The sequence below is a fragment of the Struthio camelus genome, chromosome Z, assembly GCF_040807025.1.
Source record: "Struthio camelus isolate bStrCam1 chromosome Z, bStrCam1.hap1, whole genome shotgun sequence".
NCBI classification, from domain to species: domain Eukaryota; kingdom Metazoa; phylum Chordata; class Aves; order Struthioniformes; family Struthionidae; genus Struthio; species Struthio camelus.
In genome coordinates, this window is record NC_090982.1 from 10,949,681 (window position 1) to 11,018,768 (window position 69,088).

The window sequence follows — 69,088 nt, forward strand, 5'->3', positions numbered from 1 at the left end:
TTCCTGAGATGAACAAAGAATCTGCTCTCTGGAGACCGTTTGTTAACCAAAGGATTGGGCTTTGGTTTTCCTTCCCAGAAACATTGGGCATTTCTTAGCCTGCTTGCCGCACTCGAGAAAAGCAACAGTCGCATTCGGTCCGACTGCCCGCGTGGAGTCTAAGCTTTCTCCCAAGTTCCGCAAGCCGTGTGGAAAGCGGAATGGCCTGAGGTGAAACGCAAAGAGCGTCCGACTAGCGCTGCTGCCCTTTGGCCAAGGCGTGAGAAAGCGCTAAAGCCATAACGAGGGGGCAGGAGTAGCCCTCTTCTTGTGGCCCTGGTCTCCCGTCGTTCTCTCTTCTCTCCAGCAACACTTAGGAGTAGCACCGAGCGGCCAGGTTCAACGGCTGTGCCTGCTTTGCATGGGAATTGCTTCCATGAAGATTGACATTACACTGTGGACTGAGCGAGAACATTTGTGGACAACCTGCCTGTAGTGCAACAGAGGCCAGCCGTTGTGGAGACGGGCGCTGCAAAACCTTTTTCTCCTAGTACCATTGGTGTCTGAGGAAAGAAGGCCCGCAGTGGAGGCCAGGGCCGTGTCCTCCGCATGGCGGGGGAAGAATGGCTGGAGTGACTGAGCACAGCGCTTGCAAAGGAAGCCCAACTCCTCTCAGCACAAAGGGAAGCAGAGGGCGGCCGTCGTTGCTTGAGAGAAACGGCTGGGTCAGCTGAGGCACGCGACCGGTGGTGTAGCTGTTCATCGCGGAGTGGATCGGAAGACCACCTACCTTCCTGAGTTAGCCGGGTGCGGCCGGGGGCTGGGGCTGTGTGACTAGAGGGCTGAGGCCAGTACGGAGACTAAAAGAAACCTGAACAAGCGCAAAGAAGAAACTTTGAAGAGAGCAATCCTTCTGCTTCTGGCAGGCAGGACCAACGTGTTCTCCTCTAGTAAGTCTTGCCATGCGGCCATGGGAGAGGCTGCCCCCTCGCAGCCCATGAGGAAATCACTGACCGCCTTCCCAACGCGCTTCCCTGGGGCAGGAAAGTAGTGCTTGAAAACGCTTCCGAGACTGTCCAAATGGAAGAGGCCTTTTGGCCGCTTTCTAGTCCTATGACCGACATTGCCGATTAAATCCCTCAACACTGAATTAAACCGTAAAGTGCGCTCCGTAGTCTCTCTATGCACACAAAGAGCCACAGCAGCCCTCTTGGAGTACACTGAATCACCCCGAAATGATCAAGCCTCGCTGCTCCAGCAAAGGTCTTCCGCTCCACAACTGAAGCACAAAGACTCACACAGTTCTGGGCTGTGAGCAGCACAGGACGAGCACAGGAGACGGGGTTTCCCATGGTGCCTTCCTTCCCCCAGTCCCCAGGCCCGCCAGCCCCTCCTCTAGCACAGTGTCTGCGGGAGGGGAACTGAGTGAGGGCACAGCAGCCCTTTTCTGTGGGCCATTACTAGCTAGAGCGCCCCGCCAAAGGAAAGAGCGAGCCACGTTATTCGTGGGCTCCGTTGCCGCATCCAGGCTGCTCTTTTCTGGGAGGACACCTGCAGCAGCCAGGTTCTCTGAAGGTGCGGAGGCAAACAAAGGCCAATAGATAAAGACACCGTGCTGGTGCAGCAGGGAAGTGCAGCTTTGGTGCAAGGTGAGGCAGCTGGAAGGCCAAAAGCCATTGCGGCGTAAAGTGCTGAGCGTAAGCAACGAATGGTATGCCTACGCCTCTGAGTGGCAGAGAGGCCCCTCAGCTAGCAGAAGTGGGCTCTGCCTGGCCACACAAGCATCACCTGGCAGACGATGCCAGTTGTCAGGGAGCACAGCAGGAGATGCTGGATGGGTGGAGTTTGTGGCCTTTTCCTTTTGTGTGAGAGAGGACACTCTGTGAGCCTTAGCCCTCCTGATTTCAGGAACAACCAGAGCATTTCCTGTAGCCCTGGGGCCCTGGGCCCATCCACACAGCAACTGTTGCAGTGCAGAGCAAAGCCTGTGGCAAAGTGGTGGAGCCGCAAGGGAGCTGGCGCCGATTCTGGGGGATGTGGAATTTCTGCGTCTGAGCTTTCTGGCTTTTCTGCCCGAGAGCAAGTTAGGGGCTAAGTCGGGAAGCGCAGGGGAGTGCCAAACAAGTTCTGTGCGGCTTGGGGCAACCTGGGCAAGGCAAGCTGTGCTTGCAGAGTCACCAAAGCACAGAACTGCTGCGGCTGGCAGGCCCCTGTGGAGACCACGGAGTCCAAGCCGGAGCTGGAAGCAGGCTCAGCTGCAGCAGGTTGCTCAGGGCCGTGTGCAGCTGGGTTTTGAACATCTCCAAGCAGGGAGCCTCCGCAAGCACACGGGGCAAGCTCTTCAGCTGGTCAGCCACGCTCACAGCAACGTCTGTGGCAAAGTGGTGGAGCCGCGAGGGAGCTGATCCCCGATTTTGGGGGATGTGGAATTTCTACGTCCGAGCTTTCTTTTTCTGCCCGAGAGAAAGTTTGGCCCTAACTCCACCACGCAGGAGAGCCTGGCTCCCTCTTCTTTCCTGTCCCCCCGTCAGGTATTTAGACCCAGGGGGACAATCCCTTCCTGCAGCATCTCTTCTCCCGGCTGAGCAGTCAAAGCTCTCTCGGCCTCTGCTGCTAGCACAGATGCTCGAGGCCCTCGAACGAGGGGGCCCTTCACTGCACTTCCTCCAGGAAGGCCCCATCTCTCTGGGGCTGGGGAGTGCAGCACTGGGGGCAGCGGTGCAGGTAGGGCCTCCCCAGGGCTGAGCAGAGGGCAAGGGTCACCTGCCTCGACGCGCTGACTGCCCCGCTGCTCCGGCAGCCCCGCAGGCTCTTGGCCTTGTGAGCTGCAAGGGCACCTTGCTGGCTCACGCTCAACATCTGCAGCAGGACCCAACGAGGCCCGCCTTCTTGCGCAGCATGCTGGGCAAGAGCATCAGGTCAGCAGGCACGAGCAAGGCACATGGGGCAAGTCAGGCGACAAGCTCCCCTTGGTTCTGAGCTCGCTTCTCAGAGACCTCTCAAGGCCCAGCAACCTGAACGCCTCGCACGAGGACTCCCCAAGCCCCGTAGCCATCTGGGCCAGCACAACGGCATCAGCTCCCTGCTGTTGCCTACTGCCAGTAAGCCTGTGGTGCGCCTGTTCAAGCCTCCGGGTTTTGCATGTGGAGGGGTGATGACCGCCAATGTGTATGAGCCAAGCAAGAGCAAGAAGCATGCTGCTAAGGAGCAGCTTCGGGAAGGTGCAGTGTTGGGCAGTTCAACACTGGCCCGACGTGTCGGTGTTCAGCCATGAAGCACAAGAGTGCCCTGAGTGCTCTGCTCTCTCATTGTCTCCGACATGCAGCCGTGGAGCTGCAGAGGTGCAATGGGTTGCAGGGCTGCCGTGCGGAGCAGTAGCTCTGCCAGGTGGGGAGCTGAGGGATGCTAGCAGGGCTGCTGCAGCCCGCGCTGACCGAGGCTGCACTGCCGTGGGGGCGGCCATGCGGCGGGGACAGCGCCTGCGGGCGCCCCGGTGACAGCCGCCTGCCTTTGTGACCTGGGCACGCAGGGCCTGCCCTGGGCCCGTGGCCAAAAGCACCCACCAGCCCCGAGGCGGGACAGGAGAAAAACAGGCCCTGCAGAAGGATGTCCTCGCCAGAGCAGGACAAGGTGAATCCTTGTTGAGCCGGCCGGCCGGCCTCCAGCTTGGCTGCCAAGCAACAGGCAGGAGCCTGTGGCAAGGGGCCCCCCAGGGACAGGCCCGCTTGTCCTTCCTCGCCCGCAGTTGCTCCTTCGCACCCTTCTGCTAAGAGCACCGAAGCAAAGAGCCGCAGCCTGGCCCAGGCAGCACTTCTTCCAGGTTGCCAAAAGAGTCTTTGCTGCGTTGCATTGCCAGCAGTTTTCTTCTCCCGTCTTCTGCCAGCCCGATTCTCGCCCCATGACAGGAGTTCTGGGGAGAACTCCAAGGACTGGGCTCAGCCCAGGCTGGCACCTACCGCCACTCTTGCTCCTCAGTGGTCAGCCGCAGCCTGATCCTTGTCCCCTGGACGTGCCCTTTCAAAAGCTCACCATTTCTTGAGGACAAATCCCTCTGAGGAGGAGAATGAATTCTTTCGGAGCTTGGAGTAGCTTGGAGCCTTTCGGGAGGCAGTAGCTGAACATGACAGCTACTGGAGAAGGAGCCAAGCCGTGTGGCCACTTGTGACCCTTTGGCAGTCTCTGGAGGACGCTTGGTGGTTTGGATGCCAGCAGTGCACTTCTCCATGCGCAAGTCTCTCCTCCCTCCCTCGTCTAGCTCTCTGAAGACAGCAAGTGCAAGGTGAGCTCTAGGGGCCTCTTCTACTGCCGCTTCAGTCAGCCCACCTCGAAGGGCTTCCTTTCCGTGGCTCTTCCAGGCTGCCGTGGCTGACCCCTTCAGCACAGAGACGCTCCTAGCTCCTAGAAGCTAGAGATGCTTGCTGGGCTCCTCATGCCACCTCCTGGCTAGGGGCTGCAAGAGCATGAGTTACACTCCAGTCTGTCCTACGGACAAGGTCGCAAACGGGAGCGGCAGGCGCTTGCTCTCGCCTCCTTCTGCCGTGCCTCTCACTGCTTCTTCCCAAACGGCGGCGTCTTCCTTTGGCTCGCATCAGTCGGGCTTCTGCACTTTCTCTTGGTCAGCCTCTTTCTCCTCCTCGGCGGGCTCCCGCAGGCTTTGCCACCTTCTCCGCTCCCTCTAGCCTCGCCCCGGCGCCTTCTCCTCAGCAGCAGAACATCCATCAGCCCTGCTCTGCTCTCTTCAATTGCACCTTCTCCCCCCACCCCACGTGCCTTGCCTCTGCAGCGGATTCTCGAGCGCGGGCATTTCATCCTGCTTGCCTCAGCATTTCTTTGGAAAAGCAGCGGTCTTCTCTTGCTTTTCCCAGCCTCTGCCTGCTGCTTCCTTTGCTGCTTCCTTCATGTGCTGGGACTTCCAACCCCTCAGGCCCACAGCCTGTATTTCCTCTTCAGCCTTGCACCTTTCTGTAGAGACCCACCTCCTAAGGTCTCCCGAGGCCTCTACAGACTTGTTCTCCTTAACATGCCTCAGCGAGAGCATTGCCTTTCTCTCCCCTCAGCAAATGTCTCACCCTCTCCTTCCTCAGCATCCTCCAGCTCCTGCGCTTGACACGTCCTCTCTCCTCGGAGAGCACATCAAATTCATGTGGCATTCCCATGCCAAGCCAGGTAGATTGAGGGCAGAAAGGCCCTAACAGGTCTTCAGAGGAAAAGCAATGTGTCTCCTGGGTATTTCCAAGCCGTCTTTTCCTGTTAACCAAATTGCCTGTGCTTATTGCCCAGTCCTGCCAAGTTTCAGACAGGATCTTCTTTCCTGAAAGCAGAAAAAAGGAAAACAAAGCGGAAGAAGTCATGAGAGGCACTGTGCAGCCTCCTTCCTGGCAGAGAACACCAAGTTCTTTTTGCCCCACCGGGCTCTCTTTAACTTTCAAGGACTTGGGCCTGCTCTTCTGAAGCAGCTTGACCTAAGAGTGCTTTTGCTTCAAGCTGCTACGCCTGGGAAGAAGACCACAGGGAAGAGGAAGAAGACTGTATGAAGGTGCTGGTCCTGGCATTCCTGACAGTGGGAAACCATCTACTGCAACGGATACTTGACACCTGGAACAGAAAACAGCGACGGACTTTTCTAGGAAAACGCCACACACCTCTGGTCGGCGAGCGGGCAAGGCCGGACAAATCGCCTTCCCCACAGTGCGCAGCCCTTCACAGACAGTACGCTGAATGCTCTTTGGGCAGCGGTTAGATTCTTTGCTTCTGAGCCAACGGTTTGCCCACGTAGGCTATGAGCCAGGTCACCTCAGCCTTGACCTGGCGAGCAGGTGAAGTAGCATACTGCCACCAGCCTGCAAGCCCCGCTGGCCAAGATCCCCTTTCTGATGCGGAAAGTGCATTAACGGCATCACTTCCCTACCAATGGTAAGCCAGCTGAGATGATCAAGCCTCTTTCCGCCTCCATCACACCGACAGGCTTCGCCCTGAGCCCTGGAAGAGCCAGCTTGCTTTGGATTGCTGATTCGCAGCCTCAGGTGGTGCAAGTGCCAGCACAGAGCTCATGCGAGAAGAGAAGTGGCGTGCGCGCACCTCCAGCAGGATGGGAGCAGAGTCGCCCAAGCTAGTTCGCTCTGGCAGCCGGCAGCCGGCAGCGTGCAGTTCCCTCGGCCAACGGAAAGCCAAGAGATGGCAGACCCGCTAGAGGGAAGGTGGGAGAGGGGGGGAGCCAGGACTGTGGAGCTGAATGGTGAAAAGTGCGCGCCGCTGCTCTGTTGGGGCCCACCACTGGATCCTGAAAGAACTTCTGTTGGCTGGCGTCTGGAGTCACGGAAACATAAGAGCTGTACCAGAGAGCTGTGTTCACTGTCAGTCATGTCACCGTGCTTGCTGAGCTCCCCTCACCCCACCTCCAGTACTTCAAGGGTAGGGACCAGGAAGGGCAGCTGATGTCCATCTCCAGAGCTGAATTCACTTCCCGGGACTTCCCTGCCAGCTTAGCACATGCGACGATCCGCTCTCCCGCGACTTCCAGAAGCTCGCCATAGCCAGCGAGCCGTATTGTGTACCCGTATTGCTCGGGTGGGCGTGGGCCTCAGTCGTCGATGGGCAGCGCCACCCCCGCAGTGACAAGGGTCCTGTTGTCTGCAGAGACATTGCCCTGTGGCAAGCCAGCTGTGTTCCCCTGCGGAATGTCATAGGCACCTCCCCAGATGCTCATTGGAGCGGAGCCTCGACTCTCTGGAGGCTCTCAGCTTGGCCATTTCTTGACCCAAGGGTCTCTCTCTTTCTCGGCCGCACAAGAGAGAGGGCTGTTGAACAAGAGGCCAAGGCACTGCGTAGACGCCTTGCGGACAAGAGGGTCTTGAAGATAAACCTCGTGGGGACTGAAAGCTACTGCCATGGGCAGGCCCTGGCCTGCAGCAGGAAACCAAAAGCTGGTGGCTTCCTCGCAGGTCAGAGAAGACAGCTGTGTGCGGCTGGCTGAATGAGAAGGAACAGCACGCTGAGCAGCGCCGGCTCAGCTGGGCAGGCCTGCTTAGTTTGCTCGGCCCAGGCCTGGGGACGGAACGGTTCCTGTTCAAGTGCTACCAACGGACCTTGCCTACCTTCCACGGGAACTTTGGAGGCAGAAAGCACAGGAAGATTCTTCGCCCTCAGCAGCTTGCTGCCTAGCGCGGGCCAAACCCCACAGTAGGCCCCACAAGCAGCTGCCAGCAACACATTGGCTGTGCTGGCTGAACTGTCGCTTGCCACATCCTTGACGCTCTCCTCCTGTCGAACCTGTTTGCCGCCCTGTGCAACTCCCAGCTTTGCAGCTCGGATGTGACGAGCTGCAGCAAGTGGCATGGCCCTTGCGAAGCAATTGTGCAAACACCAGCTGGGGCTTTTTTTCAGGAGACAAGGCCGTTCGTTTGTTTGCTGACAACTGTATTTGCTAAGCTGCTGCTGCAGCCACCCTTGGCTCTCATGTTTCTTCCCAACCTCACCAGTAGGCGAGTGAGCGCTCCTGTTGACCGCCACGTTTTGCTTCCTTCTTACGGACAGCGAGAGGCAGACTGGAATCCATGCCTGCCGTTCCTCTCCCCTTCACCTTCCCAGCTCTTTCTGGCCCTACTATGCTTACCACAGCATTGGCTGTGGGAATCTGTGTGGGCCGGAAGAAGGTGTGGAAACAGCCGTCGGCTTTCGTTAAGCAGCAGCGGATCACCAGAAACGGGTGAGAAGGCCCGTGTGGAATCCGGCCTGGGAAGTCCCAGGATTCCCCTGGGAAGTCCCAGGGAAGTCTCCTGATTTTTGTGCCGTGGACTCAGGATTCGTGATGTTGTGAGACTGCCTGCAGGAGAGCTCCTGGGGCCGGAGGGGAGCATGGCCTGCTCGCGAGGTGCTCCAAGTACGAACAGGAAGGAGTTGTGTGCGACTTTAAAAGTGGGTCTCTACTTGTGGACACCAGCAAGCCAAGGCAAGGAGTGGCCGTCCGGCGGCGGCGAAGGGAGGCGACTCTTCACAGCAAGATAGAAGACGTGCAAAGAGGGAAAGGGGGCAGCAGCTCCTCTTTCCTCACCGGAAGCATCACCTGAAGGACGGGTATCACCGCTCCAGCTTTGCAGGAACCCGGGCAGACCTCGCAGAGGCAACCTGCCAGCGTGGCTTCTTCACTAGCAGAAGAGACCTTACGGCTTCCTGAGATGAACAAAGAATCTGCTCTCTGGAGACCGTTTGTTAACCAAAGGATTGGGCTTTGGTTTTCCTTCCCAGAAACATTGGGCATTTCTTAGCCTGCTTGCCGCACTCGAGAAAAGCAACAGTCGCATTCGGTCCGACTGCCCGCGTGGAGTCTAAGCTTTCTCCCAAGTTCCGCAAGCCGTGTGGAAAGCGGAATGGCCTGAGGTGAAACGCAAAGAGCGTCCGACTAGCGCTGCTGCCCTTTGGCCAAGGCGTGAGAAAGCGCTAAAGCCATAACGAGGGGGCAGGAGTAGCCCTCTTCTTGTGGCCCTGGTCTCCCGTCGTTCTCTCTTCTCTCCAGCAACACTTAGGAGTAGCACCGAGCGGCCAGGTTCAACGGCTGTGCCTGCTTTGCATGGGAATTGCTTCCATGAAGATTGACATTACACTGTGGACTGAGCGAGAACATTTGTGGACAACCTGCCTGTAGTGCAACAGAGGCCAGCCGTTGTGGAGACGGGCGCTGCAAAACCTTTTTCTCCTAGTACCATTGGTGTCTGAGGAAAGAAGGCCCGCAGTGGAGGCCAGGGCCGTGTCCTCCGCATGGCGGGGGAAGAATGGCTGGAGTGACTGAGCACAGCGCTTGCAAAGGAAGCCCAACTCCTCTCAGCACAAAGGGAAGCAGAGGGCGGCCGTCGTTGCTTGAGAGAAACGGCTGGGTCAGCTGAGGCACGCGACCGGTGGTGTAGCTGTTCATCGCGGAGTGGATCGGAAGACCACCTACCTTCCTGAGTTAGCCGGGTGCGGCCGGGGGCTGGGGCTGTGTGACTAGAGGGCTGAGGCCAGTACGGAGACTAAAAGAAACCTGAACAAGCGCAAAGAAGAAACTTTGAAGAGAGCAATCCTTCTGCTTCTGGCAGGCAGGACCAACGTGTTCTCCTCTAGTAAGTCTTGCCATGTGGCCATGGGAGAGGCTGCCCCCTCGCAGCCCATGAGGAAATCACTGACCGCCTTCCCAACGCGCTTCCCTGGGGCAGGAAAGTAGTGCTGGAAAACGCTTCCGAGACTGTCCAAATGGAAGAGGCCTTTTGGCCGCTTTCTAGTCCTATGACCGACATTGCCGATTAAATCCCTCAACACTGAATTAAACCGTAAAGTGCGCTCCGTAGTCTCTCTATGCACACAAAGAGCCACAGCAGCCCTCTTGGAGTACACTGAATCACCCCGAAATGATCAAGCCTCGCTGCTCCAGCAAAGGTCTTCCGCTCCACAACTGAAGCACAAAGACTCACACAGTTCTGGGCTGTGAGCAGCACAGGACGAGCACAGGAGACGGGGTTTCCCATGGTGCCTTCCTTCCCCCAGTCCCCAGGCCCACCAGCCCCTCCTCTAGCACAGTGTCTGCGGGAGGGGAACTGAGTGAGGGCACAGCAGCCCTTTTCTGTGGGCCATTACTAGCTAGAGCGCCCCGCCAAAGGAAAGAGCGAGCCACGTTATTCGTGGGCTCCGTTGCCGCATCCAGGCTGCTCTTTTCTGGGAGGACACCTGCAGCAGCCAGGTTCTCTGAAGGTGCGGAGGCAAACAAAGGCCAATAGATAAAGACACCGTGCTGGTGCAGCAGGGAAGTGCAGCTTTGGTGCAAGGTGAGGCAGCTGGAAGGCCAAAAGCCATTGCGGCGTAAAGTGCTGAGCGTAAGCAACGAATGGTATGCCTACGCCTCTGAGTGGCAGAGAGGCCCCTCAGCTAGCAGAAGTGGGCTCTGCCTGGCCACACAAGCATCACCTGGCAGACGATGCCAGTTGTCAGGGAGCACAGCAGGAGATGCTGGATGGGTGGAGTTTGTGGCCTTTTCCTTTTGTGTGAGAGAGGACACTCTGTGAGCCTTAGCCCTCCTGATTTCAGGAACAACCAGAGCATTTCCTGTAGCCCTGGGGCCCTGGGCCCATCCACATAGCAACTGTTGCAGTGCAGAGCAAAGCCTGTGGCAAAGTGGTGGAGCCGCAAGGGAGCTGGCGCCGATTCTGGGGGATGTGGAATTTCTGCGTCTGAGCTTTCTGGCTTTTCTGCCCGAGAGCAAGTTAGGGGCTAAGTCGGGAAGCGCAGGGGAGTGCCAAACAAGTTCTGTGCGGCTTGGGGCAACCTGGGCAAGGCAAACTGTGCTTGCAGAGTCACCAAAGCACAGAACTGCTGCGGCTGGCAGGCCCCTGTGGAGACCACGGAGTCCAAGCCGGAGCTGGAAGCAGGCTCAGCTGCAGCAGGTTGCTCAGGGCCGTGTGCAGCTGGGTTTTGAACATCTCCAAGCAGGGAGCCTCCGCAAGCACACGGGGCAAGCTCTTCAGCTGGTCAGCCACGCTCACAGCAACGTCTGTGGCAAAGTGGTGGAGCCGCGAGGGAGCTGATCCCCGATTTTGGGGGATGTGGAATTTCTACGTCCGAGCTTTCTTTTTCTGCCCGAGAGAAAGTTTGGCCCTAACTCCACCACGCAGGAGAGCCTGGCTCCCTCTTCTTTCCTGTCCCCCCGTCAGGTATTTAGACCCAGGGGGACAATCCCTTCCTGCAGCATCTCTTCTCCCGGCTGAGCAGTCAAAGCTCTCTCGGCCTCTGCTGCTAGCACAGATGCTCGAGGCCCTCGAACGAGGGGGCCCTTCACTGCACTTCCTCCAGGAAGGCCCCATCTCTCTGGGGCTGGGGAGTGCAGCACTGGGGGCAGCGGTGCAGGTAGGGCCTCCCCAGGGCTGAGCAGAGGGCAAGGGTCACCTGCCTCGACGCGCTGACTGCCCCGCTGCTCCGGCAGCCCCGCAGGCTCTTGGCCTTGTGAGCTGCAAGGGCACCTTGCTGGCTCACGCTCAACATCTGCAGCAGGACCCGACGAGGCCCGCCTTCTTGCGCAGCATGCTGGGCAAGAGCATCAGGTCAGCAGGCACGAGCAAGGCACATGGGGCAAGTCAGGCGACAAGCTCCCCTTGGTTCTGAGCTCGCTTCTCAGAGACCTCTCAAGGCCCAGCAACCTGAACGCCTCGCACGAGGACTCCCCAAGCCCCGTAGCCATCTGGGCCAGCACAACGGCATCAGCTCCCTGCTGTTGCGTACTGCCAGTAAGCCTGTGGTGCGCCTGTTCAAGCCTCCGGGTTTTGCATGTGGAGGGGTGATGACCGCCAATGTGTATGAGCCAAGCAAGAGCAAGAAGCATGCTGCTAAGGAGCAGCTTCGGGAAGGTGCAGTGTTGGGCAGTTCAAAACTGGCCCGACGTGTCGGTGTTCAGCCATGAAGCACAAGAGTGCCCTGAGTGCTCTGCTCTCTCATTGTCTCCGACATGCAGCCGTGGAGCTGCAGAGGTGCAATGGGTTGCAGGGCTGCCGTGCGGAGCAGTAGCTCTGCCAGGTGGGGAGCTGAGGGATGCTAGCAGGGCTGCTGCAGCCCGCGCTGACCGAGGCTGCACTGCCGTGGGGGCGGCCATGCGGCGGGGACAGCGCCTGCGGGCGCCCCGGTGACAGCCGCCTGCCTTTGTGACCTGGGCACGCAGGGCCTGCCCTGGGCCCGTGGCCCTGGGCCCGTGGCCGAGGCGGGACAGGAGAAAAACAGGCCCTGCAGAAGGATGTCCTCGCCAGAGCAGGACAAGGTGAATCCTTGTTGAGCCGGCCGGCCGGCCTCCAGCTTGGCTGCCAAGCAACAGGCAGGAGCCTGTGGCAAGGGGCCCCCCAGGGACAGGCCCGCTTGTCCTTCCTCGCCCGCAGTTGCTCCTTCGCACCCTTCTGCTAAGAGCACCGAAGCAAAGAGCCGCAGCCTGGCCCAGGCAGCACTTCTTCCAGGTTGCCAAAAGAGTCTTTGCTGCGTTGCATTGCCAGCAGTTTTCTTCTCCCGTCTTCTGCCAGCCCGATTCTCGCCCCATGACAGGAGTTCTGGGGAGAACTCCAAGGACTGGGCTCAGCCCAGGCTGGCACCTACCGCCACTCTTGCTCCTCAGTGGTCAGCCGCAGCCTGATCCTTGTCCCCTGGACGTGCCCTTTCAAAAGCTCACCATTTCTTGAGGACAAATCCCTCTGAGGAGGAGAATGAATTCTTTCGGAGCTTGGAGTAGCTTGGAGCCTTTCGGGAGGCAGTAGCTGAACATGACAGCTACTGGAGAAGGAGCCAAGCCGTGTGGCCACTTGTGACCCTTTGGCAGTCTCTGGAGGACGCTTGGTGGTTTGGATGCCAGCAGTGCACTTCTCCATGCGCAAGTCTCTCCTCCCTCCCTCGTCTAGCTCTCTGAAGACAGCAAGTGCAAGGTGAGCTCTAGGGGCCTCTTCTACTGCCGCTTCAGTCAGCCCACCTCGAAGGGCTTCCTTTCCGTGGCTCTTCCAGGCTGCCGTGGCTGACCCCTTCAGCACAGAGACGCTCCTAGCTCCTAGAAGCTAGAGATGCTTGCTGGGCTCCTCATGCCACCTCCTGGCTAGGGGCTGCAAGAGCATGAGTTACACTCCAGTCTGTCCTACGGACAAGGTCGCAAACGGGAGCGGCAGGCGCTTGCTCTCGCCTCCTTCTGCCGTGCCTCTCACTGCTTCTTCCCAAACGGCGGCGTCTTCCTTTGGCTCGCATCAGTCGGGCTTCTGCACTTTCTCTTGGTCAGCCTCTTTCTCCTCCTCGGCGGGCTCCCGCAGGCTTTGCCACCTTCTCCGCTCCCTCTAGCCTCGCCCCGGCGCCTTCTCCTCAGCAGCAGAACATCCATCAGCCCTGCTCTGCTCTCTTCAATTGCACCTTCTCCCCCCACCCCACGTGCCTTGCCTCTGCAGCGGATTCTCGAGCGCGGGCATTTCATCCTGCTTGCCTCAGCATTTCTTTGGAAAAGCAGCGGTCTTCTCTTGCTTTTCCCAGCCTCTGCCTGCTGCTTCCTTTGCTGCTTCCTTCATGTGCTGGGACTTCCAACCCCTCAGGCCCACAGCCTGTATTTCCTCTTCAGCCTTGCACCTTTCTGTAGAGACCCACCTCCTAAGGTCTCCCGAGGCCTCTACAGACTTGTTCTCCTTAACATGCCTCAGCGAGAGCATTGCCTTTCTCTCCCCTCAGCAAATGTCTCACCCTCTCCTTCCTCAGCATCCTCCAGCTCCTGCGCTTGACACGTCCTCTCTCCTCGGAGAGCACATCAAATTCATGTGGCATTCCCATGCCAAGCCAGGTAGATTGAGGGCAGAAAGGCCCTAACAGGTCTTCAGAGGAAAAGCAATGTGTCTCCTGGGTATTTCCAAGCCGTCTTTTCCTGTTAACCAAATTGCCTGTGCTTATTGCCCAGTCCTGCCAAGTTTCAGACAGGATCTTCTTTCCTGAAAGCAGAAAAAAGGAAAACAAAGCGGAAGAAGTCATGAGAGGCACTGTGCAGCCTCCTTCCTGGCAGAGAACACCAAGTTCTTTTTGCCCCACCGGGCTCTCTTTAACTTTCAAGGACTTGGGCCTGCTCTTCTGAAGCAGCTTGACCTAAGAGTGCTTTTGCTTCAAGCTGCTACGCCTGGGAAGAAGACCACAGGGAAGAGGAAGAAGACTGTATGAAGGTGCTGGTCCTGGCATTCCTGACAGTGGGAAACCATCTACTGCAACGGATACTTGACACCTGGAACAGAAAACAGCGACGGACTTTTCTAGGAAAACGCCACACACCTCTGGTCGGCGAGCGGGCAAGGCCGGACAAATCGCCTTCCCCACAGTGCGCAGCCCTTCACAGACAGTACGCTGAATGCTCTTTGGGCAGCGGTTAGATTCTTTGCTTCTGAGCCAACGGTTTGCCCACGTAGGCTATGAGCCAGGTCACCTCAGCCTTGACCTGGCGAGCAGGTGAAGTAGCATACTGCCACCAGCCTGCAAGCCCCGCTGGCCAAGATCCCCTTTCTGATGCGGAAAGTGCATTAACGGCATCACTTCCCTACCAATGGTAAGCCAGCTGAGATGATCAAGCCTCTTTCCGCCTCCATCACACCGACAGGCTTCGCCCTGAGCCCTGGAAGAGCCAGCTTGCTTTGGATTGCTGATTCGCAGCCTCAGGTGGTGCAAGTGCCAGCACAGAGCTCATGCGAGAAGAGAAGTGGCGTGCGCGCACCTCCAGCAGGATGGGAGCAGAGTCGCCCAAGCTAGTTCGCTCTGGCAGCCGGCAGCCGGCAGCGTGCAGTTCCCTCGGCCAACGGAAAGCCAAGAGATGGCAGACCCGCTAGAGGGAAGGTGGGAGAGGGGGGGAGCCAGGACTGTGGAGCTGAATGGTGAAAAGTGCGCGCCGCTGCTCTGTTGGGGCCCACCACTGGATCCTGAAAGAACTTCTGTTGGCTGGCGTCTGGAGTCACGGAAACATAAGAGCTGTACCAGAGAGCTGTGTTCACTGTCAGTCATGTCACCGTGCTTGCTGAGCTCCCCTCACCCCACCTCCAGTACTTCAAGGGTAGGGACCAGGAAGGGCAGCTGATGTCCATCTCCAGAGCTGAATTCACTTCCCGGGACTTCCCTGCCAGCTTAGCACATGCGACGATCCGCTCTCCCGCGACTTCCAGAAGCTCGCCATAGCCAGCGAGCCGTATTGTGTACCCGTATTGCTCGGGTGGGCGTGGGCCTCAGTCGTCGATGGGCAGCGCCACCCCCGCAGTGACAAGGGTCCTGTTGTCTGCAGAGACATTGCCCTGTGGCAAGCCAGCTGTGTTCCCCTGCGGAATGTCATAGGCACCTCCCCAGATGCTCATTGGAGCGGAGCCTCGACTCTCTGGAGGCTCTCAGCTTGGCCATTTCTTGACCCAAGGGTCTCTCTCTTTCTCGGCCGCACAAGAGAGAGGGCTGTTGAACAAGAGGCCAAGGCACTGCGTAGACGCCTTGCGGACAAGAGGGTCTTGAAGATAAACCTCGTGGGGACTGAAAGCTACTGCCATGGGCAGGCCCTGGCCTGCAGCAGGAAACCAAAAGCTGGTGGCTTCCTCGCAGGTCAGAGAAGACAGCTGTGTGCGGCTGGCTGAATGAGAAGGAACAGCACGCTGAGCAGCGCCGGCTCAGCTGGGCAGGCCTGCTTAGTTTGCTCGGCCCAGGCCTGGGGACGGAACGGTTCCTGTTCAAGTGCTACCAACGGACCTTGCCTACCTTCCACGGGAACTTTGGAGGCAGAAAGCACAGGAAGATTCTTCGCCCTCAGCAGCTTGCTGCCTAGCGCGGGCCAAACCCCACAGTAGGCCCCACAAGCAGCTGCCAGCAACACATTGGCTGTGCTGGCTGAACTGTCGCTTGCCACATCCTTGACGCTCTCCTCCTGTCGAACCTGTTTGCCGCCCTGTGCAACTCCCAGCTTTGCAGCTCGGATGTGACGAGCTGCAGCAAGTGGCATGGCCCTTGCGAAGCAATTGTGCAAACACCAGCTGGGGCTTTTTTTCAGGAGACAAGGCCGTTCGTTTGTTTGCTGACAACTGTATTTGCTAAGCTGCTGCTGCAGCCACCCTTGGCTCTCATGTTTCTTCCCAACCTCACCAGTAGGCGAGTGAGCGCTCCTGTTGACCGCCACGTTTTGCTTCCTTCTTACGGACAGCGAGAGGCAGACTGGAATCCATGCCTGCCGTTCCTCTCCCCTTCACCTTCCCAGCTCTTTCTGGCCCTACTATGCTTACCACAGCATTGGCTGTGGGAATCTGTGTGGGCCGGAAGAAGGCGTGGAAACAGCCGTCGGCTTTCGTTAAGCAGCAGCGGATCACCAGAAACGGGTGAGAAGACCCGTGTGGAATCCGGCCTGGGAAGTCCCAGGATTCCCCTGGGAAGTCCCAGGGAAGTCTCCTGATTTTTGTGCCGTGGACTCAGGATTCGTGATGTTGTGAGACTGCCTGCAGGAGAGCTCCTGGGGCCGGAGGGGAGCATGGCCTGCTCGCGAGGTGCTCCAAGTACGAACAGGAAGGAGTTGTGTGCAACTTTAAAAGTGGGTCTCTACTTGTGGACACCAGCAAGCCAAGGCAAGGAGTGGCCATCCGGCGGCGGCAAAGGGAGGCAACTCTTCACAGCAAGATAGAAGACGTGCAAAGAGGGAAAGGGGGCAGCAGCTCCTCTTTCCTCACCGGAAGCATCACCTGAAGGACGGGTATCACCGCTCCAGCTTTGCAGGAACCCGGGCAGACCTCGCAGAGGCAACCTGCCAGCGTGGCTTCTTCACTAGCAGAAGAGACCTTACGGCTTCCTGAGATGAACAAAGAATCTGCTCTCTGGAGACCGTTTGTTAACCAAAGGATTGGGCTTTGGTTTTCCTTCCCAGAAACATTGGGCATTTCTTAGCCTGCTTGCCGCACTCGAGAAAAGCAACAGTCGCATTCGGTCCGACTGCCCGCGTGGAGTCTAAGCTTTCTCCCAAGTTCCGCAAGCCGTGTGGAAAGCGGAATGGCCTGAGGTGAAACGCAAAGAGCGTCCGACTAGCGCTGCTGCCCTTTGGCCAAGGCGTGAGAAAGCGCTAAAGCCATAACGAGGGGGCAGGAGTAGCCCTCTTCTTGTGGCCCTGGTCTCCCGTCGTTCTCTCTTCTCTCCAGCAACACTTAGGAGTAGCACCGAGCGGCCAGGTTCAACGGCTGTGCCTGCTTTGCATGGGAATTGCTTCCATGAAGATTGACATTACACTGTGGACTGAGCGAGAACATTTGTGGACAACCTGCCTGTAGTGCAACAGAGGCCAGCCGTTGTGGAGACGGGCGCTGCAAAACCTTTTTCTCCTAGTACCATTGGTGTCTGAGGAAAGAAGGCCCGCAGTGGAGGCCAGGGCCGTGTCCTCCGCATGGCGGGGGAAGAATGGCTGGAGTGACTGAGCACAGCGCTTGCAAAGGAAGCCCAACTCCTCTCAGCACAAAGGGAAGCAGAGGGCGGCCGTCGTTGCTTGAGAGAAACGGCTGGGTCAGCTGAGGCACGCGACCGGTGGTGTAGCTGTTCATCGCGGAGTGGATCGGAAGACCACCTACCTTCCTGAGTTAGCCGGGTGCGGCCGGGGGCTGGGGCTGTGTGACTAGAGGGCTGAGGCCAGTACGGAGACTAAAAGAAACCTGAACAAGCGCAAAGAAGAAACTTTGAAGAGAGCAATCCTTCTGCTTCTGGCAGGCAGGACCAACGTGTTCTCCTCTAGTAAGTCTTGCCATGCGGCCATGGGAGAGGCTGCCCCCTCGCAGCCCATGAGGAAATCACTGACCGCCTTCCCAACGCGCTTCCCTGGGGCAGGAAAGTAGTGCTTGAAAACGCTTCCGAGACTGTCCAAATGGAAGAGGCCTTTTGGCCGCTTTCTAGTCCTATGACCGACATTGCCGATTAAATCCCTCAACACTGAATTAAACCGTAAAGTGCGCTCCGTAGTCTCTCTATGCACACAAAGAGCCACAGCAGCCCTCTTGGAGTACACTGAATCACCCCGAAATGATCAAGCCTCGCTGCTCCAGCAAAGGTCTTCCGCTCCACAACTGAAGCACAAAGACTCACACAGTTCTGGGCTGTGAGCAGCACAGGACGAGCACAGGAGACGGGGTTTCCCATGGTGCCTTCCTTCCCCCAGTCCCCAGGCCCACCAGCCCCTCCTCTAGCACAGTGTCTGCGGGAGGGGAACTGAGTGAGGGCACAGCAGCCCTTTTCTGTGGGCCATTACTAGCTAGAGCGCCCCGCCAAAGGAAAGAGCGAGCCACGTTATTCGTGGGCTCCGTTGCCGCATCCAGGCTGCTCTTTTCTGGGAGGACACCTGCAGCAGCCAGGTTCTCTGAAGGTGCGGAGGCAAACAAAGGCCAATAGATAAAGACACCGTGCTGGTGCAGCAGGGAAGTGCAGCTTTGGTGCAAGGTGAGGCAGCTGGAAGGCCAAAAGCCATTGCGGCGTAAAGTGCTGAGCGTAAGCAACGAATGGTATGCCTACGCCTCTGAGTGGCAGAGAGGCCCCTCAGCTAGCAGAAGTGGGCTCTGCCTGGCCACACAAGCATCACCTGGCAGACGATGCCAGTTGTCAGGGAGCACAGCAGGAGATGCTGGATGGGTGGAGTTTGTGGCCTTTTCCTTTTGTGTGAGAGAGGACACTCTGTGAGCCTTAGCCCTCCTGATTTCAGGAACAACCAGAGCATTTCCTGTAGCCCTGGGGCCCTGGGCCCATCCACACAGCAACTGTTGCAGTGCAGAGCAAAGCCTGTGGCAAAGTGGTGGAGCCGCAAGGGAGCTGGCGCCGATTCTGGGGGATGTGGAATTTCTGCGTCTGAGCTTTCTGGCTTTTCTGCCCGAGAGCAAGTTAGGGGCTAAGTCGGGAAGCGCAGGGGAGTGCCAAACAAGTTCTGTGCGGCTTGGGGCAACCTGGGCAAGGCAAGCCGTGCTTGCAGAGTCACCAAAGCACAGAACTGCTGCGGCTGGCAGGCCCCTGTGGAGACCACGGAGTCCAAGCCGGAGCTGGAAGCAGGCTCAGCTGCAGCAGGTTGCTCAGGGCCGTGTGCAGCTGGGTTTTGAACATCTCCAAGCAGGGAGCCTCCGCAAGCACACGGGGCAAGCTCTTCAGCTGGTCAGCCACGCTCACAGCAACGTCTGTGGCAAAGTGGTGGAGCCGCGAGGGAGCTGATCCCCGATTTTGGGGGATGTGGAATTTCTACGTCCGAGCTTTCTTTTTCTGCCCGAGAGAAAGTTTGGCCCTAACTCCACCACGCAGGAGAGCCTGGCTCCCTCTTCTTTCCTGTCCCCCCGTCAGGTATTTAGACCCAGGGGGACAATCCCTTCCTGCAGCATCTCTTCTCCCGGCTGAGCAGTCAAAGCTCTCTCGGCCTCTGCTGCTAGCACAGATGCTCGAGGCCCTCGAACGAGGGGGCCCTTCACTGCACTTCCTCCAGGAAGGCCCCATCTCTCTGGGGCTGGGGAGTGCAGCACTGGGGGCAGCGGTGCAGGTAGGGCCTCCCCAGGGCTGAGCAGAGGGCAAGGGTCACCTGCCTCGACGCGCTGACTGCCCCGCTGCTCCGGCAGCCCCGCAGGCTCTTGGCCTTGTGAGCTGCAAGGGCACCTTGCTGGCTCACGCTCAACATCTGCAGCAGGACCCGACGAGGCCCGCCTTCTTGCGCAGCATGCTGGGCAAGAGCATCAGGTCAGCAGGCACGAGCAAGGCACATGGGGCAAGTCAGGCGACAAGCTCCCCTTGGTTCTGAGCTCGCTTCTCAGAGACCTCTCAAGGCCCAGCAACCTGAACGCCTCGCACGAGGACTCCCCAAGCCCCGTAGCCATCTGGGCCAGCACAACGGCATCAGCTCCCTGCTGTTGCCTACTGCCAGTAAGCCTGTGGTGCGCCTGTTCAAGCCTCCGGGTTTTGCATGTGGAGGGGTGATGACCGCCAATGTGTATGAGCCAAGCAAGAGCAAGAAGCATGCTGCTAAGGAGCAGCTTCGGGAAGGTGCAGTGTTGGGCAGTTCAACACTGGCCCGACGTGTCGGTGTTCAGCCATGAAGCACAAGAGTGCCCTGAGTGCTCTGCTCTCTCATTGTCTCCGACATGCAGCCGTGGAGCTGCAGAGGTGCAATGGGTTGCAGGGCTGCCGTGCGGAGCAGTAGCTCTGCCAGGTGGGGAGCTGAGGGATGCTAGCAGGGCTGCTGCAGCCCGCGCTGACCGAGGCTGCACTGCCGTGGGGGCGGCCATGCGGCGGGGACAGCGCCTGCGGGCGCCCCGGTGACAGCCGCCTGCCTTTGTGACCTGGGCACGCAGGGCCTGCCCTGGGCCCGTGGCCAAAAGCACCCACCAGCCCCGAGGCGGGACAGGAGAAAAACAGGCCCTGCAGAAGGATGTCCTCGCCAGAGCAGGACAAGGTGAATCCTTGTTGAGCCGGCCGGCCGGCCTCCAGCTTGGCTGCCAAGCAACAGGCAGGAGCCTGTGGCAAGGGGCCCCCCAGGGACAGGCCCGCTTGTCCTTCCTCGCCCGCAGTTGCTCCTTCGCACCCTTCTGCTAAGAGCACCGAAGCAAAGAGCCGCAGCCTGGCCCAGGCAGCACTTCTTCCAGGTTGCCAAAAGAGTCTTTGCTGCGTTGCATTGCCAGCAGTTTTCTTCTCCCGTCTTTTGCCAGCCCGATTCTCGCCCCATGACAGGAGTTCTGGGGAGAACTCCAAGGACTGGGCTCAGCCCAGGCTGGCACCTACTGCCACTCTTGCTCCTCAGTGGTCAGCCGCAGCCTGATCCTTGTCCCCTGGACGTGCCCTTTCAAAAGCTCACCATTTCTTGAGGACAAATCCCTCTGAGGAGGAGAATGAATTCTTTCGGAGCTTGGAGTAGCTTGGAGCCTTTCGGGAGGCAGTAGCTGAACATGACAGCTACTGGAGAAGGAGCCAAGCCGTGTGGCCACTTGTGACCCTTTGGCAGTCTCTGGAGGACGCTTGGTGGTTTGGATGCCAGCAGTGCACTTCTCCATGCGCAAGTCTCTCCTCCCTCCCTCGCCTAGCTCTCTGAAGACAGCAAGTGCAAGGTGAGCTCTAGGGGCCTCTTCTACTGCCGCTTCAGTCAGCCCACCTCGAAGGGCTTCCTTTCCGTGGCTCTTCCAGGCTGCCGTGGCTGACCCCTTCAGCACAGAGACGCTCCTAGCTCCTAGAAGCTAGAGATGCTTGCTGGGCTCCTCATGCCACCTCCTGGCTAGGGGCTGCAAGAGCATGAGTTACACTCCAGTCTGTCCTACGGACAAGGTCGCAAACGGGAGCGGCAGGCGCTTGCTCTCGCCTCCTTCTGCCGTGCCTCTCACTGCTTCTTCCCAAACGGCGGCGTCTTCCTTTGGCTCGCATCAGTCAGGCTTCTGCACTTTCTCTTGGTCAGCCTCTTTCTCCTCCTCGGCGGGTTCCCGCAGGCTTTGCCACCTTCTCCGCTCCCTCTAGCCTCGCCCCGGCGCCTTCTCCTCAGCAGCAGAACATCCATCAGCCCTGCTCTGCTCTCTTCAATTGCACCTTCTCCCCCCACCCCACGTGCCTCGCCTCTGCAGCGGATTCTCGAGCGCGGGCATTTCATCCTGCTTGCCTCAGCATTTCTTTGGAAAAGCAGCGGTCTTCTCTTGCTTTTCCCAGCCTCTGCCTGCTGCTTCCTTTGCTGCTTCCTTCATGTGCTGGGACTTCCAACCCCTCAGGCCCACAGCCTGTATTTCCTCTTCAGCCTTGCACCTTTCTGTAGAGACCCACCTCCTAAGGTCTCCCGAGGCCTCTACAGACTTGTTCTCCTTAACATGCCTCAGCGAGAGCATTGCCTTTCTCTCCCCTCAGCAAATGTCTCACCCTCTCCTTCCTCAGCATCCTCCAGCTCCTGCGCTTGACACGTCCTCTCTCCTCGGAGAGCACATCAAATTCTTGTGGCATTCCCATGCCAAGCCAGGTAGACTGAGGGCAGAAAGGCCCTAACAGGTCTTCAGAGGAAAAGCAATGTGTCTCCTGGGTATTTCCAAGCCGTCTTTTCCTGTTAACCAAATTGCCTGTGCTTATTGCCCAGTCCTGCCAAGTTTCAGACAGGATCTTCTTTCCTGAAAGCAGAAAAAAGGAAAACAAAGCGGAAGAAGTCATGAGAGGCACTGTGCAGCCTCCTTCCTGGCAGAGAACACCAAGTTCTTTTTGCCCCACCGGGCTCTCTTTAACTTTCAAGGACTTGGGCCTGCTCTTCTGAAGCAGCTTGACCTAAGAGTGCTTTTGCTTCAAGCTGCTACGCCTGGGAAGAAGACCACAGGGAAGAGGAAGAAGACTGTATGAAGGTGCTGGTCCTGGCATTCCTGACAGTGGGAAACCATCTACTGCAACGGATACTTGACACCTGGAACAGAAAACAGCGACGGACTTTTCTAGGAAAACGCCACACACCTCTGGTCGGCGAGCGGGCAAGGCCGGACAAATCGCCTTCCCCACAGTGCGCAGCCCTTCACAGACAGTACGCTGAATGCTCTTTGGGCAGCGGTTAGATTCTTTGCTTCTGAGCCAACGGTTTGCCCACGTAGGCTATGAGCCAGGTCACCTCAGCCTTGACCTGGCGAGCAGGTGAAGTAGCATCCTGCCACCAGCCTGCAAGCCCCGCTGGCCAAGATCCCCTTTCTGATGCGGAAAGTGCATTAACGGCATCACTTCCCTACCAATGGTAAGCCAGCTGAGATGATCAAGCCTCTTTCCGCCTCCATCACACCGACAGGCTTCGCCCTGAGCCCTGGAAGAGCCAGCTTGCTTTGGATTGCTGATTCGCAGCCTCAGGTGGTGCAAGTGCCAGCACAGAGCTCATGCGAGAAGAGAAGTGGCGTGCGCGCACCTCCAGCAGGATGGGAGCAGAGTCGCCCAAGCTAGTTCGCTCTGGCAGCCGGCAGCCGGCAGCGTGCAGTTCCCTCGGCCAACGGAAAGCCAAGAGATGGCAGACCCGCTAGAGGGAAGGTGGGAGAGGGGGGGAGCCAGGACTGTGGAGCTGAATGGTGAAAAGTGCGCGCCGCTGCTCTGTTGGGGCCCACCACTGGATCCTGAAAGAACTTCTGTTGGCTGGCGTCTGGAGTCACGGAAACATAAGAGCTGTACCAGAGAGCTGTGTTCACTGTCAGTCATGTCACCGTGCTTGCTGAGCTCCCCTCACCCCACCTCCAGTACTTCAAGGGTAGGGACCAGGAAGGGCAGCTGATGTCCATCTCCAGAGCTGAATTCACTTCCCGGGACTTCCCTGCCAGCTTAGCACATGTGACGATCCGCTCTCCCGCGACTTCCAGAAGCTCGCCATAGCCAGCGAGCCGTATTGTGTACCCGTATTGCTCGGGTGGGCGTGGGCCTCAGTCGTCGATGGGCAGCGCCACCCCCGCAGTGACAAGGGTCCTGTTGTCTGCAGAGACATTGCCCTGTGGCAAGCCAGCTGTGTTCCCCTGCGGAATGTCATAGGCACCTCCCCAGATGCTCATTGGAGCGGAGCCTCGACTCTCTGGAGGCTCTCAGCTTGGCCATTTCTTGACCCAAGGGTCTCTCTCTTTCTCGGCCGCACAAGAGAGAGGGCTGTTGAACAAGAGGCCAAGGCACTGCGTAGACGCCTTGCGGACAAGAGGGTCTTGAAGATAAACCTCGTGGGGACTGAAAGCTACTGCCATGGGCAGGCCCTGGCCTGCAGCAGGAAACCAAAAGCTGGTGGCTTCCTCGCAGGTCAGAGAAGACAGCTGTGTGCGGCTGGCTGAATGAGAAGGAACAGCACGCTGAGCAGCGCCGGCTCAGCTGGGCAGGCCTGCTTAGTTTGCTCGGCCCAGGCCTGGGGACGGAACGGTTCCTGTTCAAGTGCTACCAACGGACCTTGCCTACCTTCCACGGGAACTTTGGAGGCAGAAAGCACAGGAAGATTCTTCGCCCTCAGCAGCTTGCTGTCTAGCGCGGGCCAAACCCCACAGTAGGCCCCACAAGCAGCTGCCAGCAACACATTGGCTGTGCTGGCTGAACTGTCGCTTGCCACATCCTTGACGCTCTCCTCCTGTCGAACCTGTTTGCCGCCCTGTGCAACTCCCAGCTTTGCAGCTCGGATGTGACGAGCTGCAGCAAGTGGCATGGCCCTTGCGAAGCAATTGTGCAAACACCAGCTGGGGCTTTTTTTCAGGAGACAAGGCCGTTCGTTTGTTTGCTGACAACTGTATTTGCTAAGCTGCTGCTGCAGCCACCCTTGGCTCTCATGTTTCTTCCCAACCTCACCAGTAGGCGAGTGAGCGCTCCTGTTGACCGCCACGTTTTGCTTCCTTCTTACGGACAGCGAGAGGCAGACTGGAATCCATGCCTGCCGTTCCTCTCCCCTTCACCTTCCCAGCTCTTTCTGGCCCTACTATGCTTACCACAGCATTGGCTGTGGGAATCTGTGTGGGCCGGAAGAAGGCGTGGAAACAGCCGTCGGCTTTCGTTAAGCAGCAGCGGATCACCAGAAACGGGTGAGAAGACCCGTGTGGAATCCGGCCTGGGAAGTCCCAGGATTCCCCTGGGAAGTCCCAGGGAAGTCTCCTGATTTTTGTGCCGTGGACTCAGGATTCGTGATGTTGTGAGACTGCCTGCAGGAGAGCTCCTGGGGCCGGAGGGGAGCATGGCCTGCTCGCGAGGTGCTCCAAGTACGAACAGGAAGGAGTTGTGTGCGACTTTAAAAGTGGGTCTCTACTTGTGGACACCAGCAAGCCAAGGCAAGGAGTGGCCGTCCGGCGGCGGCAAAGGGAGGCGACTCTTCACAGCAAGATAGAAGACGTGCAAAGAGGGAAAGGGGGCAGCAGCTCCTCTTTCCTCACCGGAAGCATCACCTGAAGGACGGGTATCACCGCTCCAGCTTTGCAGGAACCCGGGCAGACCTCGCAGAGGCAACCTGCCAGCGTGGCTTCTTCACTAGCAGAAGAGACCTTACGGCTTCCTGAGATGAACAAAGAATCTGCTCTCTGGAGACCGTTTGTTAACCAAAGGATTGGGCTTTGGTTTTCCTTCCCAGAAACATTGGGCATTTCTTAGCCTGCTTGCCGCACTCGAGAAAAGCAACAGTCGCATTCGGTCCGACTGCCCGCGTGGAGTCTAAGCTTTCTCCCAAGTTCCGCAAGCCGTGTGGAAAGCGGAATGGCCTGAGGTGAAACGCAAAGAGCGTCCGACTAGCGCTGCTGCCCTTTGGCCAAGGCGTGAGAAAGCGCTAAAGCCATAACGAGGGGGCAGGAGTAGCCCTCTTCTTGTGGCCCTGGTCTCCCGTCGTTCTCTCTTCTCTCCAGCAACACTTAGGAGTAGCACCGAGCGGCCAGGTTCAACGGCTGTGCCTGCTTTGCATGGGAATTGCTTCCATGAAGATTGACATTACACTGTGGACTGAGCGAGAACATTTGTGGACAACCTGCCTGTAGTGCAACAGAGGCCAGCCGTTGTGGAGACGGGCGCTGCAAAACCTTTTTCTCCTAGTACCATTGGTGTCTGAGGAAAGAAGGCCCGCAGTGGAGGCCAGGGCCGTGTCCTCCGCATGGCGGGGGAAGAATGGCTGGAGTGACTGAGCACAGCGCTTGCAAAGGAAGCCCAACTCCTCTCAGCACAAAGGGAAGCAGAGGGCGGCCGTCGTTGCTTGAGAGAAACGGCTGGGTCAGCTGAGGCACGCGACCGGTGGTGTAGCTGTTCATCGCGGAGTGGATCGGAAGACCACCTACCTTCCTGAGTTAGCCGGGTGCGGCCGGGGGCTGGGGCTGTGTGACTAGAGGGCTGAGGCCAGTACGGAGACTAAAAGAAACCTGAACAAGCGCAAAGAAGAAGCTTTGAAGAGAGCAATCCTTCTGCTTCTGGCAGGCAGGACCAACGTGTTCTCCTCTAGTAAGTCTTGCCATGCGGCCATGGGAGAGGCTGCCCCCTCGCAGCCCATGAGGAAATCACTGACCGCCTTCCCAACGTGCTTCCCTGGGGCAGGAAAGTAGTGCTGGAAAACGCTTCCGAGACTGTCCAAATGGAAGAGGCCTTTTGGCCGCTTTCTAGTCCTATGACCGACATTGCCGATTAAATCCCTCAACACTGAATTAAACCGTAAAGTGCGCTCCGTAGTCTCTCTATGCACACAAAGAGCCACAGCAGCCCTCTTGGAGTACACTGAATCACCCCGAAATGATCAAGCCTCGCTGCTCCAGCAAAGGTCTTCCGCTCCACAACTGAAGCACAAAGACTCACACAGTTCTGGGCTGTGAGCAGCACAGGACGAGCACAGGAGACGGGGTTTCCCATGGTGCCTTCCTTCCCCCAGTCCCCAGGCCCGCCAGCCCCTCCTCTAGCACAGTGTCTGCGGGAGGGGAACTGAGTGAGGGCACAGCAGCCCTTTTCTGTGGGCCATTACTAGCTAGAGCGCCCCGCCAAAGGAAAGAGCGAGCCACGTTATTCGTGGGCTCCGTTGCCGCATCCAGGCTGCTCTTTTCTGGGAGGACACCTGCAGCAGCCAGGTTCTCTGAAGGTGCGGAGGCAAACAAAGGCCAATAGATAAAGACACCGTGCTGGTGCAGCAGGGAAGTGCAGCTTTGGTGCAAGGTGAGGCAGCTGGAAGGCCAAAAGCCATTGCGGCGTAAAGTGCTGAGCGTAAGCAACGAATGGTATGCCTACGCCTCTGAGTGGCAGAGAGGCCCCTCAGCTAGCAGAAGTGGGCTCTGCCTGGCCACACAAGCATCACCTGGCAGACGATGCCAGTTGTCAGGGAGCACAGCAGGAGATGCTGGATGGGTGGAGTTTGTGGCCTTTTCCTTTTGTGTGAGAGAGGACACTCTGTGAGCCTTAGCCCTCCTGATTTCAGGAACAACCAGAGCATTTCCTGTAGCCCTGGGGCCCTGGGCCCATCCACACAGCAACTGTTGCAGTGCAGAGCAAAGCCTGTGGCAAAGTGGTGGAGCCGCAAGGGAGCTGGCGCCGATTCTGGGGGATGTGGAATTTCTGCGTCTGAGCTTTCTGGCTTTTCTGCCCGAGAGCAAGTTAGGGGCTAAGTCGGGAAGCGCAGGGGAGTGCCAAACAAGTTCTGTGCGGCTTGGGGCAACCTGGGCAAGGCAAGCTGTGCTTGCAGAGTCACCAAAGCACAGAACTGCTGCGGCTGGCAGGCCCCTGTGGAGACCACGGAGTCCAAGCCGGAGCTGGAAGCAGGCTCAGCTGCAGCAGGTTGCTCAGGGCCGTGTGCAGCTGGGTTTTGAACATCTCCAAGCAGGGAGCCTCCGCAAGCACACGGGGCAAGCTCTTCAGCTGGTCAGCCACGCTCACAGCAACGTCTGTGGCAAAGTGGTGGAGCCGCGAGGGAGCTGATCCCCGATTTTGGGGGATGTGGAATTTCTACGTCCGAGCTTTCTTTTTCTGCCCGAGAGAAAGTTTGGCCCTAACTCCACCACGCAGGAGAGCCTGGCTCCCTCTTCTTTCCTGTCCCCCCGTCAGGTATTTAGACCCAGGGGGACAATCCCTTCCTGCAGCATCTCTTCTCCCGGCTGAGCAGTCAAAGCTCTCTCGGCCTCTGCTGCTAGCACAGATGCTCGAGGCCCTCGAACGAGGGGGCCCTTCACTGCACTTCCTCCAGGAAGGCCCCATCTCTCTGGGGCTGGGGAGTGCAGCACTGGGGGCAGCGGTGCAGGTAGGGCCTCCCCAGGGCTGAGCAGAGGGCAAGGGTCACCTGCCTCGACGCGCTGACTGCCCCGCTGCTCCGGCAGCCCCGCAGGCTCTTGGCCTTGTGAGCTGCAAGGGCACCTTGCTGGCTCACGCTCAACATCTGCAGCAGGACCCGACGAGGCCCGCCTTCTTGCGCAGCATGCTGGGCAAGAGCATCAGGTCAGCAGGCACGAGCAAGGCACATGGGGCAAGTCAGGCGACAAGCTCCCCTTGGTTCTGAGCTCGCTTCTCAGAGACCTCTCAAGGCCCAGCAACCTGAACGCCTCGCACGAGGACTCCCCAAGCCCCGTAGCCATCTGGGCCAGCACAACGGCATCAGCTCCCTGCTGTTGCGTACTGCCAGTAAGCTTGTGGTGCGCCTGTTCAAGCCTCCGGGTTTTGCATGTGGAGGGGTGATGACCGCCAATGTGTATGAGCCAAGCAAGAGCAAGAAGCATGCTGCTAAGGAGCAGCTTCGGGAAGGTGCAGTGTTGGGCAGTTCAACACTGGCCCGACGTGTCGGTGTTCAGCCATGAAGCACAAGAGTGCCCTGAGTGCTCTGCTCTCTCATTGTCTCCGACATGCAGCCGTGGAGCTGCAGAGGTGCAATGGGTTGCAGGGCTGCCGTGCGGAGCAGTAGCTCTGCCAGGTGGGGAGCTGAGGGATGCTAGCAGGGCTGCTGCAGCCCGCGCTGACCGAGGCTGCACTGCCGTGGGGGCGGCCATGCGGCGGGGACAGCGCCTGCGGGCGCCCCGGTGACAGCCGCCTGCCTTTGTGACCTGGGCACGCAGGGCCTGCCCTGGGCCCGTGGCCAAAAGCACCCACCAGCCCCGAGGCGGGACAGGAGAAAAACAGGCCCTGCAGAAGGATGTCCTCGCCAGAGCAGGACAAGGTGAATCCTTGTTGAGCCGGCCGGCCGGCCTCCAGCTTGGCTGCCAAGCAACAGGCAGGAGCCTGTGGCAAGGGGCCCCCCAGGGACAGGCCCGCTTGTCCTTCCTCGCCCGCAGTTGCTCCTTCGCACCCTTCTGCTAAGAGCACCGAAGCAAAGAGCCGCAGCCTGGCCCAGGCAGCACTTCTTCCAGGTTGCCAAAAGAGTCTTTGCTGCGTTGCATTGCCAGCAGTTTTCTTCTCCCGTCTTTTGCCAGCCCGATTCTCGCCCCATGACAGGAGTTCTGGGGAGAACTCCAAGGACTGGGCTCAGCCCAGGCTGGCACCTACTGCCACTCTTGCTCCTCAGTGGTCAGCCGCAGCCTGATCCTTGTCCCCTGGACGTGCCCTTTCAAAAGCTCACCATTTCTTGAGGACAAATCCCTCTGAGGAGGAGAATGAATTCTTTCGGAGCTTGGAGTAGCTTGGAGCCTTTCGGGAGGCAGTAGCTGAACATGACAGCTACTGGAGAAGGAGCCAAGCCGTGTGGCCACTTGTGACCCTTTGGCAGTCTCTGGAGGACGCTTGGTGGTTTGGATGCCAGCAGTGCACTTCTCCATGCGCAAGTCTCTCCTCCCTCCCTCGCCTAGCTCTCTGAAGACAGCAAGTGCAAGGTGAGCTCTAGGGGCCTCTTCTACTGCCGCTTCAGTCAGCCCACCTCGAAGGGCTTCCTTTCCGTGGCTCTTCCAGGCTGCCGTGGCTGACCCCTTCAGCACAGAGACGCTCCTAGCTCCTAGAAGCTAGAGATGCTTGCTGGGCTCCTCATGCCACCTCCTGGCTAGGGGCTGCAAGAGCATGAGTTACACTCCAGTCTGTCCTACGGACAAGGTCGCAAACGGGAGCGGCAGGCGCTTGCTCTCGCCTCCTTCTGCCGTGCCTCTCACTGCTTCTTCCCAAACGGCGGCGTCTTCCTTTGGCTCGCATCAGTCAGGCTTCTGCACTTTCTCTTGGTCAGCCTCTTTCTCCTCCTCGGCGGGTTCCCGCAGGCTTTGCCACCTTCTCCGCTCCCTCTAGCCTCGCCCCGGCGCCTTCTCCTCAGCAGCAGAACATCCATCAGCCCTGCTCTGCTCTCTTCAATTGCACCTTCTCCCCCCACCCCACGTGCCTCGCCTCTGCAGCGGATTCTCGAGCGCGGGCATTTCATCCTGCTTGCCTCAGCATTTCTTTGGAAAAGCAGCGGTCTTCTCTTGCTTTTCCCAGCCTCTGCCTGCTGCTTCCTTTGCTGCTTCCTTCATGTGCTGGGACTTCCAACCCCTCAGGCCCACAGCCTGTATTTCCTCTTCAGCCTTGCACCTTTCTGTAGAGACCCACCTCCTAAGGTCTCCCGAGGCCTCTACAGACTTGTTCTCCTTAACATGCCTCAGCGAGAGCATTGCCTTTCTCTCCCCTCAGCAAATGTCTCACCCTCTCCTTCCTCAGCATCCTCCAGCTCCTGCGCTTGACACGTCCTCTCTCCTCGGAGAGCACATCAAATTCTTGTGGCATTCCCATGCCAAGCCAGGTAGACTGAGGGCAGAAAGGCCCTAACAGGTCTTCAGAGGAAAAGCAATGTGTCTCCTGGGTATTTCCAAGCCGTCTTTTCCTGTTAACCAAATTGCCTGTGCTTATTGCCCAGTCCTGCCAAGTTTCAGACAGGATCTTCTTTCCTGAAAGCAGAAAAAAGGAAAACAAAGCGGAAGAAGTCATGAGAGGCACTGTGCAGCCTCCTTCCTGGCAGAGAACACCAAGTTCTTTTTGCCCCACCGGGCTCTCTTTAACTTTCAAGGACTTGGGCCTGCTCTTCTGAAGCAGCTTGACCTAAGAGTGCTTTTGCTTCAAGCTGCTACGCCTGGGAAGAAGACCACAGGGAAGAGGAAGAAGACTGTATGAAGGTGCTGGTCCTGGCATTCCTGACAGTGGGAAACCATCTACTGCAACGGATACTTGACACCTGGAACAGAAAACAGCGACGGACTTTTCTAGGAAAACGCCACACACCTCTGGTCGGCGAGCGGGCAAGGCCGGACAAATCGCCTTCCCCACAGTGCGCAGCCCTTCACAGACAGTACGCTGAATGCTCTTTGGGCAGCGGTTAGATTCTTTGCTTCTGAGCCAACGGTTTGCCCACGTAGGCTATGAGCCAGGTCACCTCAGCCTTGACCTGGCGAGCAGGTGAAGTAGCATCCTGCCACCAGCCTGCAAGCCCCGCTGGCCAAGATCCCCTTTCTGATGCGGAAAGTGCATTAACGGCATCACTTCCCTACCAATGGTAAGCCAGCTGAGATGATCAAGCCTCTTTCCGCCTCCATCACACCGACAGGCTTCGCCCTGAGCCCTGGAAGAGCCAGCTTGCTTTGGATTGCTGATTCGCAGCCTCAGGTGGTGCAAGTGCCAGCACAGAGCTCATGCGAGAAGAGAAGTGGCGTGCGCGCACCTCCAGCAGGATGGGAGCAGAGTCGCCCAAGCTAGTTCGCTCTGGCAGCCGGCAGCCGGCAGCGTGCAGTTCCCTCGGCCAACGGAAAGCCAAGAGATGGCAGACCCGCTAGAGGGAAGGTGGGAGAGGGGGGGAGCCAGGACTGTGGAGCTGAATGGTGAAAAGTGCGCGCCGCTGCTCTGTTGGGGCCCACCACTGGATCCTGAAAGAACTTCTGTTGGCTGGCGTCTGGAGTCACGGAAACATAAGAGCTGTACCAGAGAGCTGTGTTCACTGTCAGTCATGTCACCGTGCTTGCTGAGCTCCCCTCACCCCACCTCCAGTACTTCAAGGGTAGGGACCAGGAAGGGCAGCTGATGTCCATCTCCAGAGCTGAATTCACTTCCCGGGACTTCCCTGCCAGCTTAGCACATGTGACGATCCGCTCTCCCGCGACTTCCAGAAGCTCGCCATAGCCAGCGAGCCGTATTGTGTACCCGTATTGCTCGGGTGGGCGTGGGCCTCAGTCGTCGATGGGCAGCGCCACCCCCGCAGTGACAAGGGTCCTGTTGTCTGCAGAGACATTGCCCTGTGGCAAGCCAGCTGTGTTCCCCTGCGGAATGTCATAGGCACCTCCCCAGATGCTCATTGGAGCGGAGCCTCGACTCTCTGGAGGCTCTCAGCTTGGCCATTTCTTGACCCAAGGGTCTCTCTCTTTCTCGGCCGCACAAGAGAGAGGGCTGTTGAACAAGAGGCCAAGGCACTGCGTAGACGCCTTGCGGACAAGAGGGTCTTGAAGATAAACCTCGTGGGGACTGAAAGCTACTGCCATGGGCAGGCCCTGGCCTGCAGCAGGAAACCAAAAGCTGGTGGCTTCCTCGCAGGTCAGAGAAGACAGCTGTGTGCGGCTGGCTGAATGAGAAGGAACAGCACGCTGAGCAGCGCCGGCTCAGCTGGGCAGGCCTGCTTAGTTTGCTCGGCCCAGGCCTGGGGACGGAACGGTTCCTGTTCAAGTGCTACCAACGGACCTTGCCTACCTTCCACGGGAACTTTGGAGGCAGAAAGCACAGGAAGATTCTTCGCCCTCAGCAGCTTGCTGTCTAGCGCGGGCCAAACCCCACAGTAGGCCCCACAAGCAGCTGCCAGCAACACATTGGCTGTGCTGGCTGAACTGTCGCTTGCCACATCCTTGACGCTCTCCTCCTGTCGAACCTGTTTGCCGCCCTGTGCAACTCCCAGCTTTGCAGCTCGGATGTGACGAGCTGCAGCAAGTGGCATGGCCCTTGCGAAGCAATTGTGCAAACACCAGCTGGGGCTTTTTTTCAGGAGACAAGGCCGTTCGTTTGTTTGCTGACAACTGTATTTGCTAAGCTGCTGCTGCAGCCACCCTTGGCTCTCATGTTTCTTCCCAACCTCACCAGTAGGCGAGTGAGCGCTCCTGTTGACCGCCACGTTTTGCTTCCTTCTTACGGACAGCGAGAGGCAGACTGGAATCCATGCCTGCCGTTCCTCTCCCCTTCACCTTCCCAGCTCTTTCTGGCCCTACTATGCTTACCACAGCATTGGCTGTGGGAATCTGTGTGGGCCGGAAGAAGGCGTGGAAACAGCCGTCGGCTTTCGTTAAGCAGCAGCGGATCACCAGAAACGGGTGAGAAGACCCGTGTGGAATCCGGCCTGGGAAGTCCCAGGATTCCCCTGGGAAGTCCCAGGGAAGTCTCCTGATTTTTGTGCCGTGGACTCAGGATTCGTGATGTTGTGAGACTGCCTGCAGGAGAGCTCCTGGGGCCGGAGGGGAGCATGGCCTGCTCGCGAGGTGCTCCAAGTACGAACAGGAAGGAGTTGTGTGCGACTTTAAAAGTGGGTCTCTACTTGTGGACACCAGCAAGCCAAGGCAAGGAGTGGCCGTCCGGCGGCGGCAAAGGGAGGCGACTCTTCACAGCAAGATAGAAGACGTGCAAAGAGGGAAAGGGGGCAGCAGCTCCTCTTTCCTCACCGGAAGCATCACCTGAAGGACGGGTATCACCGCTCCAGCTTTGCAGGAACCCGGGCAGACCTCGCAGAGGCAACCTGCCAGCGTGGCTTCTTCACTAGCAGAAGAGACCTTACGGCTTCCTGAGATGAACAAAGAATCTGCTCTCTGGAGACCGTTTGTTAACCAAAGGATTGGGCTTTGGTTTTCCTTCCCAGAAACATTGGGCATTTCTTAGCCTGCTTGCCGCACTCGAGAAAAGCAACAGTCGCATTCGGTCCGACTGCCCGCGTGGAGTCTAAGCTTTCTCCCAAGTTCCGCAAGCCGTGTGGAAAGCGGAATGGCCTGAGGTGAAACGCAAAGAGCGTCCGACTAGCGCTGCTGCCCTTTGGCCAAGGCGTGAGAAAGCGCTAAAGCCATAACGAGGGGGCAGGAGTAGCCCTCTTCTTGTGGCCCTGGTCTCCCGTCGTTCTCTCTTCTCTCCAGCAACACTTAGGAGTAGCACCGAGCGGCCAGGTTCAACGGCTGTGCCTGCTTTGCATGGGAATTGCTTCCATGAAGATTGACATTACACTGTGGACTGAGCGAGAACATTTGTGGACAACCTGCCTGTAGTGCAACAGAGGCCAGCCGTTGTGGAGACGGGCGCTGCAAAACCTTTTTCTCCTAGTACCATTGGTGTCTGAGGAAAGAAGGCCCGCAGTGGAGGCCAGGGCCGTGTCCTCCGCATGGCGGGGGAAGAATGGCTGGAGTGACTGAGCACAGCGCTTGCAAAGGAAGCCCAACTCCTCTCAGCACAAAGGGAAGCAGAGGGCGGCCGTCGTTGCTTGAGAGAAACGGCTGGGTCAGCTGAGGCACGCGACCGGTGGTGTAGCTGTTCATCGCGGAGTGGATCGGAAGACCACCTACCTTCCTGAGTTAGCCGGGTGCGGCCGGGGGCTGGGGCTGTGTGACTAGAGGGCTGAGGCCAGTACGGAGACTAAAAGAAACCTGAACAAGCGCAAAGAAGAAGCTTTGAAGAGAGCAATCCTTCTGCTTCTGGCAGGCAGGACCAACGTGTTCTCCTCTAGTAAGTCTTGCCATGCGGCCATGGGAGAGGCTGCCCCCTCGCAGCCCATGAGGAAATCACTGACCGCCTTCCCAACGTGCTTCCCTGGGGCAGGAAAGTAGTGCTTGAAAACGCTTCCGAGACTGTCCAAATGGAAGAGGCCTTTTGGCCGCTTTCTAGTCCTATGACCGACATTGCCGATTAAATCCCTCAACACTGAATTAAACCGTAAAGTGCGCTCCGTAGTCTCTCTATGCACACAAAGAGCCACAGCAGCCCTCTTGGAGTACACTGAATCACCCCGAAATGATCAAGCCTCGCTGCTCCAGCAAAGGTCTTCCGCTCCACAACTGAAGCACAAAGACTCACACAGTTCTGGGCTGTGAGCAGCACAGGACGAGCACAGGAGACGGGGTTTCCCATGGTGCCTTCCTTCCCCCAGTCCCCAGGCCCGCCAGCCCCTCCTCTAGCACAGTGTCTGCGGGAGGGGAACTGAGTGAGGGCACAGCAGCCCTTTTCTGTGGGCCATTACTAGCTAGAGCGCCCCGCCAAAGGAAAGAGCGAGCCACGTTATTCGTGGGCTCCGTTGCCGCATCCAGGCTGCTCTTTTCTGGGAGGACACCTGCAGCAGCCAGGTTCTCTGAAGGTGCGGAGGCAAACAAAGGCCAATAGATAAAGACACCGTGCTGGTGCAGCAGGGAAGTGCAGCTTTGGTGCAAGGTGAGGCAGCTGGAAGGCCAAAAGCCATTGCGGCGTAAAGTGCTGAGCGTAAGCAACGAATGGTATGCCTACGCCTCTGAGTGGCAGAGAGGCCCCTCAGCTAGCAGAAGTGGGCTCTGCCTGGCCACACAAGCATCACCTGGCAGACGATGCCAGTTGTCAGGGAGCACAGCAGGAGATGCTGGATGGGTGGAGTTTGTGGCCTTTTCCTTTTGTGTGAGAGAGGACACTCTGTGAGCCTTAGCCCTCCTGATTTCAGGAACAACCAGAGCATTTCCTGTAGCCCTGGGGCCCTGGGCCCATCCACACAGCAACTGTTGCAGTGCAGAGCAAAGCCTGTGGCAAAGTGGTGGAGCCGCAAGGGAGCTGGCGCCGATTCTGGGGGATGTGGAATTTCTGCGTCTGAGCTTTCTGGCTTTTCTGCCCGAGAGCAAGTTAGGGGCTAAGTCGGGAAGCGCAGGGGAGTGCCAAACAAGTTCTGTGCGGCTTGGGGCAACCAGGGCAAGGCAAGCTGTGCTTGCAGAGTCACCAAAGCACAGAACTGCTGCGGCTGGCAGGCCCCTGTGGAGACCACGGAGTCCAAGCCGGAGCTGGAAGCAGGCTCAGCTGCAGCAGGTTGCTCAGGGCCGTGTGCAGCTGGGTTTTGAATATCTCCAAGCAGGGAGCCTCCGCAAGCACACGGGGCAAGCTCTTCAGCTGGTCAGCCACGCTCACAGCAACGTCTGTGGCAAAGTGGTGGAGCCGCGAGGGAGCTGATCCCCGATTTTGGGGGATGTGGAATTTCTACGTCCGAGCTTTCTTTTTCTGCCCGAGAGAAAGTTTGGCCCTAACTCCACCACGCAGGAGAGCCTGGCTCCCTCTTCTTTCCTGTCCCCCCGTCAGGTATTTAGACCCAGGGGGACAATCCCTTCCTGCAGCATCTCTTCTCCCGGCTGAGCAGTCAAAGCTCTCTCGGCCTCTGCTGCTAGCACAGATGCTCGAGGCCCTCGAACGAGGGGGCCCTTCACTGCACTTCCTCCAGGAAGGCCCCATCTCTCTGGGGCTGGGGAGTGCAGCACTGGGGGCAGCGGTGCAGGTAGGGCCTCCCCAGGGCTGAGCAGAGGGCAAGGGTCACCTGCCTCGACGCGCTGACTGCCCCGCTGCTCCGGCAGCCCCGCAGGCTCTTGGCCTTGTGAGCTGCAAGGGCACCTTGCTGGCTCACGCTCAACATCTGCAGCAGGACCCAACGAGGCCCGCCTTCTTGCGCAGCATGCTGGGCAAGAGCATCAGGTCAGCAGGCACGAGCAAGGCACATGGGGCAAGTCAGGCGACAAGCTCCCCTTGGTTCTGAGCTCGCTTCTCAGAGACCTCTCAAGGCCCAGCAACCTGAACGCCTCGCACGAGGACTCCCCAAGCCCCGTAGCCATCTGGGCCAGCACAACGGCATCAGCTCCCTGCTGTTGCCTACTGCCAGTAAGCCTGTGGTGCGCCTGTTCAAGCCTCCGGGTTTTGCATGTGGAGGGGTGATGACCGCCAATGTGTATGAGCCAAGCAAGAGCAAGAAGCATGCTGCTAAGGAGCAGCTTCGGGAAGGTGCAGTGTTGGGCAGTTCAACACTGGCCCGACGTGTCGGTGTTCAGCCATGAAGCACAAGAGTGCCCTGAGTGCTCTGCTCTCTCATTGTCTCCGACATGCAGCCGTGGAGCTGCAGAGGTGCAATGGGTTGCAGGGCTGCCGTGCGGAGCAGTAGCTCTGCCAGGTGGGGAGCTGAGGGATGCTAGCAGGGCTGCTGCAGCCCGCGCTGACCGAGGCTGCACTGCCGTGGGGGCGGCCATGCGGCGGGGACAGCGCCTGCGGGCGCCCCGGTGACAGCCGCCTGCCTTTGTGACCTGGGCACGCAGGGCCTGCCCTGGGCCCGTGGCCAAAAGCACCCACCAGCCCCGAGGCGGGACAGGAGAAAAACAGGCCCTGCAGAAGGATGTCCTCGCCAGAGCAGGACAAGGTGAATCCTTGTTGAGCCGGCCGGCCGGCCTCCAGCTTGGCTGCCAAGCAACAGGCAGGAGCCTGTGGCAAGGGGCCCCCCAGGGACAGGCCCGCTTGTCCTTCCTCGCCCGCAGTTGCTCCTTCGCACCCTTCTGCTAAGAGCACCGAAGCAAAGAGCCGCAGCCTGGCCCAGGCAGCACTTCTTCCAGGTTGCCAAAAGAGTCTTTGCTGCGTTGCATTGCCAGCAGTTTTCTTCTCCCGTCTTCTGCCAGCCCGATTCTCGCCCCATGACAGGAGTTCTGGGGAGAACTCCAAGGACTGGGCTCAGCCCAGGCTGGCACCTACCGCCACTCTTGCTCCTCAGTGGTCAGCCGCAGCCTGATCCTTGTCCCCTGGACGTGCCCTTTCAAAAGCTCACCATTTCTTGAGGACAAATCCCTCTGAGGAGGAGAATGAATTCTTTCGGAGCTTGGAGTAGCTTGGAGCCTTTCGGGAGGCAGTAGCTGAACATGACAGCTACTGGAGAAGGAGCCAAGCCGTGTGGCCACTTGTGACCCTTTGGCAGTCTCTGGAGGACGCTTGGTGGTTTGGATGCCAGCAGTGCACTTCTCCATGCGCAAGTCTCTCCTCCCTCCCTCGCCTAGCTCTCTGAAGACAGCAAGTGCAAGGTGAGCTCTAGGGGCCTCTTCTACTGCCGCTTCAGTCAGCCCACCTCGAAGGGCTTCCTTTCCGTGGCTCTTCCAGGCTGCCGTGGCTGACCCCTTCAGCACAGAGACGCTCCTAGCTCCTAGAAGCTAGAGATGCTTGCTGGGCTCCTCATGCCACCTCCTGGCTAGGGGCTGCAAGAGCATGAGTTACACTCCAGTCTGTCCTACGGACAAGGTCGCAAACGGGAGCGGCAGGCGCTTGCTCTCGCCTCCTTCTGCCGTGCCTCTCACTGCTTCTTCCCAAACGGCGGCGTCTTCCTTTGGCTCGCATCAGTCGGGCTTCTGCACTTTCTCTTGGTCAGCCTCTTTCTCCTCCTCGGCGGGTTCCCGCAGGCTTTGCCACCTTCTCCGCTCCCTCTAGCCTCGCCCCGGCGCCTTCTCCTCAGCAGCAGAACATCCATCAGCCCTGCTCTGCTCTCTTCAATTGCACCTTCTCCCCCCACCCCACGTGCCTTGCCTCTGCAGCGGATTCTCGAGCGCGGGCATTTCATCCTGCTTGCCTCAGCATTTCTTTGGAAAAGCAGCGGTCTTCTCTTGCTTTTCCCAGCCTCTGCCTGCTGCTTCCTTTGCTGCTTCCTTCATGTGCTGGGACTTCCAACCCCTCAGGCCCACAGCCTGTATTTCCTCTTCAGCCTTGCACCTTTCTGTAGAGACCCACCTCCTAAGGTCTCCCGAGGCCTCTACAGACTTGTTCTCCTTAACATGCCTCAGCGAGAGCATTGCCTTTCTCTCCCCTCAGCAAATGTCTCACCCTCTCCTTCCTCAGCATCCTCCAGCTCCTGCGCTTGACACGTCCTCTCTCCTCGGAGAGCACATCAAATTCATGTGGCATTCCCATGCCAAGCCAGGTAGATTGAGGGCAGAAAGGCCCTAACAGGTCTTCAGAGGAAAAGCAATGTGTCTCCTGGGTATTTCCAAGCCGTCTTTTCCTGTTAACCAAATTGCCTGTGCTTATTGCCCAGTCCTGCCAAGTTTCAGACAGGATCTTCTTTCCTGAAAGCAGAAAAAAGGAAAACAAAGCGGAAGAAGTCATGAGAGGCACTGTGCAGCCTCCTTCCTGGCAGAGAACACCAAGTTCTTTTTGCCCCACCGGGCTCTCTTTAACTTTCAAGGACTTGGGCCTGCTCTTCTGAAGCAGCTTGACCTAAGAGTGCTTTTGCTTCAAGCTGCTACGCCTGGGAAGAAGACCACAGGGAAGAGGAAGAAGACTGTATGAAGGTGCTGGTCCTGGCATTCCTGACAGTGGGAAACCATCTACTGCAACGGATACTTGACACCTGGAACAGAAAACAGCGACGGACTTTTCTAGGAAAACGCCACACACCTCTGGTCGGCGAGCGGGCAAGGCCGGACAAATCGCCTTCCCCACAGTGCGCAGCCCTTCACAGACAGTACGCTGAATGCTCTTTGGGCAGCGGTTAGATTCTTTGCTTCTGAGCCAACGGTTTGCCCACGTAGGCTATGAGCCAGGTCACCTCAGCCTTGACCTGGCGAGCAGGTGAAGTAGCATCCTGCCACCAGCCTGCAAGCCCCGCTGGCCAAGATCCCCTTTCTGATGCGGAAAGTGCATTAACGGCATCACTTCCCTACCAATGGTAAGCCAGCTGAGATGATCAAGCCTCTTTCCGCCTCCATCACACCGACAGGCTTCGCCCTGAGCCCTGGAAGAGCCAGCTTGCTTTGGATTGCTGATTCGCAGCCTCAGGTGGTGCAAGTGCCAGCACAGAGCTCATGCGAGAAGAGAAGTGGCGTGCGCGCACCTCCAGCAGGATGGGAGCAGAGTCGCCCAAGCTAGTTCGCTCTGGCAGCCGGCAGCCGGCAGCGTGCAGTTCCCTCGGCCAACGGAAAGCCAAGAGATGGCAGACCCGCTAGAGGGAAGGTGGGAGAGGGGGGGAGCCAGGACTGTGGAGCTGAATGGTGAAAAGTGCGCGCCGCTGCTCTGTTGGGGCCCACCACTGGATCCTGAAAGAACTTCTGTTGGCTGGCGTCTGGAGTCACGGAAACATAAGAGCTGTACCAGAGAGCTGTGTTCACTGTCAGTCATGTCACCGTGCTTGCTGAGCTCCCCTCACCCCACCTCCAGTACTTCAAGGGTAGGGACCAGGAAGGGCAGCTGATGTCCATCTCCAGAGCTGAATTCACTTCCCGGGACTTCCCTGCCAGCTTAGCACATGCGACGATCCGCTCTCCCGCGACTTCCAGAAGCTCGCCATAGCCAGCGAGCCGTATTGTGTACCCGTATTGCTCGGGTGGGCGTGGGCCTCAGTCGTCGATGGGCAGCGCCACCCCCGCAGTGACAAGGGTCCTGTTGTCTGCAGAGACATTGCCCTGTGGCAAGCCAGCTGTGTTCCCCTGCGGAATGTCATAGGCACCTCCCCAGATGCTCATTGGAGCGGAGCCTCGACTCTCTGGAGGCTCTCAGCTTGGCCATTTCTTGACCTAAGGGTCTCTCTCTTTCTCGGCCGCACAAGAGAGAGGGCTGTTGAACAAGAGGCCAAGGCACTGCGTAGACGCCTTGCGGACAAGAGGGTCTTGAAGATAAACCTCGTGGGGACTGAAAGCTACTGCCATGGGCAGGCCCTGGCCTGCAGCAGGAAACCAAAAGCTGGTGGCTTCCTCGCAGGTCAGAGAAGACAGCTGTGTGCGGCTGGCTGAATGAGAAGGAACAGCACGCTGAGCAGCGCCGGCTCAGCTGGGCAGGCCTGCTTAGTTTGCTCGGCCCAGGCCTGGGGACGGAACGGTTCCTGTTCAAGTGCTACCAACGGACCTTGCCTACCTTCCACGGGAACTTTGGAGGCAGAAAGCACAGGAAGATTCTTCGCCCTCAGCAGCTTGCTGCCTAGCGCGGGCCAAACCCCACAGTAGGCCCCACAAGCAGCTGCCAGCAACACATTGGCTGTGCTGGCTGAACTGTCGCTTGCCACATCCTTGACGCTCTCCTCCTGTCGAACCTGTTTGCCGCCCTGTGCAACTCCCAGCTTTGCAGCTCGGATGTGACGAGCTGCAGCAAGTGGCATGGCCCTTGCGAAGCAATTGTGCAAACACCAGCTGGGGCTTTTTTTCAGGAGACAAGGCCGTTCGTTTGTTTGCTGACAACTGTATTTGCTAAGCTGCTGCTGCAGCCACCCTTGGCTCTCATGTTTCTTCCCAACCTCACCAGTAGGCGAGTGAGCGCTCCTGTTGACCGCCACGTTTTGCTTTCTTCTTACGGACAGCGAGAGGCAGACTGGAATCCATGCCTGCCGTTCCTCTCCCCTTCACCTTCCCAGCTCTTTCTGGCCCTACTATGCTTACCACAGCATTGGCTGTGGGAATCTGTGTGGGCCGGAAGAAGGTGTGGAAACAGCCGTCGGCTTTCGTTAAGCAGCAGCGGATCACCAGAAACGGGTGAGAAGGCCCGTGTGGAATCCGGCCTGGGAAGTCCCAGGATTCCCCTGGGAAGTCCCAGGGAAGTCTCCTGATTTTTGTGCCGTGGACTCAGGATTCGTGATGTTGTGAGACTGCCTGCAGGAGAGCTCCTGGGGCCGGAGGGGAGCATGGCCTGCTCGCGAGGTGCTCCAAGTACGAACAGGAAGGAGTTGTGTGCGACTTTAAAAGTGGGTCTCTACTTGTGGACACCAGCAAGCCAAGGCAAGGAGTGGCCGTCCGGCGGCGGCGAAGGGAGGCGACTCTTCACAGCAAGATAGAAGACGTGCAAAGAGGGAAAGGGGGCAGCAGCTCCTCTTTCCTCACCGGAAGCATCACCTGAAGGACGGGTATCACCGCTCCAGCTTTGCAGGAACCCGGGCAGACCTCGCAGAGGCAACCTGCCAGCGTGGCTTCTTCACTAGCAGAAGAGACCTTACGGCTTCCTGAGATGAACAAAGAATCTGCTCTCTGGAGACCGTTTGTTAACCAAAGGATTGGGCTTTGGTTTTCCTTCCCAGAAACATTGGGCATTTCTTAGCCTGCTTGCCGCACTCGAGAAAAGCAACAGTCGCATTCGGTCCGACTGCCCGCGTGGAGTCTAAGCTTTCTCCCAAGTTCCGCAAGCCGTGTGGAAAGCGGAATGGCCTGAGGTGAAACGCAAAGAGCGTCCGACTAGCGCTGCTGCCCTTTGGCCAAGGCGTGAGAAAGCGCTAAAGCCATAACGAGGGGGCAGGAGTAGCCCTCTTCTTGTGGCCCTGGTCTCCCGTCGTTCTCTCTTCTCTCCAGCAACACTTAGGAGTAGCACCGAGCGGCCAGGTTCAACGGCTGTGCCTGCTTTGCATGGGAATTGCTTCCATGAAGATTGACATTACACTGTGGACTGAGCGAGAACATTTGTGGACAACCTGCCTGTAGTGCAACAGAGGCCAGCCGTTGTGGAGACGGGCGCTGCAAAACCTTTTTCTCCTAGTACCATTGGTGTCTGAGGAAAGAAGGCCCGCAGTGGAGGCCAGGGCCGTGTCCTCCGCATGGCGGGGGAAGAATGGCTGGAGTGACTGAGCACAGCGCTTGCAAAGGAAGCCCAACTCCTCTCAGCACAAAGGGAAGCAGAGGGCGGCCGTCGTTGCTTGAGAGAAACGGCTGGGTCAGCTGAGGCACGCGACCGGTGGTGTAGCTGTTCATCGCGGAGTGGATCGGAAGACCACCTACCTTCCTGAGTTAGCCGGGTGCGGCCGGGGGCTGGGGCTGTGTGACTAGAGGGCTGAGGCCAGTACGGAGACTAAAAGAAACCTGAACAAGCGCAAAGAAGAAGCTTTGAAGAGAGCAATCCTTCTGCTTCTGGCAGGCAGGACCAACGTGTTCTCCTCTAGTAAGTCTTGCCATGCGGCCATGGGAGAGGCTGCCCCCTCGCAGCCCATGAGGAAATCACTGACCGCCTTCCCAACGCGCTTCCCTGGGGCAGGAAAGTAGTGCTTGAAAACGCTTCCGAGACTGTCCAAATGGAAGAGGCCTTTTGGCCGCTTTCTAGTCCTATGACCGACATTGCCGATTAAATCCCTCAACACTGAATTAAACCGTAAAGTGCGCTCCGTAGTCTCTCTATGCACACAAAGAGCCACAGCAGCCCTCTTGGAGTACACTGAATCACCCCGAAATGATCAAGCCTCGCTGCTCCAGCAAAGGTCTTCCGCTCCACAACTGAAGCACAAAGACTCACACAGTTCTGGGCTGTGAGCAGCACAGGACGAGCACAGGAGACGGGGTTTCCCATGGTGCCTTCCTTCCCCCAGTCCCCAGGCCCGCCAGCCCCTCCTCTAGCACAGTGTCTGCGGGAGGGGAACTGAGTGAGGGCACAGCAGCCCTTTTCTGTGGGCCATTACTAGCTAGAGCGCCCCGCCAAAGGAAAGAGCGAGCCACGTTATTCGTGGGCTCCGTTGCCGCATCCAGGCTGCTCTTTTCTGGGAGGACACCTGCAGCAGCCAGGTTCTCTGAAGGTGCGGAGGCAAACAAAGGCCAATAGATAAAGACACCGTGCTGGTGCAGCAGGGAAGTGCAGCTTTGGTGCAAGGTGAGGCAGCTGGAAGGCCAAAAGCCATTGCGGCGTAAAGTGCTGAGCGTAAGCAACGAATGGTATGCCTACGCCTCTGAGTGGCAGAGAGGCCCCTCAGCTAGCAGAAGTGGGCTCTGCCTGGCCACACAAGCATCACCTGGCAGACGATGCCAGTTGTCAGGGAGCACAGCAGGAGATGCTGGATGGGTGGAGTTTGTGGCCTTTTCCTTTTGTGTGAGAGAGGACACTCTGTGAGCCTTAGCCCTCCTGATTTCAGGAACAACCAGAGCATTTCCTGTAGCCCTGGGGCCCTGGGCCCATCCACACAGCAACTGTTGCAGTGCAGAGCAAAGCCTGTGGCAAAGTGGTGGAGCCGCAAGGGAGCTGGCGCCGATTCTGGGGGATGTGGAATTTCTGCGTCTGAGCTTTCTGGCTTTTCTGCCCGAGAGCAAGTTAGGGGCTAAGTCGGGAAGCGCAGGGGAGTGCCAAACAAGTTCTGTGCGGCTTGGGGCAACCTGGGCAAGGCAAGCTGTGCTTGCAGAGTCACCAAAGCACAGAACTGCTGCGGCTGGCAGGCCCCTGTGGAGACCACGGAGTCCAAGCCGGAGCTGGAAGCAGGCTCAGCTGCAGCAGGTTGCTCAGGGCCGTGTGCAGCTGGGTTTTGAACATCTCCAAGCAGGGAGCCTCCGCAAGCACACGGGGCAAGCTCTTCAGCTGGTCAGCCACGCTCACAGCAACGTCTGTGGCAAAGTGGTGGAGCCGCGAGGGAGCTGATCCCCGATTTTGGGGGATGTGGAATTTCTACGTCCGAGCTTTCTTTTTCTGCCCGAGAGAAAGTTTGGCCCTAACTCCACCACGCAGGAGAGCCTGGCTCCCTCTTCTTTCCTGTCCCCCCGTCAGGTATTTAGACCCAGGGGGACAATCCCTTCCTGCAGCATCTCTTCTCCCGGCTGAGCAGTCAAAGCTCTCTCGGCCTCTGCTGCTAGCACAGATGCTCGAGGCCCTCGAACGAGGGGGCCCTTCACTGCACTTCCTCCAGGAAGGCCCCATCTCTCTGGGGCTGGGGAGTGCAGCACTGGGGGCAGCGGTGCAGGTAGGGCCTCCCCAGGGCTGAGCAGAGGGCAAGGGTCACCTGCCTCGACGCGCTGACTGCCCCGCTGCTCCGGCAGCCCCGCAGGCTCTTGGCCTTGTGAGCTGCAAGGGCACCTTGCTGGCTCACGCTCAACATCTGCAGCAGGACCCGACGAGGCCCGCCTTCTTGCGCAGCATGCTGGGCAAGAGCATCAGGTCAGCAGGCACGAGCAAGGCACATGGGGCAAGTCAGGCGACAAGCTCCCCTTGGTTCTGAGCTCGCTTCTCAGAGACCTCTCAAGGCCCAGCAACCTGAACGCCTCGCACGAGGACTCCCCAAGCCCCGTAGCCATCTGGGCCAGCACAACGGCATCAGCTCCCTGCTGTTGCCTACTGCCAGTAAGCCTGTGGTGCGCCTGTTCAAGCCTCCGGGTTTTGCATGTGGAGGGGTGATGACCGCCAATGTGTATGAGCCAAGCAAGAGCAAGAAGCATGCTGCTAAGGAGCAGCTTCGGGAAGGTGCAGTGTTGGGCAGTTCAACACTGGCCCGACGTGTCGGTGTTCAGCCATGAAGCACAAGAGTGCCCTGAGTGCTCTGCTCTCTCATTGTCTCCGACATGCAGCCGTGGAGCTGCAGAGGTGCAATGGGTTGCAGGGCTGCCGTGCGGAGCAGTAGCTCTGCCAGGTGGGGAGCTGAGGGATGCTAGCAGGGCTGCTGCAGCCCGCGCTGACCGAGGCTGCACTGCCGTGGGGGCGGCCATGCGGCGGGGACAGCGCCTGCGGGCGCCCCGGTGACAGCCGCCTGCCTTTGTGACCTGGGCACGCAGGGCCTGCCCTGGGCCCGTGGCCAAAAGCACCCACCAGCCCCGAGGCGGGACAGGAGAAAAACAGGCCCTGCAGAAGGATGTCCTCGCCAGAGCAGGACAAGGTGAATCCTTGTTGAGCCGGCCGGCCGGCCTCCAGCTTGGCTGCCAAGCAACAGGCAGGAGCCTGTGGCAAGGGGCCCCCCAGGGACAGGCCCGCTTGTCCTTCCTCGCCCGCAGTTGCTCCTTCGCACCCTTCTGCTAAGAGCACCGAAGCAAAGAGCCGCAGCCTGGCCCAGGCAGCACTTCTTCCAGGTTGCCAAAAGAGTCTTTGCTGCGTTGCATTGCCAGCAGTTTTCTTCTCCCGTCTTCTGCCAGCCCGATTCTCGCCCCATGACAGGAGTTCTGGGGAGAACTCCAAGGACTGGGCTCAGCCCAGGCTGGCACCTACCGCCACTCTTGCTCCTCAGTGGTCAGCCGCAGCCTGATCCTTGTCCCCTGGACGTGCCCTTTCAAAAGCTCACCATTTCTTGAGGACAAATCCCTCTGAGGAGGAGAATGAATTCTTTCGGAGCTTGGAGTAGCTTGGAGCCTTTCGGGAGGCAGTAGCTGAACATGACAGCTACTGGAGAAGGAGCCAAGCCGTGTGGCCACTTGTGACCCTTTGGCAGTCTCTGGAGGACGCTTGGTGGTTTGGATGCCAGCAGTGCACTTCTCCATGCGCAAGTCTCTCCTCCCTCCCTCGCCTAGCTCTCTGAAGACAGCAAGTGCAAGGTGAGCTCTAGGGGCCTCTTCTACTGCCGCTTCAGTCAGCCCACCTCGAAGGGCTTCCTTTCCGTGGCTCTTCCAGGCTGCCGTGGCTGACCCCTTCAGCACAGAGACGCTCCTAGCTCCTAGAAGCTAGAGATGCTTGCTGGGCTCCTCATGCCACCTCCTGGCTAGGGGCTGCAAGAGCATGAGTTACACTCCAGTCTGTCCTACGGACAAGGTCGCAAACGGGAGCGGCAGGCGCTTGCTCTCGCCTCCTTCTGCCGTGCCTCTCACTGCTTCTTCCCAAACGGCGGCGTCTTCCTTTGGCTCGCATCAGTCGGGCTTCTGCACTTTCTCTTGGTCAGCCTCTTTCTCCTCCTCGGCGGGTTCCCGCAGGCTTTGCCACCTTCTCCGCTCCCTCTAGCCTCGCCCCGGCGCCTTCTCCTCAGCAGCAGAACATCCATCAGCCCTGCTCTGCTCTCTTCAATTGCACCTTCTCCCCCCACCCCACGTGCCTTGCCTCTGCAGCGGATTCTCGAGCGCGGGCATTTCATCCTGCTTGCCTCAGCATTTCTTTGGAAAAGCAGCGGTCTTCTCTTGCTTTTCCCAGCCTCTGCCTGCTGCTTCCTTTGCTGCTTCCTTCATGTGCTGGGACTTCCAACCCCTCAGGCCCACAGCCTGTATTTCCTCTTCAGCCTTGCACCTTTCTGTAGAGACCCACCTCCTAAGGTCTCCCGAGGCCTCTACAGACTTGTTCTCCTTAACATGCCTCAGCGAGAGCATTGCCTTTCTCTCCCCTCAGCAAATGTCTCACCCTCTCCTTCCTCAGCATCCTCCAGCTCCTGCGCTTGACACGTCCTCTCTCCTCGGAGAGCACATCAAATTCTTGTGGCATTCCCATGCCAAGCCAGGTAGATTGAGGGCAGAAAGGCCCTAACAGGTCTTCAGAGGAAAAGCAATGTGTCTCCTGGGTATTTCCAAGCCGTCTTTTCCTGTTAACCAAATTGCCTGTGCTTATTGCCCAGTCCTGCCAAGTTTCAGACAGGATCTTCTTTCCTGAAAGCAGAAAAAAGGAAAACAAAGCGGAAGAAGTCATGAGAGGCACTGTGCAGCCTCCTTCCTGGCAGAGAACACCAAGTTCTTTTTGCCCCACCGGGCTCTCTTTAACTTTCAAGGACTTGGGCCTGCTCTTCTGAAGCAGCTTGACCTAAGAGTGCTTTTGCTTCAAGCTGCTACGCCTGGGAAGAAGACCACAGGGAAGAGGAAGAAGACTGTATGAAGGTGCTGGTCCTGGCATTCCTGACAGTGGGAAACCATCTACTGCAACGGATACTTGACACCTGGAACAGAAAACAGCGACGGACTTTTCTAGGAAAACGCCACACACCTCTGGTCGGCGAGCGGGCAAGGCCGGACAAATCGCCTTCCCCACAGTGCGCAGCCCTTCACAGACAGTACGCTGAATGCTCTTTGGGCAGCGGTTAGATTCTTTGCTTCTGAGCCAACGGTTTGCCCACGTAGGCTATGAGCCAGGTCACCTCAGCCTTGACCTGGCGAGCAGGTGAAGTAGCATCCTGCCACCAGCCTGCAAGCCCCGCTGGCCAAGATCCCCTTTCTGATGCGGAAAGTGCATTAACGGCATCACTTCCCTACCAATGGTAAGCCAGCTGAGATGATCAAGCCTCTTTCCGCCTCCATCACACCAACAGGCTTCGCCCTGAGCCCTGGAAGAGCCAGCTTGCTTTGGATTGCTGATTCGCAGCCTCAGGTGGTGCAAGTGCCAGCACAGAGCTCATGCGAGAAGAGAAGTGGCGTGCGCGCACCTCCAGCAGGATGGGAGCAGAGTCGCCCAAGCTAGTTCGCTCTGGCAGCCGGCAGCCGGCAGCGTGCAGTTCCCTCGGCCAACGGAAAGCCAAGAGATGGCAGACCCGCTAGAGGGAAGGTGGGAGAGGGGGGGAGCCAGGACTGTGGAGCTGAATGGTGAAAAGTGCGCGCCGCTGCTCTGTTGGGGCCCACCACTGGATCCTGAAAGAACTTCTGTTGGCTGGCGTCTGGAGTCACGGAAACATAAGAGCTGTACCAGAGAGCTGTGTTCACTGTCAGTCATGTCACCGTGCTTGCTGAGCTCCCCTCACCCCACCTCCAGTACTTCAAGGGTAGGGACCAGGAAGGGCAGCTGATGTCCATCTCCAGAGCTGAATTCACTTCCCGGGACTTCCCTGCCAGCTTAGCACATGCGACGATCCGCTCTCCCGCGACTTCCAGAAGCTCGCCATAGCCAGCGAGCCGTATTGTGTACCCGTATTGCTCGGGTGGGCGTGGGCCTCAGTCGTCGATGGGCAGCGCCACCCCCGCAGTGACAAGGGTCCTGTTGTCTGCAGAGACATTGCCCTGTGGCAAGCCAGCTGTGTTCCCCTGCGGAATGTCATAGGCACCTCCCCAGATGCTCATTGGAGCGGAGCCTCGACTCTCTGGAGGCTCTCAGCTTGGCCATTTCTTGACCTAAGGGTCTCTCTCTTTCTCGGCCGCACAAGAGAGAGGGCTGTTGAACAAGAGGCCAAGGCACTGCGTAGACGCCTTGCGGACAAGAGGGTCTTGAAGATAAACCTCGTGGGGACTGAAAGCTACTGCCATGGGCAGGCCCTGGCCTGCAGCAGGAAACCAAAAGCTGGTGGCTTCCTCGCAGGTCAGAGAAGACAGCTGTGTGCGGCTGGCTGAATGAGAAGGAACAGCACGCTGAGCAGCGCCGGCTCAGCTGGGCAGGCCTGCTTAGTTTGCTCGGCCCAGGCCTGGGGACGGAACGGTTCCTGTTCAAGTGCTACCAACGGACCTTGCCTACCTTCCACGGGAACTTTGGAGGCAGAAAGCACAGGAAGATTCTTCGCCCTCAGCAGCTTGCTGCCTAGCGCGGGCCAAACCCCACAGTAGGCCCCACAAGCAGCTGCCAGCAACACATTGGCTGTGCTGGCTGAACTGTCGCTTGCCACATCCTTGACGCTCTCCTCCTGTCGAACCTGTTTGCCGCCCTGTGCAACTCCCAGCTTTGCAGCTCGGATGTGACGAGCTGCAGCAAGTGGCATGGCCCTTGCGAAGCAATTGTGCAAACACCAGCTGGGGCTTTTTTTCAGGAGACAAGGCCGTTCGTTTGTTTGCTGACAACTGTATTTGCTAAGCTGCTGCTGCAGCCACCCTTGGCTCTCATGTTTCTTCCCAACCTCACCAGTAGGCGAGTGAGCGCTCCTGTTGACCGCCACGTTTTGCTTTCTTCTTACGGACAGCGAGAGGCAGACTGGAATCCATGCCTGCCGTTCCTCTCCCCTTCACCTTCCCAGCTCTTTCTGGCCCTACTATGCTTACCACAGCATTGGCTGTGGGAATCTGTGTGGGCCGGAAGAAGGTGTGGAAACAGCCGTCGGCTTTCGTTAAGCAGCAGCGGATCACCAGAAACGGGTGAGAAGGCCCGTGTGGAATCCGGCCTGGGAAGTCCCAGGATTCCCCTGGGAAGTCCCAGGGAAGTCTCCTGATTTTTGTGCCGTGGACTCAGGATTCGTGATGTTGTGAGACTGCCTGCAGGAGAGCTCCTGGGGCCGGAGGGGAGCATGGCCTGCTCGCGAGGTGCTCCAAGTACGAACAGGAAGGAGTTGTGTGCGACTTTAAAAGTGGGTCTCTACTTGTGGACACCAGCAAGCCAAGGCAAGGAGTGGCCGTCCGGCGGCGGCGAAGGGAGGCGACTCTTCACAGCAAGATAGAAGACGTGCAAAGAGGGAAAGGGGGCAGCAGCTCCTCTTTCCTCACCGGAAGCATCACCTGAAGGACGGGTATCACCGCTCCAGCTTTGCAGGAACCCGGGCAGACCTCGCAGAGGCAACCTGCCAGCGTGGCTTCTTCACTAGCAGAAGAGACCTTACGGCTTCCTGAGATGAACAAAGAATCTGCTCTCTGGAGACCGTTTGTTAACCAAAGGATTGGGCTTTGGTTTTCCTTCCCAGAAACATTGGGCATTTCTTAGCCTGCTTGCCGCACTCGAGAAAAGCAACAGTCGCATTCGGTCCGACTGCCCGCGTGGAGTCTAAGCTTTCTCCCAAGTTCCGCAAGCCGTGTGGAAAGCGGAATGGCCTGAGGTGAAACGCAAAGAGCGTCCGACTAGCGCTGCTGCCCTTTGGCCAAGGCGTGAGAAAGCGCTAAAGCCATAACGAGGGGGCAGGAGTAGCCCTCTTCTTGTGGCCCTGGTCTCCCGTCGTTCTCTCTTCTCTCCAGCAACACTTAGGAGTAGCACCGAGCGGCCAGGTTCAACGGCTGTGCCTGCTTTGCATGGGAATTGCTTCCATGAAGATTGACATTACACTGTGGACTGAGCGAGAACATTTGTGGACAACCTGCCTGTAGTGCAACAGAGGCCAGCCGTTGTGGAGACGGGCGCTGCAAAACCTTTTTCTCCTAGTACCATTGGTGTCTGAGGAAAGAAGGCCCGCAGTGGAGGCCAGGGCCGTGTCCTCCGCATGGCGGGGGAAGAATGGCTGGAGTGACTGAGCACAGCGCTTGCAAAGGAAGCCCAACTCCTCTCAGCACAAAGGGAAGCAGAGGGCGGCCGTCGTTGCTTGAGAGAAACGGCTGGGTCAGCTGAGGCACGCGACCGGTGGTGTAGCTGTTCATCGCGGAGTGGATCGGAAGACCACCTACCTTCCTGAGTTAGCCGGGTGCGGCCGGGGGCTGGGGCTGTGTGACTAGAGGGCTGAGGCCAGTACGGAGACTAAAAGAAACCTGAACAAGCGCAAAGAAGAAGCTTTGAAGAGAGCAATCCTTCTGCTTCTGGCAGGCAGGACCAACGTGTTCTCCTCTAGTAAGTCTTGCCATGCGGCCATGGGAGAGGCTGCCCCCTCGCAGCCCATGAGGAAATCACTGACCGCCTTCCCAACGCGCTTCCCTGGGGCAGGAAAGTAGTGCTTGAAAACGCTTCCGAGACTGTCCAAATGGAAGAGGCCTTTTGGCCGCTTTCTAGTCCTATGACCGACATTGCCGATTAAATCCCTCAACACTGAATTAAACCGTAAAGTGCGCTCCGTAGTCTCTCTATGCACACAAAGAGCCACAGCAGCCCTCTTGGAGTACACTGAATCACCCCGAAATGATCAAGCCTCGCTGCTCCAGCAAAGGTCTTCCGCTCCACAACTGAAGCACAAAGACTCACACAGTTCTGGGCTGTGAGCAGCACAGGACGAGCACAGGAGACGGGCTTTCCCATGGTGCCTTCCTTCCCCCAGTCCCCAGGCCCGCCAGCCCCTCCTCTAGCACAGTGTCTGCGGGAGGGGAACTGAGTGAGGGCACAGCAGCCCTTTTCTGTGGGCCATTACTAGCTAGAGCGCCCCGCCAAAGGAAAGAGCGAGCCACGTTATTCGTGGGCTCCGTTGCCGCATCCAGGCTGCTCTTTTCTGGGAGGACACCTGCAGCAGCCAGGTTCTCTGAAGGTGCGGAGGCAAACAAAGGCCAATAGATAAAGACACCGTGCTGGTGCAGCAGGGAAGTGCAGCTTTGGTGCAAGGTGAGGCAGCTGGAAGGCCAAAAGCCATTGCGGCGTAAAGTGCTGAGCGTAAGCAACGAATGGTATGCCTACGCCTCTGAGTGGCAGAGAGGCCCCTCAGCTAGCAGAAGTGGGCTCTGCCTGGCCACACAAGCATCACCTGGCAGACGATGCCAGTTGTCAGGGAGCACAGCAGGAGATGCTGGATGGGTGGAGTTTGTGGCCTTTTCCTTTTGTGTGAGAGAGGACACTCTGTGAGCCTTAGCCCTCCTGATTTCAGGAACAACCAGAGCATTTCCTGTAGCCCTGGGGCCCTGGGCCCATCCACACAGCAACTGTTGCAGTGCAGAGCAAAGCCTGTGGCAAAGTGGTGGAGCCGCAAGGGAGCTGGCGCCGATTCTGGGGGATGTGGAATTTCTGCGTCTGAGCTTTCTGGCTTTTCTGCCCGAGAGCAAGTTAGGGGCTAAGTCGGGAAGCGCAGGGGAGTGCCAAACAAGTTCTGTGCGGCTTGGGGCAACCTGGGCAAGGCAAGCTGTGCTTGCAGAGTCACCAAAGCACAGAACTGCTGCGGCTGGCAGGCCCCTGTGGAGACCACGGAGTCCAAGCCGGAGCTGGAAGCAGGCTCAGCTGCAGCAGGTTGCTCAGGGCCGTGTGCAGCTGGGTTTTGAACATCTCCAAGCAGGGAGCCTCCGCAAGCACACGGGGCAAGCTCTTCAGCTGGTCAGCCACGCTCACAGCAACGTCTGTGGCAAAGTGGTGGAGCCGCGAGGGAGCTGATCCCCGATTTTGGGGGATGTGGAATTTCTACGTCCGAGCTTTCTTTTTCTGCCCGAGAGAAAGTTTGGCCCTAACTCCACCACGCAGGAGAGCCTGGCTCCCTCTTCTTTCCTGTCCCCCCGTCAGGTATTTAGACCCAGGGGGACAATCCCTTCCTGCAGCATCTCTTCTCCCGGCTGAGCAGTCAAAGCTCTCTCGGCCTCTGCTGCTAGCACAGATGCTCGAGGCCCTCGAACGAGGGGGCCCTTCACTGCACTTCCTCCAGGAAGGCCCCATCTCTCTGGGGCTGGGGAGTGCAGCACTGGGGGCAGCGGTGCAGGTAGGGCCTCCCCAGGGCTGAGCAGAGGGCAAGGGTCACCTGCCTCGACGCGCTGACTGCCCCGCTGCTCCGGCAGCCCCGCAGGCTCTTGGCCTTGTGAGCTGCAAGGGCACCTTGCTGGCTCACGCTCAACATCTGCAGCAGGACCCGACGAGGCCCGCCTTCTTGCGCAGCATGCTGGGCAAGAGCATCAGGTCAGCAGGCACGAGCAAGGCACATGGGGCAAGTCAGGCGACAAGCTCCCCTTGGTTCTGAGCTCGCTTCTCAGAGACCTCTCAAGGCCCAGCAACCTGAACGCCTCGCACGAGGACTCCCCAAGCCCCGTAGCCATCTGGGCCAGCACAACGGCATCAGCTCCCTGCTGTTGCGTACTGCCAGTAAGCCTGTGGTGCGCCTGTTCAAGCCTCCGGGTTTTGCATGTGGAGGGGTGATGACCGCCAATGTGTATGAGCCAAGCAAGAGCAAGAAGCATGCTGCTAAGGAGCAGCTTCGGGAAGGTGCAGTGTTGGGCAGTTCAACACTGGCCCGACGTGTCGGTGTTCAGCCATGAAGCACAAGAGTGCCCTGAGTGCTCTGCTCTCTCATTGTCTCCGACATGCAGCCGTGGAGCTGCAGAGGTGCAATGGGTTGCAGGGCTGCCGTGCGGAGCAGTAGCTCTGCCAGGTGGGGAGCTGAGGGATGCTAGCAGGGCTGCTGCAGCCCGCGCTGACCGAGGCTGCACTGCCGTGGGGGCGGCCATGCGGCGGGGACAGCGCCTGCGGGCGCCCCGGTGACAGCCGCCTGCCTTTGTGATCTGGGCACGCAGGGCCTGCCCTGGGCCCGTGGCCAAAAGCACCCACCAGCCCCGAGGCGGGACAGGAGAAAAACAGGCCCTGCAGAAGGATGTCCTCGCCAGAGCAGGACAAGGTGAATCCTTGTTGAGCCGGCCGGCCGGCCTCCAGCTTGGCTGCCAAGCAACAGGCAGGAGCCTGTGGCAAGGGGCCCCCCAGGGACAGGCCCGCTTGTCCTTCCTCGCCCGCAGTTGCTCCTTCGCACCCTTCTGCTAAGAGCACCGAAGCAAAGAGCCGCAGCCTGGCCCAGGCAGCACTTCTTCCAGGTTGCCAAAAGAGTCTTTGCTGCGTTGCATTGCCAGCAGTTTTCTTCTCCCGTCTTCTGCCAGCCCGATTCTCGCCCCATGACAGGAGTTCTGGGGAGAACTCCAAGGACTGGGCTCAGCCCAGGCTGGCACCTACCGCCACTCTTGCTCCTCAGTGGTCAGCCGCAGCCTGATCCTTGTCCCCTGGACGTGCCCTTTCAAAAGCTCACCATTTCTTGAGGACAAATCCCTCTGAGGAGGAGAATGAATTCTTTCGGAGCTTGGAGTAGCTTGGAGCCTTTCGGGAGGCAGTAGCTGAACATGACAGCTACTGGAGAAGGAGCCAAGCCGTGTGGCCACTTGTGACCCTTTGGCAGTCTCTGGAGGACGCTTGGTGGTTTGGATGCCAGCAGTGCACTTCTCCATGCGCAAGTCTCTCCTCCCTCCCTCGCCTAGCTCTCTGAAGACAGCAAGTGCAAGGTGAGCTCTAGGGGCCTCTTCTACTGCCGCTTCAGTCAGCCCACCTCGAAGGGCTTCCTTTCCGTGGCTCTTCCAGGCTGCCGTGGCTGACCCCTTCAGCACAGAGACGCTCCTAGCTCCTAGAAGCTAGAGATGCTTGCTGGGCTCCTCATGCCACCTCCTGGCTAGGGGCTGCAAGAGCATGAGTTACACTCCAGTCTGTCCTACGGACAAGGTCGCAAACGGGAGCGGCAGGCGCTTGCTCTCGCCTCCTTCTGCCGTGCCTCTCACTGCTTCTTCCCAAACGGCGGCGTCTTCCTTTGGCTCGCATCAGTCGGGCTTCTGCACTTTCTCTTGGTCAGCCTCTTTCTCCTCCTCGGCGGGTTCCCGCAGGCTTTGCCACCTTCTCCGCTCCCTCTAGCCTCGCCCCGGCGCCTTCTCCTCAGCAGCAGAACATCCATCAGCCCTGCTCTGCTCTCTTCAATTGCACCTTCTCCCCCCACCCCACGTGCCTTGCCTCTGCAGCGGATTCTCGAGCGCGGGCATTTCATCCTGCTTGCCTCAGCATTTCTTTGGAAAAGCAGCGGTCTTCTCTTGCTTTTCCCAGCCTCTGCCTGCTGCTTCCTTTGCTGCTTCCTTCATGTGCTGGGACTTCCAACCCCTCAGGCCCACAGCCTGTATTTCCTCTTCAGCCTTGCACCTTTCTGTAGAGACCCACCTCCTAAGGTCTCCCGAGGCCTCTACAGACTTGTTCTCCTTAACATGCCTCAGCGAGAGCATTGCCTTTCTCTCCCCTCAGCAAATGTCTCACCCTCTCCTTCCTCAGCATCCTCCAGCTCCTGCGCTTGACACGTCCTCTCTCCTCGGAGAGCACATCAAATTCTTGTGGCATTCCCATGCCAAGCCAGGTAGATTGAGGGCAGAAAGGCCCTAACAGGTCTTCAGAGGAAAAGCAATGTGTCTCCTGGGTATTTCCAAGCCGTCTTTTCCTGTTAACCAAATTGCCTGTGCTTATTGCCCAGTCCTGCCAAGTTTCAGACAGGATCTTCTTTCCTGAAAGCAGAAAAAAGGAAAACAAAGCGGAAGAAGTCATGAGAGGCACTGTGCAGCCTCCTTCCTGGCAGAGAACACCAAGTTCTTTTTGCCCCACCGGGCTCTCTTTAACTTTCAAGGACTTGGGCCTGCTCTTCTGAAGCAGCTTGACCTAAGAGTGCTTTTGCTTCAAGCTGCTACGCCTGGGAAGAAGACCACAGGGAAGAGGAAGAAGACTGTATGAAGGTGCTGGTCCTGGCATTCCTGACAGTGGGAAACCATCTACTGCAACGGATACTTGACACCTGGAACAGAAAACAGCGACGGACTTTTCTAGGAAAACGCCACACACCTCTGGTCGGCGAGCGGGCAAGGCCGGACAAATCGCCTTCCCCACAGTGCGCAGCCCTTCACAGACAGTACGCTGAATGCTCTTTGGGCAGCGGTTAGATTCTTTGCTTCTGAGCCAACGGTTTGCCCACGTAGGCTATGAGCCAGGTCACCTCAGCCTTGACCTGGCGAGCAGGTGAAGTAGCATCCTGCCACCAGCCTGCAAGCCCCGCTGGCCAAGATCCCCTTTCTGATGCGGAAAGTGCATTAACGGCATCACTTCCCTACCAATGGTAAGCCAGCTGAGATGATCAAGCCTCTTTCCGCCTCCATCACACCAACAGGCTTCGCCCTGAGCCCTGGAAGAGCCAGCTTGCTTTGGATTGCTGATTCGCAGCCTCAGGTGGTGCAAGTGCCAGCACAGAGCTCATGCGAGAAGAGAAGTGGCGTGCGCGCACCTCCAGCAGGATGGGAGCAGAGTCGCCCAAGCTAGTTCGCTCTGGCAGCCGGCAGCCGGCAGCGTGCAGTTCCCTCGGCCAACGGAAAGCCAAGAGATGGCAGACCCGCTAGAGGGAAGGTGGGAGAGGGGGGGAGCCAGGACTGTGGAGCTGAATGGTGAAAAGTGCGCGCCGCTGCTCTGTTGGGGCCCACCACTGGATCCTGAAAGAACTTCTGTTGGCTGGCGTCTGGAGTCACGGAAACATAAGAGCTGTACCAGAGAGCTGTGTTCACTGTCAGTCATGTCACCGTGCTTGCTGAGCTCCCCTCACCCCACCTCCAGTACTTCAAGGGTAGGGACCAGGAAGGGCAGCTGATGTCCATCTCCAGAGCTGAATTCACTTCCCGGGACTTCCCTGCCAGCTTAGCACATGCGACGATCCGCTCTCCCGCGACTTCCAGAAGCTCGCCATAGCCAGCGAGCCGTATTGTGTACCCGTATTGCTCGGGTGGGCGTGGGCCTCAGTCGTCGATGGGCAGCGCCACCCCCGCAGTGACAAGGGTCCTGTTGTCTGCAGAGACATTGCCCTGTGGCAAGCCAGCTGTGTTCCCCTGCGGAATGTCATAGGCACCTCCCCAGATGCTCATTGGAGCGGAGCCTCGACTCTCTGGAGGCTCTCAGCTTGGCCATTTCTTGACCTAAGGGTCTCTCTCTTTCTCGGCCGCACAAGAGAGAGGGCTGTTGAACAAGAGGCCAAGGCACTGCGTAGACGCCTTGCGGACAAGAGGGTCTTGAAGATAAACCTCGTGGGGACTGAAAGCTACTGCCATGGGCAGGCCCTGGCCTGCAGCAGGAAACCAAAAGCTGGTGGCTTCCTCGCAGGTCAGAGAAGACAGCTGTGTGCGGCTGGCTGAATGAGAAGGAACAGCACGCTGAGCAGCGCCGGCTCAGCTGGGCAGGCCTGCTTAGTTTGCTCGGCCCAGGCCTGGGGACGGAACGGTTCCTGTTCAAGTGCTACCAACGGACCTTGCCTACCTTCCACGGGAACTTTGGAGGCAGAAAGCACAGGAAGATTCTTCGCCCTCAGCAGCTTGCTGCCTAGCGCGGGCCAAACCCCACAGTAGGCCCCACAAGCAGCTGCCAGCAACACATTGGCTGTGCTGGCTGAACTGTCGCTTGCCACATCCTTGACGCTCTCCTCCTGTCGAACCTGTTTGCCGCCCTGTGCAACTCCCAGCTTTGCAGCTCGGATGTGACGAGCTGCAGCAAGTGGCATGGCCCTTGCGAAGCAATTGTGCAAACACCAGCTGGGGCTTTTTTTCAGGAGACAAGGCCGTTCGTTTGTTTGCTGACAACTGTATTTGCTAAGCTGCTGCTGCAGCCACCCTTGGCTCTCATGTTTCTTCCCAACCTCACCAGTAGGCGAGTGAGCGCTCCTGTTGACCGCCACGTTTTGCTTTCTTCTTACGGACAGCGAGAGGCAGACTGGAATCCATGCCTGCCGTTCCTCTCCCCTTCACCTTCCCAGCTCTTTCTGGCCCTACTATGCTTACCACAGCATTGGCTGTGGGAATCTGTGTGGGCCGGAAGAAGGTGTGGAAACAGCCGTCGGCTTTCGTTAAGCAGCAGCGGATCACCAGAAACGGGTGAGAAGGCCCGTGTGGAATCCGGCCTGGGAAGTCCCAGGATTCCCCTGGGAAGTCCCAGGGAAGTCTCCTGATTTTTGTGCCGTGGACTCAGGATTCGTGATGTTGTGAGACTGCCTGCAGGAGAGCTCCTGGGGCCGGAGGGGAGCATGGCCTGCTCGCGAGGTGCTCCAAGTACGAACAGGAAGGAGTTGTGTGCGACTTTAAAAGTGGGTCTCTACTTGTGGACACCAGCAAGCCAAGGCAAGGAGTGGCCGTCCGGCGGCGGCGAAGGGAGGCGACTCTTCACAGCAAGATAGAAGACGTGCAAAGAGGGAAAGGGGGCAGCAGCTCCTCTTTCCTCACCGGAAGCATCACCTGAAGGACGGGTATCACCGCTCCAGCTTTGCAGGAACCCGGGCAGACCTCGCAGAGGCAACCTGCCAGCGTGGCTTCTTCACTAGCAGAAGAGACCTTACGGCTTCCTGAGATGAACAAAGAATCTGCTCTCTGGAGACCGTTTGTTAACCAAAGGATTGGGCTTTGGTTTTCCTTCCCAGAAACATTGGGCATTTCTTAGCCTGCTTGCCGCACTCGAGAAAAGCAACAGTCGCATTCGGTCCGACTGCCCGCGTGGAGTCTAAGCTTTCTCCCAAGTTCCGCAAGCCGTGTGGAAAGCGGAATGGCCTGAGGTGAAACGCAAAGAGCGTCCGACTAGCGCTGCTGCCCTTTGGCCAAGGCGTGAGAAAGCGCTAAAGCCATAACGAGGGGGCAGGAGTAGCCCTCTTCTTGTGGCCCTGGTCTCCCGTCGTTCTCTCTTCTCTCCAGCAACACTTAGGAGTAGCACCGAGCGGCCAGGTTCAACGGCTGTGCCTGCTTTGCATGGGAATTGCTTCCATGAAGATTGACATTACACTGTGGACTGAGCGAGAACATTTGTGGACAACCTGCCTGTAGTGCAACAGAGGCCAGCCGTTGTGGAGACGGGCGCTGCAAAACCTTTTTCTCCTAGTACCATTGGTGTCTGAGGAAAGAAGGCCCGCAGTGGAGGCCAGGGCCGTGTCCTCCGCATGGCGGGGGAAGAATGGCTGGAGTGACTGAGCACAGCGCTTGCAAAGGAAGCCCAACTCCTCTCAGCACAAAGGGAAGCAGAGGGCGGCCGTCGTTGCTTGAGAGAAACGGCTGGGTCAGCTGAGGCACGCGACCGGTGGTGTAGCTGTTCATCGCGGAGTGGATCGGAAGACCACCTACCTTCCTGAGTTAGCCGGGTGCGGCCGGGGGCTGGGGCTGTGTGACTAGAGGGCTGAGGCCAGTACGGAGACTAAAAGAAACCTGAACAAGCGCAAAGAAGAAGCTTTGAAGAGAGCAATCCTTCTGCTTCTGGCAGGCAGGACCAACGTGTTCTCCTCTAGTAAGTCTTGCCATGCGGCCATGGGAGAGGCTGCCCCCTCGCAGCCCATGAGGAAATCACTGACCGCCTTCCCAACGCGCTTCCCTGGGGCAGGAAAGTAGTGCTTGAAAACGCTTCCGAGACTGTCCAAATGGAAGAGGCCTTTTGGCCGCTTTCTAGTCCTATGACCGACATTGCCGATTAAATCCCTCAACACTGAATTAAACCGTAAAGTGCGCTCCGTAGTCTCTCTATGCACACAAAGAGCCACAGCAGCCCTCTTGGAGTACACTGAATCACCCCGAAATGATCAAGCCTCGCTGCTCCAGCAAAGGTCTTCCGCTCCACAACTGAAGCACAAAGACTCACACAGTTCTGGGCTGTGAGCAGCACAGGACGAGCACAGGAGACGGGCTTTCCCATGGTGCCTTCCTTCCCCCAGTCCCCAGGCCCGCCAGCCCCTCCTCTAGCACAGTGTCTGCGGGAGGGGAACTGAGTGAGGGCACAGCAGCCCTTTTCTGTGGGCCATTACTAGCTAGAGCGCCCCGCCAAAGGAAAGAGCGAGCCACGTTATTCGTGGGCTCCGTTGCCGCATCCAGGCTGCTCTTTTCTGGGAGGACACCTGCAGCAGCCAGGTTCTCTGAAGGTGCGGAGGCAAACAAAGGCCAATAGATAAAGACACCGTGCTGGTGCAGCAGGGAAGTGCAGCTTTGGTGCAAGGTGAGGCAGCTGGAAGGCCAAAAGCCATTGCGGCGTAAAGTGCTGAGCGTAAGCAACGAATGGTATGCCTACGCCTCTGAGTGGCAGAGAGGCCCCTCAGCTAGCAGAAGTGGGCTCTGCCTGGCCACACAAGCATCACCTGGCAGACGATGCCAGTTGTCAGGGAGCACAGCAGGAGATGCTGGATGGGTGGAGTTTGTGGCCTTTTCCTTTTGTGTGAGAGAGGACACTCTGTGAGCCTTAGCCCTCCTGATTTCAGGAACAACCAGAGCATTTCCTGTAGCCCTGGGGCCCTGGGCCCATCCACACAGCAACTGTTGCAGTGCAGAGCAAAGCCTGTGGCAAAGTGGTGGAGCCGCAAGGGAGCTGGCGCCGATTCTGGGGGATGTGGAATTTCTGCGTCTGAGCTTTCTGGCTTTTCTGCCCGAGAGCAAGTTAGGGGCTAAGTCGGGAAGCGCAGGGGAGTGCCAAACAAGTTCTGTGCGGCTTGGGGCAACCTGGGCAAGGCAAGCTGTGCTTGCAGAGTCACCAAAGCACAGAACTGCTGCGGCTGGCAGGCCCCTGTGGAGACCACGGAGTCCAAGCCGGAGCTGGAAGCAGGCTCAGCTGCAGCAGGTTGCTCAGGGCCGTGTGCAGCTGGGTTTTGAACATCTCCAAGCAGGGAGCCTCCGCAAGCACACGGGGCAAGCTCTTCAGCTGGTCAGCCACGCTCACAGCAACGTCTGTGGCAAAGTGGTGGAGCCGCGAGGGAGCTGATCCCCGATTTTGGGGGATGTGGAATTTCTACGTCCGAGCTTTCTTTTTCTGCCCGAGAGAAAGTTTGGCCCTAACTCCACCACGCAGGAGAGCCTGGCTCCCTCTTCTTTCCTGTCCCCCCGTCAGGTATTTAGACCCAGGGGGACAATCCCTTCCTGCAGCATCTCTTCTCCCGGCTGAGCAGTCAAAGCTCTCTCGGCCTCTGCTGCTAGCACAGATGCTCGAGGCCCTCGAACGAGGGGGCCCTTCACTGCACTTCCTCCAGGAAGGCCCCATCTCTCTGGGGCTGGGGAGTGCAGCACTGGGGGCAGCGGTGCAGGTAGGGCCTCCCCAGGGCTGAGCAGAGGGCAAGGGTCACCTGCCTCGACGCGCTGACTGCCCCGCTGCTCCGGCAGCCCCGCAGGCTCTTGGCCTTGTGAGCTGCAAGGGCACCTTGCTGGCTCACGCTCAACATCTGCAGCAGGACCCGACGAGGCCCGCCTTCTTGCGCAGCATGCTGGGCAAGAGCATCAGGTCAGCAGGCACGAGCAAGGCACATGGGGCAAGTCAGGCGACAAGCTCCCCTTGGTTCTGAGCTCGCTTCTCAGAGACCTCTCAAGGCCCAGCAACCTGAACGCCTCGCACGAGGACTCCCCAAGCCCCGTAGCCATCTGGGCCAGCACAACGGCATCAGCTCCCTGCTGTTGCCTACTGCCAGTAAGCCTGTGGTGCGCCTGTTCAAGCCTCCGGGTTTTGCATGTGGAGGGGTGATGACCGCCAATGTGTATGAGCCAAGCAAGAGCAAGAAGCATGCTGCTAAGGAGCAGCTTCGGGAAGGTGCAGTGTTGGGCAGTTCAACACTGGCCCGACGTGTCGGTGTTCAGCCATGAAGCACAAGAGTGCCCTGAGTGCTCTGCTCTCTCATTGTCTCCGACATGCAGCCGTGGAGCTGCAGAGGTGCAATGGGTTGCAGGGCTGCCGTGCGGAGCAGTAGCTCTGCCAGGTGGGGAGCTGAGGGATGCTAGCAGGGCTGCTGCAGCCCGCGCTGACCGAGGCTGCACTGCCGTGGGGGCGGCCATGCGGCGGGGACAGCGCCTGCGGGCGCCCCGGTGACAGCCGCCTGCCTTTGTGACCTGGGCACGCAGGGCCTGCCCTGGGCCCGTGGCCAAAAGCACCCACCAGCCCCGAGGCGGGACAGGAGAAAAACAGGCCCTGCAGAAGGATGTCCTCGCCAGAGCAGGACAAGGTGAATCCTTGTTGAGCCGGCCGGCCGGCCTCCAGCTTGGCTGCCAAGCAACAGGCAGGAGCCTGTGGCAAGGGGCCCCCCAGGGACAGGCCCGCTTGTCCTTCCTCGCCCGCAGTTGCTCCTTCGCACCCTTCTGCTAAGAGCACCGAAGCAAAGAGCCGCAGCCTGGCCCAGGCAGCACTTCTTCCAGGTTGCCAAAAGAGTCTTTGCTGCGTTGCATTGCCAGCAGTTTTCTTCTCCCGTCTTCTGCCAGCCCGATTCTCGCCCCATGACAGGAGTTCTGGGGAGAACTCCAAGGACTGGGCTCAGCCCAGGCTGGCACCTACCGCCACTCTTGCTCCTCAGTGGTCAGCCGCAGCCTGATCCTTGTCCCCTGGACGTGCCCTTTCAAAAGCTCACCATTTCTTGAGGACAAATCCCTCTGAGGAGGAGAATGAATTCTTTCGGAGCTTGGAGTAGCTTGGAGCCTTTCGGGAGGCAGTAGCTGAACATGACAGCTACTGGAGAAGGAGCCAAGCCGTGTGGCCACTTGTGACCCTTTGGCAGTCTCTGGAGGACGCTTGGTGGTTTGGATGCCAGCAGTGCACTTCTCCATGCGCAAGTCTCTCCTCCCTCCCTCGCCTAGCTCTCTGAAGACAGCAAGTGCAAGGTGAGCTCTAGGGGCCTCTTCTACTGCCGCTTCAGTCAGCCCACCTCGAAGGGCTTCCTTTCCGTGGCTCTTCCAGGCTGCCGTGGCTGACCCCTTCAGCACAGAGACGCTCCTAGCTCCTAGAAGCTAGAGATGCTTGCTGGGCTCCTCATGCCACCTCCTGGCTAGGGGCTGCAAGAGCATGAGTTACACTCCAGTCTGTCCTACGGACAAGGTCGCAAACGGGAGCGGCAGGCGCTTGCTCTCGCCTCCTTCTGCCGTGCCTCTCACTGCTTCTTCCCAAACGGCGGCGTCTTCCTTTGGCTCGCATCAGTCGGGCTTCTGCACTTTCTCTTGGTCAGCCTCTTTCTCCTCCTCGGCGGGTTCCCGCAGGCTTTGCCACCTTCTCCGCTCCCTCTAGCCTCGCCCCGGCGCCTTCTCCTCAGCAGCAGAACATCCATCAGCCCTGCTCTGCTCTCTTCAATTGCACCTTCTCCCCCCACCCCACGTGCCTTGCCTCTGCAGCGGATTCTCGAGCGCGGGCATTTCATCCTGCTTGCCTCAGCATTTCTTTGGAAAAGCAGCGGTCTTCTCTTGCTTTTCCCAGCCTCTGCCTGCTGCTTCCTTTGCTGCTTCCTTCATGTGCTGGGACTTCCAACCCCTCAGGCCCACAGCCTGTATTTCCTCTTCAGCCTTGCACCTTTCTGTAGAGACCCACCTCCTAAGGTCTCCCGAGGCCTCTACAGACTTGTTCTCCTTAACATGCCTCAGCGAGAGCATTGCCTTTCTCTCCCCTCAGCAAATGTCTCACCCTCTCCTTCCTCAGCATCCTCCAGCTCCTGCGCTTGACACGTCCTCTCTCCTCGGAGAGCACATCAAATTCTTGTGGCATTCCCATGCCAAGCCAGGTAGATTGAGGGCAGAAAGGCCCTAACAGGTCTTCAGAGGAAAAGCAATGTGTCTCCTGGGTATTTCCAAGCCGTCTTTTCCTGTTAACCAAATTGCCTGTGCTTATTGCCCAGTCCTGCCAAGTTTCAGACAGGATCTTCTTTCCTGAAAGCAGAAAAAAGGAAAACAAAGCGGAAGAAGTCATGAGAGGCACTGTGCAGCCTCCTTCCTGGCAGAGAACACCAAGTTCTTTTTGCCCCACCGGGCTCTCTTTAACTTTCAAGGACTTGGGCCTGCTCTTCTGAAGCAGCTTGACCTAAGAGTGCTTTTGCTTCAAGCTGCTACGCCTGGGAAGAAGACCACAGGGAAGAGGAAGAAGACTGTATGAAGGTGCTGGTCCTGGCATTCCTGACAGTGGGAAACCATCTACTGCAACGGATACTTGACACCTGGAACAGAAAACAGCGACGGACTTTTCTAGGAAAACGCCACACACCTCTGGTCGGCGAGCGGGCAAGGCCGGACAAATCGCCTTCCCCACAGTGCGCAGCCCTTCACAGACAGTACGCTGAATGCTCTTTGGGCAGCGGTTAGATTCTTTGCTTCTGAGCCAACGGTTTGCCCACGTAGGCTATGAGCCAGGTCACCTCAGCCTTGACCTGGCGAGCAGGTGAAGTAGCATCCTGCCACCAGCCTGCAAGCCCCGCTGGCCAAGATCCCCTTTCTGATGCGGAAAGTGCATTAACGGCATCACTTCCCTACCAATGGTAAGCCAGCTGAGATGATCAAGCCTCTTTCCGCCTCCATCACACCAACAGGCTTCGCCCTGAGCCCTGGAAGAGCCAGCTTGCTTTGGATTGCTGATTCGCAGCCTCAGGTGGTGCAAGTGCCAGCACAGAGCTCATGCGAGAAGAGAAGTGGCGTGCGCGCACCTCCAGCAGGATGGGAGCAGAGTCGCCCAAGCTAGTTCGCTCTGGCAGCCGGCAGCCGGCAGCGTGCAGTTCCCTCGGCCAACGGAAAGCCAAGAGATGGCAGACCCGCTAGAGGGAAGGTGGGAGAGGGGGGGAGCCAGGACTGTGGAGCTGAATGGTGAAAAGTGCGCGCCGCTGCTCTGTTGGGGCCCACCACTGGATCCTGAAAGAACTTCTGTTGGCTGGCGTCTGGAGTCACGGAAACATAAGAGCTGTACCAGAGAGCTGTGTTCACTGTCAGTCATGTCACCGTGCTTGCTGAGCTCCCCTCACCCCACCTCCAGTACTTCAAGGGTAGGGACCAGGAAGGGCAGCTGATGTCCATCTCCAGAGCTGAATTCACTTCCCGGGACTTCCCTGCCAGCTTAGCACATGCGACGATCCGCTCTCCCGCGACTTCCAGAAGCTCGCCATAGCCAGCGAGCCGTATTGTGTACCCGTATTGCTCGGGTGGGCGTGGGCCTCAGTCGTCGATGGGCAGCGCCACCCCCGCAGTGACAAGGGTCCTGTTGTCTGCAGAGACATTGCCCTGTGGCAAGCCAGCTGTGTTCCCCTGCGGAATGTCATAGGCACCTCCCCAGATGCTCATTGGAGCGGAGCCTCGACTCTCTGGAGGCTCTCAGCTTGGCCATTTCTTGACCTAAGGGTCTCTCTCTTTCTCGGCCGCACAAGAGAGAGGGCTGTTGAACAAGAGGCCAAGGCACTGCGTAGACGCCTTGCGGACAAGAGGGTCTTGAAGATAAACCTCGTGGGGACTGAAAGCTACTGCCATGGGCAGGCCCTGGCCTGCAGCAGGAAACCAAAAGCTGGTGGCTTCCTCGCAGGTCAGAGAAGACAGCTGTGTGCGGCTGGCTGAATGAGAAGGAACAGCACGCTGAGCAGCGCCGGCTCAGCTGGGCAGGCCTGCTTAGTTTGCTCGGCCCAGGCCTGGGGACGGAACGGTTCCTGTTCAAGTGCTACCAACGGACCTTGCCTACCTTCCACGGGAACTTTGGAGGCAGAAAGCACAGGAAGATTCTTCGCCCTCAGCAGCTTGCTGCCTAGCGCGGGCCAAACCCCACAGTAGGCCCCACAAGCAGCTGCCAGCAACACATTGGCTGTGCTGGCTGAACTGTCGCTTGCCACATCCTTGACGCTCTCCTCCTGTCGAACCTGTTCGCCGCCCTGTGCAACTCCCAGCTTTGCAGCTCGGATGTGACGAGCTGCAGCAAGTGGCATGGCCCTTGCGAAGCAATTGTGCAAACACCAGCTGGGGCTTTTTTTCAGGAGACAAGGCCGTTCGTTTGTTTGCTGACAACTGTATTTGCTAAGCTGCTGCTGCAGCCACCCTTGGCTCTCATGTTTCTTCCCAACCTCACCAGTAGGCGAGTGAGCGCTCCTGTTGACCGCCACGTTTTGCTTCCTTCTTACGGACAGCGAGAGGCAGACTGGAATCCATGCCTGCCGTTCCTCTCCCCTTCACCTTCCCAGCTCTTTCTGGCCCTACTATGCTTACCACAGCATTGGCTGTGGGAATCTGTGTGGGCCGGAAGAAGGCGTGGAAACAGCCGTCGGCTTTCGTTAAGCAGCAGCGGATCACCAGAAACGGGTGAGAAGACCCGTGTGGAATCCGGCCTGGGAAGTCCCAGGATTCCCCTGGGAAGTCCCAGGGAAGTCTCCTGATTTTTGTGCCGTGGACTCAGGATTCGTGATGTTGTGAGACTGCCTGCAGGAGAGCTCCTGGGGCCGGAGGGGAGCATGGCCTGCTCGCGAGGTGCTCCAAGTACGAACAGGAAGGAGTTGTGTGCAACTTTAAAAGTGGGTCTCTACTTGTGGACACCAGCAAGCCAAGGCAAGGAGTGGCCATCCGGCGGCGGCAAAGGGAGGCGACTCTTCACAGCAAGATAGAAGACGTGCAAAGAGGGAAAGGGGGCAGCAGCTCCTCTTTCCTCACCGGAAGCATCACCTGAAGGATGGGTATCACCGCTCCAGCTTTGCAGGAACCCGGGCAGACCTCGCAGAGGCAACCTGCCAGCGTGGCTTCTTCACTAGCAGAAGAGACCTTACGGCTTCCTGAGATGAACAAAGAATCTGCTCTCTGGAGACCGTTTGTTAACCAAAGGATTGGGCTTTGGTTTTCCTTCCCAGAAACATTGGGCATTTCTTAGCCTGCTTGCCGCACTCGAGAAAAGCAACAGTCGCATTCGGTCCGACTGCCCGCGTGGAGTCTAAGCTTTCTCCCAAGTTCCGCAAGCCGTGTGGAAAGCGGAATGGCCTGAGGTGAAACGCAAAGAGCGTCCGACTAGCGCTGCTGCCCTTTGGCCAAGGCGTGAGAAAGCGCTAAAGCCATAACGAGGGGGCAGGAGTAGCCCTCTTCTTGTGGCCCTGGTCTCCCGTCGTTCTCTCTTCTCTCCAGCAACACTTAGGAGTAGCACCGAGCGGCCAGGTTCAACGGCTGTGCCTGCTTTGCATGGGAATTGCTTCCATGAAGATTGACATTACACTGTGGACTGAGCGAGAACATTTGTGGACAACCTGCCTGTAGTGCAACAGAGGCCAGCCGTTGTGGAGACGGGCGCTGCAAAACCTTTTTCTCCTAGTACCATTGGTGTCTGAGGAAAGAAGGCCCGCAGTGGAGGCCAGGGCCGTGTCCTCCGCATGGCGGGGGAAGAATGGCTGGAGTGACTGAGCACAGCGCTTGCAAAGGAAGCCCAACTCCTCTCAGCACAAAGGGAAGCAGAGGGCGGCCGTCGTTGCTTGAGAGAAACGGCTGGGTCAGCTGAGGCACGCGACCGGTGGTGTAGCTGTTCATCGCGGAGTGGATCGGAAGACCACCTACCTTCCTGAGTTAGCCGGGTGCGGCCGGGGGCTGGGGCTGTGTGACTAGAGGGCTGAGGCCAGTACGGAGACTAAAAGAAACCTGAACAAGCGCAAAGAAGAAACTTTGAAGAGAGCAATCCTTCTGCTTCTGGCAGGCAGGACCAACGTGTTCTCCTCTAGTAAGTCTTGCCATGCGGCCATGGGAGAGGCTGCCCCCTCGCAGCCCATGAGGAAATCACTGACCGCCTTCCCAACGCGCTTCCCTGGGGCAGGAAAGTAGTGCTTGAAAACGCTTCCGAGACTGTCCAAATGGAAGAGGCCTTTTGGCCGCTTTCTAGTCCTATGACCGACATTGCCGATTAAATCCCTCAACACTGAATTAAACCGTAAAGTGCGCTCCGTAGTCTCTCTATGCACACAAAGAGCCACAGCAGCCCTCTTGGAGTACACTGAATCACCCCGAAATGATCAAGCCTCGCTGCTCCAGCAAAGGTCTTCCGCTCCACAACTGAAGCACAAAGACTCACACAGTTCTGGGCTGTGAGCAGCACAGGACGAGCACAGGAGACGGGCTTTCCCATGGTGCCTTCCTTCCCCCAGTCCCCAGGCCCGCCAGCCCCTCCTCTAGCACAGTGTCTGCGGGAGGGGAACTGAGTGAGGGCACAGCAGCCCTTTTCTGTGGGCCATTACTAGCTAGAGCGCCCCGCCAAAGGAAAGAGCGAGCCACGTTATTCGTGGGCTCCGTTGCCGCATCCAGGCTGCTCTTTTCTGGGAGGACACCTGCAGCAGCCAGGTTCTCTGAAGGTGCGGAGGCAAACAAAGGCCAATAGATAAAGACACCGTGCTGGTGCAGCAGGGAAGTGCAGCTTTGGTGCAAGGTGAGGCAGCTGGAAGGCCAAAAGCCATTGCGGCGTAAAGTGCTGAGCGTAAGCAACGAATGGTATGCCTACGCCTCTGAGTGGCAGAGAGGCCCCTCAGCTAGCAGAAGTGGGCTCTGCCTGGCCACACAAGTATCACCTGGCAGACGATGCCAGTTGTCAGGGAGCACAGCAGGAGATGCTGGATGGGTGGAGTTTGTGGCCTTTTCCTTTTGTGTGAGAGAGGACACTCTGTGAGCCTTAGCCCTCCTGATTCCAAGAACAACCAGAGCATTTCCTGTAGCCCTGGGGCCCTGGGCCCATCCACACAGCAACTGTTGCAGTGCAGAGCAAAGCCTGTGGCAAAGTGGTGGAGCCGCAAGGGAGCTGGCGCCGATTCTGGGGGATGTGGAATTTCTGCGTCTGAGCTTTCTGGCTTTTCTGCCCGAGAGCAAGTTAGGGGCTAAGTCGGGAAGCGCAGGGGAGTGCCAAACAAGTTCTGTGCGGCTTGGGGCAACCAGGGCAAGGCAAGCTGTGCTTGCAGAGTCACCAAAGCACAGAACTGCTGCGGCTGGCAGGCCCCTGTGGAGACCACGGAGTCCAAGCCGGAGCTGGAAGCAGGCTCAGCTGCAGCAGGTTGCTCAGGGCCGTGTGCAGCTGGGTTTTGAACATCTCCAAGCAGGGAGCCTCCGCAAGCACACGGGGCAAGCTCTTCAGCTGGTCAGCCACGCTCACAGCAACGTCTGTGGCAAAGTGGTGGAGCCGCAAGGGAGCTGATCCCCGATTTTGGGGGATGTGGAATTTCTACGTCCGAGCTTTCTTTTTCTGCCCGAGAGAAAGTTTGGCCCTAACTCCACCTCGCAGGAGAGCCTGGCTCCCTCTTCTTTCCTGTCCCCCCGTCAGGTACTTAGACCCAGGGGGACAGTCCCTTCCTGCAGCATCTCTTCTCCCGGCTGAGCAGTCAAAGCTCTCTCGGCCTCTGCTGCTAGCACAGATGCTCGAGGCCCTCGAACGAGGGGGCCCTTCACTGCACTTCCTCCAGGAAGGCCCCATCTCTCTGGGGCTGGGGAGCGCAGCACTGGGGGCAGCGGTGCAGGTGGGGCCTCCCCAGGGCTGAGCAGAGGGCAAGGGTCACCTGCCTCGACGCGCTGACTGCCCCGCTGCTCCGGCAGCCCCGCAGGCTCTTGGCCTTGTGAGCTGCAAGGGCACCTTGCTGGCTCACGCTCAACATCTGCAGCAGGACCCGACGAGGCCTGCCTTCTTGCGCAGCATGCTGGGCAAGAGCATCAGGTCAGCAGGCACGAGCAAGGCACATGGGGCAAGTCAGGCGACAAGCTCCCCTTGGTTCTGAGCTCGCTTCTCAGAGACCTCTCAAGGCCCAGCAACCTGAACGCCTCGCACGAGGACTCCCCAAGCCCCGTAGCCATCTGGGCCAGCACAACGGCATCAGCTCCCTGCTGTTGCGTACTGCCAGTAAGCCTGTGGTGCGCCTGTTCAAGCCTCCGGGTTTTGCATGTGGAGGGGTGATGACCGCCAATGTGTATGAGCCAAGCAAGAGCAAGAAGCATGCTGCTAAGGAGCAGCTTCGGGAAGGTGCAGTGTTGGGCAGTTCAACACTGGCCCGACGTGTCGGTGTTCAGCCATGAAGCACAAGAGTGCCCTGAGTGCTCTGCTCTCTCATTGTCTCCGACATGCAGCCGTGGAGCTGCAGAGGTGCAATGGGTTGCAGGGCTGCCGTGCGGAGCAGTAGCTCTGCCAGGTGGGGAGCTGAGGGATGCTAGCAGGGCTGCTGCAGCCCGCGCTGACCGAGGCTGCACTGCCGTGGGGGCGGCCATGCGGCGGGGACAGCGCCTGCGGGCGCCCCGGTGACAGCCGCCTGCCTTTGTGACCTGGGCACGCAGGGCCCTCGGCTGCCCTGGGCCCGTGGCCAAAAGCACCCACCAGCCCCGAGGCGGGACAGGAGAAAAACAGGCCCTGCAGAAGGATGTCCTCGCCAGAGCAGGACAAGGTGAATCCTTGTTGAGCCGGCCGGCCGGCCTCCAGCTTGGCTGCCAAGCAACAGGCAGGAGCCTGTGGCAAGGGGCCCCCCAGGGACAGGCCCGCTTGTCCTTCCTCGCCCGCAGTTGCTCCTTCGCACCCTTCTGCTAAGAGCACCGAAGCAAAGAGCCGCAGCCTGGCCCAGGCAGCACTTCTTCCAGGTTGCCAAAAGAGTCTTTGCTGCGTTGCATTGCCAGCAGTTTTCTTCTCCCGTCTTCTGCCAGCCCGATTCTCGCCCCATGACAGGAGTTCTGGGGAGAACTCCAAGGACTGGGCTCAGCCCAGGCTG